Source organism: Citrus sinensis, chromosome 3 (genome assembly GCF_022201045.2).
Source record: "Citrus sinensis cultivar Valencia sweet orange chromosome 3, DVS_A1.0, whole genome shotgun sequence".
Lineage (NCBI taxonomy): Eukaryota > Viridiplantae > Streptophyta > Magnoliopsida > Sapindales > Rutaceae > Citrus > Citrus sinensis.
The window spans coordinates 6930528-7001471 of record NC_068558.1 but is presented as its reverse complement, the minus strand read 5'-3'; the positions used below and the strand labels follow the sequence as shown (position 1 = coordinate 7001471).

General features: G+C 33.6%; 8 protein-coding genes across 14 annotated transcripts; 5 read left to right on the top strand and 3 right to left on the bottom strand.

Moving 5' to 3' along the window:
* Window positions 1–9189: 9189 nt before the first annotated feature.
* On the bottom strand, window positions 9190–15078 carry LOC102615224 (serine/threonine-protein kinase EDR1). 5 transcript variants are annotated; one of them, XM_006477348.4, is made up of 17 exons: window positions 14448–14593; window positions 13857–14014; window positions 13585–13651; window positions 12989–13394; window positions 12767–12886; window positions 12594–12698; window positions 11743–12253; window positions 11182–11222; window positions 11018–11086; window positions 10834–10934; window positions 10575–10653; window positions 10361–10459; window positions 10201–10269; window positions 10036–10085; window positions 9823–9904; window positions 9630–9724; window positions 9190–9528 (listed from the first exon to the last, which is right to left on the bottom strand). In XM_006477348.4, exons 4-17 carry the CDS (start codon window positions 13283–13285, stop codon window positions 9426–9428), a joined length of 1821 nt encoding a protein of 606 aa, XP_006477411.2. In that variant the 5' UTR covers window positions 13286–13394; window positions 13585–13651; window positions 13857–14014; window positions 14448–14593; the 3' UTR covers window positions 9190–9425. The 5 variants fall into 5 exon arrangements, with proteins under 5 accessions (XP_006477411.2, XP_024954839.2, XP_024954838.2 ...); XM_025099071.2 differs by lacking the exon at window positions 13857–14014; XM_025099070.2 differs by lacking the exons at window positions 13585–13651; window positions 13857–14014 and having other exon boundaries at window positions 11761–12253; window positions 14448–15078.
* Window positions 15079–18085: 3007 nt separating this feature from the next.
* Window positions 18086–28019, top strand: LOC102614729 (protein HAPLESS 2). Of its 3 annotated transcripts, none has more exons than XM_006477343.4 (18): window positions 18086–18458; window positions 18824–18967; window positions 19114–19202; window positions 20054–20093; window positions 21199–21256; window positions 21350–21410; window positions 22116–22194; window positions 22811–22945; window positions 24271–24465; window positions 24736–24816; window positions 24898–24998; window positions 25223–25340; window positions 25427–25459; window positions 25543–25636; window positions 25745–25833; window positions 26467–26582; window positions 27204–27304; window positions 27396–28019. In XM_006477343.4, exons 1-18 carry the CDS (start codon window positions 18255–18257, stop codon window positions 27797–27799), a joined length of 2142 nt encoding a protein of 713 aa, XP_006477406.2. In that variant the 5' UTR covers window positions 18086–18254; the 3' UTR covers window positions 27800–28019. The 3 variants fall into 3 exon arrangements, with proteins under 3 accessions (XP_006477406.2, XP_015385165.2, XP_006477407.2); XM_015529679.3 differs by having other exon boundaries at window positions 22808–22945; XM_006477344.4 differs by lacking the exon at window positions 22811–22945.
* A 151-nt stretch (window positions 28020–28170) lies between these two features.
* Window positions 28171–30793, bottom strand: LOC102623833 (cytochrome P450 87A3). The gene is made up of 8 exons (XM_006477529.3): window positions 30226–30793; window positions 29802–30123; window positions 29569–29718; window positions 29166–29417; window positions 28989–29078; window positions 28816–28894; window positions 28611–28717; window positions 28171–28515 (listed from the first exon to the last, which is right to left on the bottom strand). Exons 1-8 carry the CDS (start codon window positions 30417–30419, stop codon window positions 28279–28281), a joined length of 1431 nt encoding a protein of 476 aa, XP_006477592.2. The 5' UTR covers window positions 30420–30793; the 3' UTR covers window positions 28171–28278.
* Window positions 30794–37160: 6367 nt separating this feature from the next.
* On the bottom strand, window positions 37161–46781 carry LOC102614446 (uncharacterized). Its single transcript, XM_006477342.4, has 14 exons — window positions 46558–46781; window positions 46409–46456; window positions 46265–46325; window positions 46055–46087; window positions 45297–45421; window positions 44771–44905; window positions 41151–41227; window positions 40758–41023; window positions 39622–39678; window positions 39354–39522; window positions 38569–38626; window positions 38396–38481; window positions 38250–38306; window positions 37161–37596 (listed from the first exon to the last, which is right to left on the bottom strand). Exons 1-14 carry the CDS (start codon window positions 46724–46726, stop codon window positions 37501–37503), a joined length of 1437 nt encoding a protein of 478 aa, XP_006477405.3. The 5' UTR covers window positions 46727–46781; the 3' UTR covers window positions 37161–37500.
* A 4088-nt stretch (window positions 46782–50869) lies between these two features.
* On the top strand, window positions 50870–55212 carry LOC102614161 (plant UBX domain-containing protein 8). The gene is made up of 11 exons (XM_006477341.3): window positions 50870–51071; window positions 51964–52037; window positions 52318–52825; window positions 52946–53029; window positions 53112–53227; window positions 53410–53620; window positions 53735–53932; window positions 54021–54164; window positions 54510–54653; window positions 54736–54792; window positions 54924–55212. The coding sequence occupies exons 1-11, from the start codon at window positions 50988–50990 to the stop codon at window positions 55029–55031; spliced, it is 1728 nt and encodes a 575-aa protein (XP_006477404.2). The 5' UTR covers window positions 50870–50987; the 3' UTR covers window positions 55032–55212.
* Window positions 55213–55972: 760 nt separating this feature from the next.
* On the top strand, window positions 55973–59933 carry LOC102613859 (scarecrow-like protein 28). Its single transcript, XM_006477340.4, has one exon. The coding sequence runs from the start codon at window positions 57567–57569 to the stop codon at window positions 59568–59570; it is 2004 nt and encodes a 667-aa protein (XP_006477403.2). The 5' UTR covers window positions 55973–57566; the 3' UTR covers window positions 59571–59933.
* A 1063-nt stretch (window positions 59934–60996) lies between these two features.
* Window positions 60997–61566, top strand: LOC107176791 (pectinesterase inhibitor). The gene has a single exon (XM_015529750.2). The coding sequence runs from the start codon at window positions 60997–60999 to the stop codon at window positions 61564–61566; it is 570 nt and encodes a 189-aa protein (XP_015385236.2).
* Window positions 61567–64380: 2814 nt separating this feature from the next.
* Window positions 64381–65178, top strand: LOC107176789 (pectinesterase inhibitor-like). Its single transcript, XM_015529748.3, has one exon. The coding sequence runs from the start codon at window positions 64546–64548 to the stop codon at window positions 65071–65073; it is 528 nt and encodes a 175-aa protein (XP_015385234.2). The 5' UTR covers window positions 64381–64545; the 3' UTR covers window positions 65074–65178.
* The last annotated feature ends 5766 nt before the right edge of the window (window positions 65179–70944 follow it).

Below are 70944 nucleotides of genomic sequence, written 5' to 3'. Positions count from 1 at the left end.
AAGTAATTGAAAAGCAAAGTTCAGAAGGGTAAATATCATGTTTTGTACATTATAAACACCAATTTTTTTTTTCTTTTTTAGCTTATCACAAGAGTTTGTAAAGTGTATCATTTTTTTCACTTTTTTATTAGATAATCTAACATAATATAAAGGATTTAATAAAATATCGATAAATTAACTATTTTATCCATGAACATAAAATGACTATATAATCATGGCTAAACAACCAAAAGAAAAAATATTTCATTTTGTATCTGTTGGGATCAATAATGGCTACAAAATTAGCTATATAAACTCATCAAACTTTCTAATATAAAGATATAAAATCATCAAAATAAGTACTCCAACTAATTTATAGCTCATTTACTGCATAAATCAAGAACCATGTTCATATATTATCTTTGATAACAATAAATCACCAATAGAAATAGTCATAATTATTCAAAATACATTCATTATAAGCATAAAACTAGTTATGAGAAATTTCGAACATTATACTACTAAAAATAACAATGTAAAATCAGTAATGGAGGGTTTATAGTTTGTTTCCATCAATTCAAAATAATAATACATTTCAAAAGTATTCAAAATAACAACTAACAAATAATCTTTTTACATTTATATGCAAAATAGTTGTTTTGCTAATATCATGTTAAATTTTTCTAACATTGTTATTAGGAAAATAAAAGAGATATTATCATTTTACTACCAAACGTTTGTGTCATTATCAATTCACTGTCATTCCGTTAAGAAAACGTTAATGTTCAACATAAATTGAGTTAAAAGTCAATTTTACCCCATGACCATAAAAGACAATTTTACCCTTTGTAATTCAAGTATTAATTGCAACTAAAAAAATAACAATTTAATTAAGGAAAAATTAATGAACAATAAGCCAATAAAAAAGAAGAAGTCAACAACTCATAGTGGAGAGAACAAGCAGTAGTGGAGACGGTTGTGAGTCAGCAGCGAGGGAGAGAGACAGATTGGAGATGGAGGTTTCACAGTGAGAGAGGGATTGATTTTAGGGTTTAATTTCCTAATTCTTTAATCTTTAATTATTTCTCCAAAACACAGCGTTTATGTTTCAACTTGAAAATGACTTTAATGCACTTTATAGTTGAAAATGTCTTTGATACCCTTATAACATCAGTAATACATTAATAAATTTTTACCGTTCTTAACAGAATGATAGGAAATTGATAACGATGTAAATATTTGGTAGTAAAATATACTTTTTGGCAAATCATGGTCCTAATTCAGAATAACTTTAGTAGCAAAATGATAATATTAAAAAAAAGTGATATATTTTATAAATTTTAAGTATGAAATTAAGAAAAAAAATTAATATATTTTTGGTAAAGTACGAAAGTAGAATATTTTCCCAATTTAGAACGCAGATCCACTGCTACTTGTCACTTGATGATCACATGATGAAACCGTAAAAAATGGGGCCACAACATCGGTTGATCAGATCAAGGGAGAAAAATCTTTGCGAAAATGATGGCTCGTGATCCGAGCAGGTGGCTAATCAGGTGGATACGGATGGATCCGGCCAATCATAGTTTCTCATTTTCTCTCTGATGGTTTCATTATTTAGTCACTTTCTCATTTTTGGACATGCCCTAAATCCCACACCCCAATTTTAAAGTCCAGATTTCTAGGTGCTTTGATAATAGAAGAACATATTTTCCATCCAAGCTAGTGAAAGAAATATCTATCCTTAACATAATTAATTATACACACACACACACATAAATTATTTGACTATTAGATTAAAAAAAGAATGAAAGGCGAAGATTAGAGAATATGAGCTACTAATTATAATAATATTTTTGTCTCTCCTCTTTCAGTGTTTTTTCTCTTTATCCTATTTACTCGTTTATCTCTCCTATATTGCACATCGAAATAAATAAATAAAAAAGAAAATTAAAACCCTCAAAATCAACTCCTTTTAAGTCTTATGCAGTTGGAGGAATTAAAATGGTGAGCAATCAAATTTAGAACAGGCTTTCAATAAAATATTTCATTTATAAAATCTAGTTTTTCTCTCCTATTTTCAGCTTATCTGGTTGTTAAAAGGTAAAGACCTTGGTATAAATATACGGTTTTAAAATTTGGAATTAAAATATTTATTTTGCCCATGGCATTTTTGATATTTTTATGCAACTTTTCTGCATAAATCCATGCAAATCAACGTGACGAGGGACATGAAATGCTTTTGTTCGTCTTTTACGATTTTGATTGCTTGAAGCTGAAAAGTTTTTTTAGATTTGATAGGAAAAAATAATTAATTACTGTAGGATGGGACCTACCTACATTATTTGTTGGATTTAGTTTTAAAAGTAACTTTAGTGCTGATTTTTTTAATTAATAATTTATATCCTCCAATCTTCATTTTTCATTTTTAATAATTTAACAATCAAAATTTGTGTTTATAATTGTATCTAAAATTATACCTCTTGAACTCACCTCATGCATATTGTGTTTTTTAAATTTTTTAAAGTTACATTTATTATAAATTATAATAAAAAATTTTAGTATAAAAATAAGTATTAAAATAATGAGACTAAGTTAGGTTCAATAAATAAATTTTACTTAATTATAAATTACGTTAAATACAATTTTAAAAGATCCCATATTTTCATACGAGAATCCAACTGTTGGTCTCATAATTGTGAGAGAGGAACAGCCAAAGGCCGAGTGGGGATGAAACATTTTTGTTTTCTTCTTAATTTGTAATTATGTTTTGCACAAAATGTTGTCGGGTTCATTACGCTATCATATCACACGTCCGTGATGGGACACGACTCTTTTAGGGCGGATGAAACGACGTCGGGATTCGAACTGGTCACGGGTTAAAAAAATTTATTGGAAACATAATATTAACGTGCGGTTGCTTCTTCCGAAACAGCAGAGACTGAACGCTGAGGCTCTCTGAAAAAGAAGCTGCGTTCTGTAAGGGCTGAAACGTATCTAGGATCTCTCAGAAATCTTGCACTTGCAATGCGAGTGTCCTTTTGACAATTTGTTAGGTTCACGCACGGCAAAATGCCAAGCCACCGGCGGGAGCAGCTCAACCCTAGGAAGTTGTCTATGCCCCACAACGTGCTAAAACTAAAAAAAATTCATTATCGTATTATTATTTTTTAAATTTATCATTACTTTATAATTTAAGAAAATTATTAGTTATATACCCTTAAATGATACCGGTATCAAACGTGTTAGAATACTTTTCAAGCATGTCACTCGTATACCCTAAGTTGACAAAACACTTCTGCCGTTAACTACCGTTTGCAAGCGCTGACATCATAAGGGTAATATAGTATTTAAAAAAAAAACGACATGTCATCCCATTTACTTAGTAAAAAATGATATGTCAAGTGATATATATTGATAAAAATGACATGTCGTCCCATTTATCGGATAATTGTTAATAATTACTAAAAAAAACTACTTTATATCCGAATCTACTCCTCCAACTTCCAACTGAAATTTTTTATGGTATAATATGTATAATTGTAAATAATATTTTAATAATTTTTTATGGTATAATATGTATATTTTTTACGGATAATTGTTAATAATATATACCATTAATAATTCATATTTTTTAATAAAAAATGTATTGTTAATAACAAAATAAAAAAATTGTGTATTGAAAATTTACGTTAATTTTTAGGGTAAATTTATATTTTTACCTCATTTTTAATTTCAACGACGAAATAGTCAATTTGCTACAATTCTGTTAACTTTCTAACAGAAGTTAACGGATTGGTGGACGGTAGAAGTGTTTTGTCAACTTATGGTATACGAGTGATATATTTGAAAAGTATTGTAGCACGTTTGATACGGGTGTCATTTAAGGGTATATGGTTGATAATTTCCCTATAATTTATTATTATTTCTAAATGAGAAATTATCAGTCATATACATTTAAATGACACCCGTATCGAACGTGTGTGAATACTTTTCAAGTGTATCACTCGTATTCCCTAAGTTGACAAAACACTTCTGCCGTCCACCATTCCGTTAACTTTCGTTTACAAGCGCTGACATCATAAGGGTAATTTAGTCTTTTAAGGCCGACGAAACTTTGATAAAAAAAATGACATGTCATTTCATCTAATTTACCTAGTAAAAAATGACATGTCATATGATATATATTGATAAAAATGACATGTCATCTCATTTATCGGATAATTGTTAATAATTACTAAAAAAAACTATTTTACAACTGAATCTACTCCTCCAAAATTTAACCTAAATTTTTGAAGATCTACTCCTCCAAGGTCCAACTGAAAATTTTTATGGTATAATATGTATAATTGTAAATAATATGTTGTTAATAATTTTTTATGGATAATTATTAATAATACATACCATTAATAATTCATTTTTTTAATCAAACAAATATATTGGTAATAACAAAAAAAATGTGTACTGAAAATTTACGTTAATTTTTGGGGTAATTTATATTTTTACCTCATTTTGAGTTTCAAGGGTAAAATAGTCAATTTGCTACAATTCTGTTAACTTTCTAACGGAAGTTAATGGAATGGTGGACGCCAGAAGTGTTTTGTCAACTTAGGGTATACGAGTGATACATTTGAAAAGTGTTCACACACGTTTGATACGAGTGTTATTTAAGGGTATATAGCTGATAATTTCCCTTTCTAAATAAACTCCCAACATCGTTACAAAATCTCTTTATAATTATTGCTAGTCTTAATCTCTATGAAACCTCACTATACCGTTAGAGTTAATTGTATTTTAAAATGTTATATATTTCTTTAAGATCTCTACAAAAATAACCTACGTATGTTATTTAGTTTTGAAAAATTATCCACCGACCACTTATTTTTTCACCGCTTTTCAAAAATAAATAATTTTTTTTTTTGCAACGCTCCACCTGAATTTAATATTTTTTTCATTGGTCAACTCTCGCTATAACACAATTATAACTTTGTTGACATCATAAGGGTAAAAATAGTCATTTCAAAACAACACAGTGGTGGACAAGTGCAAAACAATATAACTTAAAGTAGAGTTCAGTAAAAAAAATTAAGAATTGTGTATTTTTAAAAAAAATATGAAAAAAAATGTGGTCGATAAATAATTTATCTTTTACATTTGACTATTAAAAAGTCATTTATACAATATTCCGTTAATTTTCTTAACGGTTTCTAAATGTAAGTGGACGAGTGAAAAGAAATGTAATTTCAGGTGGATTTCAGTAAAAAAAAAAAAATTGTGTATTTTTAAAAAAGTTAGAAAAAATAGATGGACAGTGGATAATTTCCCTTTAATTTTTTCTTTCTTTTTCATGGTTATTGATCACCGTTGAATGCCTTGAAACTGTTGAAGTCAAATTGTGATCCCCCCCCCCCCCCCCACCCCACAAACCATTAAGGTCAAATTGTTGATTTTATCTCAAAATTTCACATTCTATTCTTTTTATTCTCTACTTATTTTTTGTTATTCATCTCTCTTATTTTTTCAAAACAAATAATATTGTGTTCATAAGTTGTTGTTTTTAATTTTCTATAATAATTGTGTACTTGTTCATCGGTTGTAATTTTTAATAATTTGTTTATGTAGCAAGAAGTTTTCCAAAATAAGAATTGATAAAAATTTATTTAAGATCATACATGTCACAAGAAAAAAAAAAGACTAAATGGATTCATTCTATTATCTATGGAGAAATATATAATAGTAAATTTAGAATATTAAAATTAATTAATAATTTTACATCTTAAAAAGCAAAAAAGAAATTCACCTTAAATTAATAACTTTGTAATAAATTAATACATAAATACCTCAAAATTGTCAAAAGGCGTAACTAAAATATTCAGTGAAAGTCCTCCTAAAGAGCGAAACTGCCCTGCGGCCAGGAACCACCCATCATGCAATGCATTGTTATATATTTTATTATTTGGTCCTAGCAGCGCAATTTTTGTTCGGAAGAAAACCCATCGTGTGATTTAAATATGGTAGTAGGTCGACTGAATGTGAGAATCACCATGGTCAAACTTTCGACACAAAAGGAACGTCGGTGTTTTGAATTCTCTGCACGAGACGGTAGGTAAATAACAAAAAGTGCACGCGAGCCTTGTTGAATATACCAAAAAATTGAAAAGTTTCTACAAAAATTTAAGTGTAAATTATATATATATATATTTTTATATCTTTAAATTATTCTCCTTATTTTTAAATTTCAAATTATTTTATTTATATTTAAAAAATAAAAAAATATAAGTGGATTGGTAATTTTTGTTGTTGGTACCTTTAACAAAATAAAGGGGAGGTTTTTTTTGTTGTTGAAAATAATGAGAACTATTTTAAGGAATCATTTGAAATTAACCCAAAGTTAAACCACGTGCCGACGTGTTGCACGACAACACCAATAGTTTCTTAAAGATAAGAAAAGAAGTCCACTTTCCGGATCCCTTTTCGCTTTTGGTTTTGTCAGCATCGGGCCGGGGCTGTGCGGGTGAAACTATAGTTAGCCATGTGATAACAACGCGTGGCAACGAAAAACTTCGCGAGGAGCACGAGTTGGCGGTTCAAAGTGTCAAGAGCAGTTTGTCTATTTTGTGGTGCGTGTTTGGGTTGACCCCAGTCAACGACAGCATGTTCTTCTAATGCAGAGAGAAGAAAAGACATGCTGCTGGGCAACTGACTGTGATTCATTTTCGTTTTGTTTTGTGCAAATTTGACAAAGCTCATGGGTCAAAATTTGTCAGCGATTGTTTTTTTTTTTTTTTTTGTATTTACAATCAAATTATTATTTAAATTAATTTATATTAAATCTTACGAAACATTATCGAAATTCTTATTAATGTTCAAGTGACGATTACTTCACTCACATTTTATCATTCAATGACTCAGTAATTTCATAATTAACGTATTAAGCTCTCATAACACACTATGAAGGTACTGCCGCTATCGCACATGTGAGATGTGAGTGCATCAGCTCTATCCAAGGCCGAGTAGCTTTCGTTGCGATTGTTAAGACTGAGTGAACAAGCACAACGTACGTAGAGGAATTCGCAAGGCATAAAACTTGATAATAATTAACAAAACTTAGGCTTTTTTTGGGTACTGCTAAATTGTGGTGCCCCAAACACATATTAAGCTGTAGAGCAGCGGTCCCAAACGGGCCTTTAGTGGCTGCGCATGTTGAGTAGTACTACTATTACTAAGATCGAGTTTTTTAAAGTGTATTATTATAACAAATTTGTGACTGTAAAACAAATAAAAGGAAAAACCAAAACAAAATATGCCTGCATGGTTGAATAATGATCACATTTTTCCTTTCACTTTTTATACCGAGGTAGGGATTTGAGTCCTCCATATATTGTAAAAATATATTTTCTTTAAAATATATGAAACTAAGGGTTTGTTTGGAATTGCATTTGATTCTCAAGCAATCACTTTTACATTATATTTTGAAATAATCAGCTTTGGAAATATTTTAAAACATGTTTGGTAAATTTAGATTATGATACAATTACTTCTAAAATAATTTGTTAATTGTATTTGCTAAATCAATACTAAGACTAGAATATTTACATACGATGGCCAAAATGCACAAATTTTATTATATTATAATAGGATATAGAAACTTTACTTTTAATTAAAATTTTAAATGTATTTATTAATTACTTATCAAAATTGATATCAGTTTATATTTCCATAAATAAACTAATCTTATAAACAAATATTTATATAAAATAATCAAAAAGATATTAGAGGTTCCGTTTTTCGGCATCGGTGCCATCACTGGCATTCAAAAATATATACTGAAAATTGATTAATTAGGCACTACCCAACGGTCAAAATTTCTCCGGCATCGGAGGTTTGTGGCAACGAATGCACTACTTAAGTTCACGACCGCCATTAACGACCACTTAATAGCACTGATATCCAATGATTTGGCGAAATGATTATAGAAAACATTTTATTTTTTAAAATGATCACATGAACTCTTTTGGATAATTATGCTTGGATGAATTACAAATGAATCAATCTAATCCAACCTCCATAACCATTGCACCAAATCATAGGATGCATTCGTTGACAATTATTAGTAATAATAATAATTAATTATATTGTTTCAATTTTAGGATAATTTTGAAAATACATAATTAAAGTAAGGACAATTTAAGGATGAAATATCATAAAATCAGATTTTTAAAAAATTAAATTTTTAGACGCTAGTCAAGCTATTTTGATATGCTTTCAGAAGTTAGCACAAAATAGATTATTTGATAATTAAAATTTTAAACGATCAATTTTTAAAAATATTTATTAAAAACCTTTTAACAAATCTAAAGCCGTCCCAAATATCCTCTAAATCCAATGCGGGCTCGTTAGTGTTTTGATAATCATGTCATGTGTCAGATCGCTTGTCCAAGACGTTGTGCCTCCGATAGCCTGTATAGATATGAAAAGACTCAACATCACAGTTCTAGTTCTGGAGCTACGGTCCCTGGTAACTTTGACTAAATCAATCTGCCAACAAAGACAAAACGACAGGATGCGAGAATATATTCCAAAGGCTTGGAAGCTCATTGGCCACTGAGAACTAAAATGTAAGACTAAAGATAGCCCAGACCTGTATTATAAGAGATCACAGCTCTCTTATGCTTATTTATTCAAATCAATGATGGGTAAAATCTTCGGGGTTCTTCTCTTAGTTTCTTCAATTCTTCTGGTTGTGGAAATTGGGTGGATTTTGTTTACAAAATTAGCCTAAAGGTCTTCCAACTTCCCACTTTATGGTAGCTTTTTATATTCGGGATTTCTCTATTTTCTGCAAATGGTGGGAAAATATAGGAAGTGAGGCCCAAGGTGTGGCATAATAAATGTCAATGTCGTGATTATGATAAATTGCGAATGACTTCAACAACCCCCAACTACCCTAGAACTCTGAGGTATTAGAAACCAAAAATTCTGGAGGTGTAACGAAATTATCGGTGTGTCAAATAATTTGTCATAGATTGAAGGTCAAAAATGGGAACTTGAAGAATCATGGGCCCGAAACATTTTACCGAAAACTAGGCGCTGCAGAATACATTGTTGCATTGTGGAGAGACGCCTTGACTTGTATATACAACTGCTAATTGTTACTCTTGCTGCAGTCGCGAAAACTTGCAGCTCCATTTGTACAACTCATACCGACGGTTAAATCTTAATCCATCTCTTTGTAACAAATGCCATTGCTTGACATGGGAAGTTTGTATCGACTAGGACTTTCGACATCGGATTATATCACATCTACATGTACTACAAATTCATACTACGCTTTTTAATAATGTTGACAAACTAATCAACTACACGAGTTGCAAATTGAACTCATTTAATCTATTGTTGACTAGTGTAAGGGACCGTACATATTTTGCCTAATCCACATTGCAATATTAACACTCTGAGTTCTTTTCAACTGTTGCTGCACCATCTCTGCGGAGTAGGCCTGACATTCTTTGGATTATGACTTGAAATGATGGACGCTGATCCGGGTCACTGCTTGTGTCAATGATATGAATGTTTAGTTTGCATCGCCATGCCTATTGTTGATTAAGATGATGCAATGGATGTTACTCGAGTATGAAGTATGAAAATACCTTTGCCAGCAGTCGTGGATAATGGATTCTAGACGGGGATCAAGGCCTTCTGGTAGCTCCAATCTTCGATCCATGAAGCCAACAACTCCAACTACCTTTACAAATGGAAGGCAATGGTTTTTACGATGCTGGAACTAGAATGTGCATGCGAGAAGGTGCACAAGATGTAATGTGCATTTGGAAAGAAAATGACCTGCATCGAATTTAGGTTGTTCCATGGGATGGAGGCAGTCACCAGTTCCCATAAGATGACTCCAAAACTGAACACATCAGACCTATTAAACAATAGGGAATGGCATCAATTAGTGTAAAGCTCTTCATTTTGCATAAACCAGTCCATAAGAGACAACAAACTTTTAATAGCTAAAATACTTGTACGTAACTTGAATATCAGATTAGGACTTACTTCTCATTTGAAGGTTCACTTCTTAGGACTTCAGGGGCCATCCACTGAGGCTGTTGGTGCAACAAAATTCAAAACAGAGGGGAAACTAGTAGCATTAACACCTTCATCGGAAAAAAAAGGGCATTTAGCGAAGAAAATGAAGAAAAAACAAGAAAACATCATTACCGTTCCTCTCCCAGATTTTGCAGTCAAGTAGGTTGCATTCTTCAAACTTGACAGACCAAAGTCTCCAACCTTAGGGGAAAAAAAAAATAAAATTAACTGAATGAAGATCTTGACCATCCACTTGCTTCATTATTGGAAAGCATTAAACAGTGCTCATTACCTTGACAGTCCAGTTTTTGTCAACAAGCAAATTAGATGATTTTAGGTCCCTGTGTACTATTGGTGGATTTCTATGATGCAAATAGTTCATCCCTCTTGCCTGCAGTGGAAGGATTTGTATGACAGTTTGTTTGACAGCTAATGAAATCCAACCGTCTTACCCTTGAGTCTCTAGAAGAACACATAAAGTCACAAAAAAGAGAGAAAGAACATACAACGTCTAGGGCCATTCTCAAACGCCGCTTAATGTCTAATGCCTGGTAGTTTTTGTGAAGTGTTTTGAAAAGGCTTCCCCTGAAAATGCGAGAAATTCAACGTCAGTGACAAATAACCCACTCACAATAAGAGAAGCGATAGAGAAAATCTGGTGATAAGCATATTGCAATTAAGGGTGTATAAAATGCATCACAACCTTTACCAACACTAAGTAATACTAATCAATCATCCCCAAAATGAAATAAAACTGTTCATTACCTGGGTAAGAACTCTGTGACAATTCCAAGTCGCTCCTGTGAAGCCACTGCTCCCATGAACAACAATACATTTGGATGTCTCAGTTTTTTTATTATATCAATCTGTATAATATGAAAAACAACATTTGGGATCAGTTATCTCTTTTCTGGAATTAATATACAGTACTCAAAAGTTGCAAAAGTACCTCTTTTTGGTAGTTTTTTAAGGTGCCCTCAATGTATTCACTCCCAAAGTAAACCTTAACAGCAACATCCTAGTGAAACAAACAATTCTTAAAGTCAAACTAAAAATATTGATTCTCCACTTGCTCATATTAACAAATCCGAACTTGTGAATTATTGACCATACTGATCCATTCCAAATTCCGTGGTAAACAACAGCATATGAACCTGCAAGGCAAGAACAAATACACTTAATAACTATAACAAGCCAAAAACTTCTTTACACTCCATACCGACAAATTAGAGCAGAGACCTCTTCCACAAGGATGTTTTTAATATTTACAGCAGGCTAGATCAGTGAAATTATAGGCAACCCCAATAGTTACGTGTAAAGCGGAATTTGTTTTATAAAGAAACAGCTTATGGTGGATGGATGATGTGGACAGCAACACTGCTTGGAATTTACCTCAAAGGGGTCAATGCATGAGGAAAATTAAAAATTGTTAAAACTTAAACATATACACGACCTACTTTTAGTTTGTGCATTTAATCATGTGAATAAGAATGTAATGCCTTGAAAAGGAAATTCCATTTATTAATAGTACATTCTTTTTCCTCTTCAAAAAACAATGATGCTTAATAATTACAAATATGATAAAAACAACAACCTAACTTCAAAACATAATGGAGGGACTCGAACCATTAACTTTATTGCAGGGATATATGCAAATGTACAAATAAAGTTTACCTAGGCCAATCTCCTCACCCAATTGGAGATCTTCCCAGCGAATTCCACCATCTGTTGCACAGCTTGTCTCATTATCCCCTTTGCTTGATGAGCTTTCACGACTACGTGAGCTCTCACCTAAACTTGGATATTGTTTCCCATCTGGATCCAAATCATTAACATTATGGCCTGGCAATAATTCTCTGTGTCCGGTTGATGTACCACGATCATTGCACTCTCTTGAAAAAGCCAGGTCACAGAAGATCTCTTCAGAAGCATTTGGAAGCCTATGCTCACATATGTTTGCATTTGCATTTTCAGCCGCAAAAGAAGAATTTATTTTGCCCACGCATTTCGCCTTATCTTCACTACTACTTGTGTGCTGGTCTGGAAATCTAGAAGAATTGGGCTTATTTGTTATTTCATTGCAGAATGATTTGCACCTTAAACCATTTTGCCGAAGACTGCCATCATCTCCACCGACATAGGTGCCAGTTTCTCCGATGTGCAGCTTCTCTAAGACCTTTGCTGTCTGCATTAAATCCAACTAAAGAAATTGAGCAGGACGCTATTTTAAGATTAAGCAGTGCCAAAAGAAATTTAGATGTTCAGGTGACCTATCTTTTGTAGATTACAGTGCAACCAAGCTCAGAATTCCTTAAAAACTTAAAAATTTCAAATTCCAACTGGCATATACAATCAACAGCCAAATGTAATTCTAGAACCAATTTGACTAAACACGTGTATAAATTCTTAAGACAATTAAGAACACATGGTTAACTGGCCAAATGGAATTCAAAAGTCTCAAAATCATCATTATAACAGGCAGTAAGGGCATCTAAAGGAAAGGTAAGATGAAACTAAGTCAGTACAATTTTTGAAGGTTGAGCAATTTCAAATGCAGATTCATCCTTCCTGAAGCTCCTTCCTGCAGCTGTGCTTTCCTCATTATGGAAATTGGAATTCAATTTTTCTTCCTGAAACAAAGGAAATTACTTAGATACCTTACTCTACTGTTTATTATAGACTGAGATGTCAGACTAACCATTGTACCAGATTTCTCCAACTTAAAATCTTCAGTGTCTGTGGCATCCTTCTTGCTCCTGGAACTTTCGCTTGCATTGGACATATCATCTCCATGTCTCCGGAGCAGAAACTTTGATGCCTGATTAGTTCAATGATGCAATTGAATAATACTGTGAGAAGCTAAATAAAACTAGCACCAGAAAAGAGAGATGAAAAATAATACAAGTGTGTACATACGCACCAGATTGGTAACGGACGAAGCTATATTCGGCACTTGTGCAATTTGAGGCCGATGTGGTTGCCATTGAATCTTTTTCAAGTTTAATCCACGCATTTTACCACGATTCGGGTAGGGTCTTGGGTGTTGCGGATTGATACTATTGAATATTGCTGCATCACTTGAAACAGTGATAAAACCAGCAAGCTCACCATCTTCGTATAATGGACTTTTTGTCACAACGGCCATAAGGATTTCACCGGACCTCTTCTTGAAAGGAAACTGCCCTGACCATGATTGCCCAGAGGCCAGCCGTTCCATGATTTTCTTATGAGGGGAGTGGAATTCTTCAGCTATTAAAAATTCAGTTACTCTTTGCCCAAAGACTTCACGGTCCTTCCACCCGTAAAGACTTTCAGCAGAATGATTCCTGGAAAAAAAAAACAAAAATTCTTGATCTAAAAGTGATATGTGATGAAACTGAGCATGTCATGGAAGTATGTAAGGAATAAGAGCTATTCTTTTTCTTCTTGTTCATAGTAGTTGATTCCTGAACTAGGATGTAATTGCTACAAAATCAGAAAACTACGAGGTAAGAAGCAAGATGCAATTGCGCTGACCTGAGCACGTAAATATGATTTTTCAATGGGTTAAAGATCTTCTGGCCTCTACGCTCCTATCGCTACACTGTAACTTCAAACAACAGTCTATCAAGTAGAGAAGTACTGATCTTGTTGGGCTTAGACATACTAATAAATGTTCTTTACTTGTTCTAAGATCTCATTTGATAACAAAGAATATGTCGTAGTCCACTTCCTTTCTGTGCACAGATATGGAACTTTGAAAAACAAATCATCGCTACATTTTTGAAGGACAGACATATGACATGTACCTACGGTTAGCAATAACATCCATTGCTAATTCAGTATTACAGTTTGACGGGCAAATACAGAAGTTCCTTGAAGCAGATAAATTAATATTCAAGCACCACTCGTGCAGCTTCATTGATCCAATTAGAACACGGTGAGCACACTTCCATTCATCCACAAACTGGCAAAAAGCATACATGTATATATATAAGACTAATTTTAGCAACACTGGGAAAGCCTCAACTCGGGCACAGGATGAAAAATGAAAAATAACTAAGAAAATGCATCTGTAGAGGTTTAAACGAATTAACATTCCTTCTGAACTTGTGTGTCAAAAAGAACCACATAATCTTTACTCTTAAGAGTTCAATTATCAATTGTCAGCTTTAACTTTCATCATTCTTAAACAAAACGCTAATGCTAATTCAAAACTCCACTTTGCATCACCCAATCACATCAAATCTATCAAAGCTATTCCTCAATTAAATCCGACTTCCAAAACTTCCTCTTAAGAGGAACCCAACCCAGAATTAACATTGAACTCAACATGGAAACATGAGTAAATAAATAAATATAAAAATAAGACAAATAAATGAAACGGCATCCACACATACCAATAAATGATGTCCTCAGAAGATGCAGTGCATACATGAACCGCGTGTCCCATGGACTCCAGCACGCTTCTGTAGGGACCCACTTCGTTGAAGCACCCCGGCAAAGTCGAACTCCATGCGGCACCTGAATCTGACGTCGTCGCCACCTCGTCCACGTCATCATTTTTTCTCTTCTCTTGCAATAATAAATCGTTCAGCTCTCCTCTTAGCTTTGCATGACCCGCTTCCAAACCCTCAAACCGATCCAGAAGGTCTCTGTACAGACTCGGACCCGACTCGTCTCCCGCCATCTTAAGTCTCGACGTTTCCTCCGGTTGCTGACTCACTCCGTCTCTCGCCGGAGATGTGGGGTGTCCGTGTCCACTAAGCCTTTGTTAATACTTAACAATTTCGTTTATCGTCATAGCAATTAAATAGCAAAGGTGGTGCTCTCATAGTTTTAGTTCTGTTTATTACGTAGTTTTTGTTTTTTTAACTCGTCAGAACTTCTAAGTGGTTGCCACGTGTCCCCGGCCGGCAAAAGAAAGCTATCAGGTCTCTACAGGTGTAACATTGGGGAAGGGGAAGCCAGAGGTGGGAGATTCTTTTTTTTTTAAGAATTGGAGTTTCCTATTGGCTAGAACTAAACCCAGACCACAAGCGGTTACTTTCGTTAGTCAAGCTTGATCTCCGAAAATGCCCCTGGGTTTTGAAGTTTTTACGTGATCGCGCCTTGCCGCCATTGGTTTGAATCAAAGCAAGTTTGTATGGGGTTAGGTTGCTTGCACTCAACTACATCCAATTATTTTACACCTTGTAGACGTGGAGCTCGTGGTCTAAATCTAAAAGAAATGATCAGCCTGTAATTTATTAATATTTGATTGTGTAATCGATTTGTGCCGTTCGATGTATCGAACCAATTCGATTGGGAGCATCGGACGGTCGGGACGGCAAGACGACGTCGTGAAAATGGATGTTGATCAGGGCTGTTTGGCGAAAAAACCCCCGAGACACTGATTGATGCTTGCTAATGTACAACGAATAATGATTATGCCAACTGTACATGCACTATTTTTATTTTTCTTTTGCAGCGTATTGATCCATGTTTTAAGCACCACGCGGGGTCACATCGATCACGGTCGTAATTGCGCCAAAAGTTCTATCAACCGCATTAATGAAGCTTTTTTACTAAGATTCACAATCGAAGATGATCTCATTCTCACAAAAGAATTGAGACTTGAGAGGCTATTGGTCCAATTTAACATCTTTATCAAGTTCAATTCAATTGTAATTGGCAAAAGCCTGGTCCGGACCGGGTCCGAGACATACTCGCCGTATCGTTCGTCATCATTTTTTTTTAAGAATCATCTATCATTCATCCGTTTTTTTTTTTTTTCAAAAATACATAATTTTTTTTTATTGAAATCCACATAAATTTATATTTTTTTTTACTTGTCCACTTCTGTTTGGAGACCATTAAGAAAACTAACGAAATATTGTATAAATAATTTTTTTACCCTCAAATGTAAAATATAAATTATCCACCGACCACCTGTTTTTTTATATTTTTTTAAAAATACACAATTTTTATTTTTTTTTACTGAACTTCACTTAAAATTATATTGTTTTACACTTGTCCATCACTGTGTTGTTGTGAAATGATAATTTTACCGTTATGATGTCAGCAAGTTCTAACGGTGTTATAACGAGAGTGGACCAATATAAAAAAATATTAACTTCAGATGGAGCTCTACAAAAAAAAAAAAATTTGTGTATTTTTAAAAAACAGGTGGTCGGTGAATAATTTTTCTTTTTCTTTTGTTATTTTAGCACCGCAATAGTTTAAAAAAAACATTTTTGTGAATATTAATAAGAAATATAGAATTGTTATTTTTTTCCTCACAAATGTCACAATTAAATTTATTCTATTTAATAGATTTTAGAAATTTATTTACAAACACTCAAATATAATTAGGAAAAGGACAGAACCATCGTTGTCTTCATTTTTAATAAGAGAAATAACTACCATGTGATCAAAGGCCTAGTAGTTTAGTCAAAGATATATCAATACCTTATACAAATTAAATATGTAATTATTTAATTCAGATTATTTGAGCTCAAAACAAGTCAATTTACTCTTAAATTTAGACCCAACAAAAAAAAATCCACACACACAGCAGCTGAGCAAGGAGATGAGATGCTTGTAAGCTAGCTGTGTTTCTCCATTTTATTTTTTCTTCTAATTATTCCATGTAGTGATCGTTATTTACTAGCATCATCGTAATTACAAATAAGTTTTAGAATTTTTTAAAATAAAACATTGTCTAATTTTTATCTGTTTTCAGTAAAATGAAAATGAATGCTTAGATGGTCATACGTTCGAGAGTGTTCATTTGTCGACTCGATTATAAAATTTAGAGAAATTATCCACCGACCACCTGTTTTTTCAGATTTTTTTTTTAAAATACACAATTTTTTTTTGCTGGAATCCACCTGAAGTTATATTTCTTTTTACTTGTCCACTTCCGTTTGGAAACCGTTAAAAAAACTAACAGAATATTGTATAAATGACTTTTTTACCCTCAAATGTAAAAGATAAATTATCCACCGATCACATTTTTTCTTTTTTTTTTTCAAAAATACATAATTCTTAATTTTTTTTTACTGAACTCCACTTGAAATTATATTGTTTTGCACCTATCCACCACTGTGTCGTTGTGAAATAATAATTTTACCCTTATGATGTCAGTAAAGTTCTAACAGTGTTATAACGAGGGTGGATTAATGAAAAAAAATGTTAACTTCAGGTGAAGCGCTGCAAAAAAAAAATTGTGTATTTTTAAAAAAGGGTAAAAGAACAAGTGGTGGATAATTTTCCTAAAATTTAAAACATCATTTAAACGTGAAAATAATAATAAATAATAGGAAAATTTACAACCGTCCACCTGTTTGTTTTGCCTTTTTAAAAAATACACAAACACTTTTTTTTTAAGCACGCCACCTGAAGTTTGCTTTTTGTTGCATTCGTCCACTTTCGTCTAATTTTCGTTAGCGAATTTAACGAAATGACCTTTTTACCCCTCAAAATTACAATTTAACCCAAAATAAATAGAAATTAGAGATAAATTGGATGGATTTAATTTTTTTCAAAGGTGGATGCTAGAAATTGGAGGAAAATAGTGTTTGTTTGTTACTAAATTTAGAAATTTTGTATTTATTTTTTTGGAGGAAAATAGTGTTTGTTGCTTACTAGATTTAGAAAATTTGTATTTATTTTTTTTCTTTCAAAAAAATAAATACAAATTTTCTAAATTTAGCAAGCAACAAAGACTATTTTCCTCCAATTTCTAGCATCTACCTTTGAAAAAAATTAAATCCATCTAATTTATCTCTAATTTCCATTTATTTTGGGTTAAATTGTAATTTTGAGGGGTAAAAAGGTCATTTCGTTAACATTCCGTTAAATCCACTAACGGAAATTAGACGGAAGTGGATGAATGCAATAAAAAGTAAACTTTAGGTGGGCACTGAAAAAAAAAAGTATTTGTGTATTTTTAAAAGAGGCAAAACAAACACGTGGGTGATTGTAAAAATCACTAAACAATATCAAGGAAAAAGCCAAACGCTGTCGTATAGCTCACAGCGTGAAGTTCCCGGCATCACATTGGCTAAAACATCGCCATAAAAAAATAATTTGAAAAAATACCGTTACAACGGCGGTTTTTAAAACGACCACCACCCCCGCCAAACCGCTCCATTTTAGCGTATCACTCACTATCAACACACTCTTTCACTCATCCATTTTCTAAACAAAAGGAAAAAAAAAAGATGAGAAACCAAACAAAATCCCTCAAATTGAAACACTTTCTGTTAATTCTCTTTTGTATTCTCAATCTTCTGAGTCCACGATGTGTGGTCGGAGTTCAAATTCTTTCAAAATCGAAACTTGAAAAATGCGAAAAGCGTACGGACAGTGACAACTTGAATTGCACCACCAAGATTGTACTCAACATGGCGGTTCCTAGCGGCTCGGTAACCGATTTTCTCTTTCTTTAAACAATTATGTTGATGTGTCCTGATTTATTTTCTTTAATTCCTTTTTAGGGTTTCGAATGATCTACTAATTTGGCGTTTTAACGGCTCATTACTTTTTTAAGTGTCACAATTAGTAAATTTATTTATGTAATTTGATGAGACTCTCAAATCTTGAAAACAAGGAACAACGATTATTGCTTAATTGATAGATACATTTTGAGCGTTTTTCGATTTTTTTTTTTTTGTTGAGAAAGGATTAGAGTAGTGCTATCAGTGAAGTGTTTCCCTCAATTTATTCTTTGATAATATGAGATTTTTTTTTTGAAATTTTTTATTTCTGTTTGTCAAATTCTTTTTGTAAGAGTGGAGGCGAGGCTTCTATTGTGGCGGAAGTAGTGGAGGTGGAGGAGAATTCAACACAAAAGATGCGAACAGTGAGAATTCCACCAGTATTGACAGTCAACAAAACCGCTTCTTATGCTGTCTATGAGCTAACTTACATACGAGTATGAGAATATCCTTTTAGTGCATCCATTTTTGCATCTGCTTTCTTTTTTCTTTCTTTCTTTTTTTTTCCCCAGTTAATTTATTGAACAGAAATTTTACTCAGATTCAACATGAAAAATAATCTATTTGTTGCTTGGAATACTAGGATGTTCCTTATAAACCTCAAGAGTTCTACATGAAAACACGGAAATGTGAGCCAGATGCCGGTGCAGATGTTGTGAAGATCTGTGAGAGGCAAGTAACATCTTACATTTTTTATTCTCTCTTCCCTAAGTTTTTGCAAAATTGAAAAAAATAAGCCATTTAAAGACAGTAGTTGTTTTGCTTTTATTATATTCATTTCTCATGCTTATGATTTTTTATCATAAATATGGCTGGCTTGATTACATGCTTCAACATTTTACACTGCTTTTTTAGCCACATTATCAACCTACCAACTATTTTATGTACGCCAAAATCTAACAGATGGCAGTCTCTAGTTGCATTAATTGCCTTGAAATCTTGCATCTCCATTATTGGGATGATATAGTTCTATTGACAGTTCAGTGAAAATGTTCTGGACGAAATGGTAATTTTATTTTCTTTGTGCGATGAGTTTTTGCTGCTTCATGCCCTCCAAATTTCTGCCTTGAAATCATGATGCCCCGGAGATGTGATTTAGCAGCCAATTAATTGATTCGCGTTCTGCTTGTTATTAAGTAGCCTTCATTTTTCCCGCGTAATTATCCATGTGAGTCACTAAAATTGATGTGAATAGTTACTAATCAGTCAGGACTGTATATTAATATGTGTGCATTTTGGTAATTGAATAAACATATGCCTTAAATTACTTGTGCTACTCATACACAGGAAATGCATGAATAACCGCAGTATAATTGACCTCATCATCACCAATTTTCAATGAATTATTTTATGGAAAGTGATATTCTTGGTGGCATTTGATTCGAGGATAGTTAGTGCAGCCTATGGTTAATTACGTTTTAGCTTTCTTTCCTGTTATTTATTTATTTTGAATTATATCACTACTTGAGAGTAAGGATTTATGTGTTGGCTCACTGTACTGGCTTCTATTTATTGTTTTGTAGGTTGCGAGATGAAAATGGCCACATTATTGAGCACACTGAGGTAGAATTTCTAACATTTTGAATCTCACTTGCTATTTCCATATTATTTTTCCTTCTTGAGTCCTATACTGCTTGTAAAGTTATGATATTGTGGTCATATGTCACATATATACTGAAAGTTAGTTTGATGTTCTGATTTTGAGATCTTGCTATAAAACAACGAATGAACTTGAATTCAAGAGTTGAAAGTTGTTAGTATATTTGACGCTCAAATTTGGTATAGGTTAATGTTGATCGAGACATCTTTCATCACAGTTATTATTTTTTTTTTTCACTTGTGTTTTGTCCTTGTGGTATTCATGCAATCCGTTCTCTTTTTATATTTTTTCTCTTTTATGGCTATTAATTAATGACTTGACCCAAAAACTTAAGCTAGTAGAGCAACACCCAAACAATAGCCGTAAGCTCTAACAAGTCTAAATTGTCTCGTCATGTGGACCAACAAACAAATGAAAATAGAAATCTAGTGGGTGTATTCAAACACTGAGCCTCTTGGTCAGTGGCGGATCTAGAAAAATAATTTACCGAGGGCTAAATTAAATGACAACAAAATATAAAAGCTGAAACTTGAATATATAAATTTTTTGATAACACAATTACAATTGTTCTTTACGCGATTTCATATTCTGAAAACGTTGTGCAATAGATTCATTATCAATACTATTAAATACATCTTTTCTACATGAACAATCAAATTATTATTTATCCATTTATCTCCCATCCGATTCCGAAGTTCATTCTTCATAAATTTCATTGCTGAAAATGTTCTCTCTACTGTAGTTGTAGAAACTGGAAAAACTTAGACTATTTAATAATATGACAGGGATTATTTAAAAATTTATTAATTTTTCTTTTAAACAAAAATGAGTTTTTTTTTTTTCAGTGGGGGCTCAATCCTACACTATATCCGCCTCTGCCCTTGGTTAAAATTGACTCCGATACCATATTAAGTTACTAGTTGACCCAAAAGATTACACTCATAGGTAAGGGTCCAAACAATAGTTACTTAACTCTAACGATGGTTTTATTACATGTGTATTATTGAAATATGTCTGTGAATACGCTTTTGAAATAACCTTTTTTTCTTTTTTCCCCTCTCTATGCAGCCAATTTGCTGCCCTTGTGGGCCCCAAAGGCGGATACCTTCATCATGTGGAAATGTCTGTATGTGATATTTGTAGTGTTCAATATCTGAAAATTTTCAAGCATGTTGTGTTTTGTGAGTCTGGAGTTTGACTTTTACTTTATTTTGATTAGTTGACAAGTTGCTGAAAGGAAAGGCAAATACTGCACATTGTCTCCGATTTCCAGGTGATTGGTATGGCTTGGACTAATATTTTTCTTAGGCCTTGATTCTAGTTTCTAAGTAAATTTTCCTCTATGAAAATTATGTAATGTAATATTTATTAATTTGGATGCTCACATGGATTGAAAATGAACTTTTCGTTACATACTTATGCTGACTTTCATCCAGCAGATTGGTCTCATAAATTCTTATGCTGACTTTCATCCAGCCGATTGGTCTCATAAATTCTTAGTGCCTATGTTTGGTTTGACTGAGAAATGGTCGAAAAGATCTTCTATAAGCTTCTTTTAATCATTGGTTTCAAAAAGAGTCTTTTGAAGAGTTAAAATATCTCATTCACATCAGTTTTGTTGGGATTCTCTTCTTGAACATTAGTTCTCTTATTGAGTTTTGGTACTAAAGGCTCTGCTGAATAACAAATGGACCTTTTTCAGTTGTCATAAGATTGTTGCATGTGTTGCATGGGCCTTTATTTTACAATAACAATTTATTTTGAAGTACTGCAAAATAGTTATCCACTCCAATGATGTCTCGCAATGCTGAAAATGATACATTCTAATGGTAATACATTGCATTGTCACAATAGCTTACTGATTTAAATTATTGAGGCAATATATTTTGTGTACGCTTAGTCGCATAGAAGTGAATTCTCGCTTTTTATAACTTTTTCACAAGCTTAAATACTTATACCCTAATTTATTAATTTGCTGCATACAGGTTCCATGTTTTTGGTATTGGGCAACGATCTATAGGATTTAGTGTTAGAATTGAGGTGAAGACTGGGTCGAAAGTGTCGGTATGTTGTTTTTTCATATCCTGAGTCCAGTAAATAAAATTCATGAATTTTATGTACATATTCTTAGAACCCATGAATTTTATTTACTGGACTCATTTTCTGTCTTGATCATGTTCTTGATTTAACATTGCGCATGAAAGCACCCAAATGCTTCATGCACACAGATTGCTTTATATTTGTGTAAGATGCACTGAAATAAATTCTTCACCTGAGTAGTTTATATATCTGATACCGTTTTTCAAATAATAATAATAATAGCATGATGGCAACCCAGTCCTCTCCCGACCCATGTATCTGGGTTTGCACCCTAGACCTCCGGTACCCTCCCAATCTGACCAGTTAGGTTAACTAACCTACATCAGTGACCTTTTTTTGTTATGTTATCATATGTTTTAAACTGGTTTCCTGTGGGAGACTCAATCAATATTAGCTGTTCAATCTTCAAGAACCACTGCATAATGTGTATTGAGGTGCCTTCTGGCAATATGGCGTTACATTTTGCCACCAGAATGGAATGTTGGTTTGAATTATTGTGCATCTATATTGTCTTAATTTAAATAAAGAAGAGGAATATAGTTTAGTAATGAAAGCTTCGGACGTTGTTCTTTGTTAGCAGGAAGTGACAGTGGGCCCTGAAAATAGAACAGCAACCTCCGCTGATAATTTTTTAAAGGTTAATCTTATTGGGGATTTTGTTGGGTATACTAATATTCCGTCATTCGAGGAGTTCTACCTCGTCATTCCTAGGCAGGTATGCCTTCTGTACTTTTAATAATTGTGACTATGGTGCCTTAGCTATATATTCAAGCAAAAATCCAGCCAGATCAGGTTTCTCGTTGTTGGTATCTGAGTTCAACAAATTATTGCAATAAATTGTGTCATCTATCTGCGATTGATTTAGTGTGGGAAATAGTGGATATGTTTCTGGAAACCAACAAGCTATCAACAATATAATGAGTAAAATCAATTTTAAAAAACTGGCAGATTCCTATTTAGTCAGCCTTGAGCGTGAAATAAAATTTTAAGTGTCCTTCAGAGCCACTGCCTGATGCTTTTTAAACTTCTTCTTTTCCATTATTTGGCATAGGTACTAATTGTCTATCTTACTAAGTTTTAATAGTAAGCTAATATTGAGTTCATATGCATGCAGATGTTTAAACTTTCTTGTGACAAAGAATAGAATGCAGATGTAGCTCTTCAAATTATTTGAATATATGAATTCTTAGCAAGCGCTTGGAATAGTATAGAAGAAATGACTTCACTCGCATTCTTTTCTGTTATAAAGCAGCTTTCTTTCCTCTTAACAGAAGATAATGCATGAAAGTTTTATATTGCTTGGAATTGAATTTTGAACTACAAAGATTCTATGAATTTTCAAAATTTCTTGGGTGAATGAAAATTTTTTATAGAGTGACGCTGAACCTAATAGAACAGTTCAATCTCTAATCATGTAGAGATGCTGAAACTAATAGTAAGTTTCAGTTGCAAACTAGTATTATCTGATCAAAGCAAGCATCCATTCTGTAACTCTGTATATCACAGGAACATACCTAGAAGCCATAGCCTGCAACATACAAACTCTCTACACACTTATCTCTCAAGCCATAGCCTGCATACTACTCATTACCCATACACCAAGGGATTTTTGAGAGATTAGTGTGTAGAGAGTTTGTATGTTGCAGGCTATGGCTTCTAGTTATGTTCTTGTGATATACAGAGTTACAGAATGGATGCTTGCTTTGATCAGATAATACTAGTTTGCAACTGAAACTTATTATTGAAATATTAATTAAACTGTAGATTCAGTGATTACTTGATTTACCTGGTCTAGTGTTGAGCTTTCATTTTATAATCCATCAGAGACCGTTACTTTGGATTAGCACGTAGGGAGGTGTAACTTCATGGCCCAATCAAGGAAGTTTATCAAAAGCGATGAATTGTAAAACGAATGACATTTCCCTTCTGTTATGTCTCCTGTAAAAATTTGGCTGATTTGTTTGCAAAGGAATCACAAATTTGTTCACAGAATAGTGGTTATGTTAATTTGCTGATAGTTTTTCCTTTATAATGTGGAAGGGTGGCCCTGGTCAACCACAAGACTTGGGGGGGAATTTTTCAATGTGGATGCTTCTTGAGAGAACGAGATTTACCTTAGATGGTCTTGAATGCAACAAAATCGGTGTCAGCTATGAGGCATTTAATGGGCAGCCGAGTTTCTGCTCTTCACCATTTTGGAGTTGCTTGCACAACCAGTTGTGGAATTATCGAGAAGTTAGTATATTAAACTCTTTTTGTGATTTTCGTTATTCCTTTTCAATTTTTCTCCATAAAATTTGTAAAGTTTATGTAGGCGAATACTTTTTTGTGCTGTAGTAGTAATTATGTTTCTGATTCTCTCTTGCTTAGAGTCATGACAATTGTTAGGTTCAGTGGTATGTGACTTTTTAGTTTTTAACTTGTTAAATCGTTGGTAATCCTTGTGGATGGTTTCAATAGAGAAAAAGTGACATATTATTCCTGAATTGCTGCTGTTTCTGACAGGCTGATCAGAACCGAATTAACAGGAATCAGCTCCCTCTATATGGAGTGGAAGGAAGGTTTGAAAGGATGAACCAGCATCCAGTTATGTTTCCAAAAATTGCAGATTGGATTTGGAAGGAAGTTTTATTATTTGGCTGGCTTAACACTTTGATTTTGGTGCAGAATGCAGGGTCTCATTCATTCTCTATAGGTGTCACCGAAGTTCTTAATTCAAATTTGTTGATAGAACTAAGAGCTGATGATATAGAATATGTTTACCAAAGGTAAATGCTTGTCTGAACGATTAATGTCTAGTTCTATTTAGTTAATAATTGGTGATGATCTCTTCATCAACATGAATTTGCAGAGCTGGAACTTCTCTGTTGATTCAGAGTGTCAAAGAATGATCCCTTAATATGCATGCCAAATCATATGTTTTATCGTGTCCTTTTATTTAGTGAATGTCATTATTCAATATTGTTAAGTTTCAGGTTTTATCTGCTTGTAGGAGCCCAGGAAAAATCATAAGCGTCATCATCCCAACATTTGAAGCACTTACACAATTTGGAGTTGCTACAATCACGACTCAGAATACTGGTGAAGTGGAAGCGTCATATAGCTTAACGGTATCCTTTACAAACTTTTCCTCAGCATTTTCTATTGAAGTCTGAAAATATTCAGTAAAACTGTGATGTGTTTTTCCATCTTGCAGTTTGATTGCTCAACAGGTGTTACTCTCATGGAGGTATATTTTTAATTAAAAAAAAAAATTCGTTTAAGATGTCTCATCACGAAGGATGCCATCATTGGGAGTTGGTATGGCTGCAGGAACAGTACTTCATAATAAAGCCTAAAGAAACTTCAATTCGATCATTCAAAATATATCCAACAACTAATCAAGCAGCAAAATATACATGTTCGGGTAACTTAAAACATGGCCATTTTAGCATCTCTGGCTGTTTTAGGTTAAACTTTAATGAGACTGCAAGACAGTGTTTGTCTCATTGATAAATGTTATATGTGGATGCAGCTATATTAAAGGACTCTGATTTCAGTGAAGTCGATAGAGCTGAGTGCCAATTCAGTACCATGGCTACCGTCCTTGACAATGGTTCACAGGTTGGGAAAGTTTTAAAATTATGATTTGTTGAGCAGGCTTCTATTACTAGCCCAAATTTCTGAAAATTAAATCATAGGTAGGAAGAAATTTTACCTGAATGAAATATTTGAGTCTTACTTTAGGTTTTGCTACTCTAAAGCTTAAGAATGCTGCATAATGGTGGAGCTTTATCAAGGACATTCTTGAATCTTGATAGTGCAAAGAATATTAGTTGTTTATTTGTTGATTTGTTCTAAATAAAAATGTGGCATTCGTCTCTCTACTAGATATCTGGAACTAATTGATTGTCTATGAATGGCAATTCATTGGATAGCTTAGCTGAAGTCATGACCGATGTACTGTTTCATTCTGCAACATCTGAGTCCATTAGCAAAAGAAACCTTATGTCCTTGAATTTATTTTCCTTAATCTCTTGGAGTTGTATTTGCACATTACAAAGTTCATGAGGATTAGATGCAGTGGCAACCATAACAATAACAAACAAGACTTCTTATAGTTTTAATTGTGATGGTAAGAGGCCCAATGATTGTATCCAAGCTGTAATTGAAAGAAAATCTGCATTTTTAAAAATTGCATTGTGAAAACTGCTTAGTAATTGTCCGTTTTCTGGCATGGTCATTAATTTGATGCAGATTACTCCCTTTCAACCTCCAAAGAGCAGTATAAATGATTTCTTTGAGTCCATTGAAAGCATTGGAAAGAAGCTTTGGGAAGGTTTGAGGGACTTCATTACTGGAAAAGCATGCAGGTACTTTTACATGAATTATTTTGGACCCATGTTTCACTAAATTTTCCTCTACAAGGCAAATTTATCTACATGTGAACTAAGCATATCCGTCAACATTGGGTGTCCATGTATGCTCTGTATGAAAATTTTCAGAACTCACATGCTGAAGCTTGTGCGGATATGTCTATTGTAACGTAACAGACTTTTCAAAATCTTTTTCTGCAATAATGGATTGGATAAGTGAACTGTTGTTTATCTATATTATACTGAATTTAAAAGCTTATTGCATCTACATGAACATAGAAAGCTAATAGCCCCCATGTTCTAAGTTGATCTTTTTCCAATTCTGAATGTTGATATTCGCATAATGGTAGAGGAGGATTATCCTGGGATATAATTCCTGATAATTGTAATTTTCTTAACTCATTTCCAACTCATTCTATATACCTATGAGGTATCTTTAACCTTCTTTTCAACTTTTTCCAATTTTTCATAGAGTACAGCCTAGATATGGCGTGTAATATATGTGTCTCTATTTCTTCTATATTAGACAAGGTGAATTCTATTTTCACCTACTTCTAGCTTCCCTTAGTTATTATATTCTGGAAGTTCATGTAATGTCATATTATTATTATGATGCAGAAGGAAATGCTCCAGTTTCTTTGACTTCAGCTGCCACATACAATATATATGCTTGAGTTGGCTAGTGTTGTTTGGTCTTGTTTTGGCTATTTTTCCAACAGGTAGAAGTAATACTCTTTTTTCAAAATTTTGTGTTTAAGAGTGAATTAACTTGGATTAAATTAAGAAACACTGTTCTACTTTGGGTTCCAGTGCTTGTGCTACTGTGGCTTTTACATCAAAAAGGACTGTTTGATCCTCTCTATGACTGGTGGGATGACCATTTTCAGTCTAACAATCAGAGAATCAGAGATTTTCGGAGTCGCCATATTGATGTTGATCACCCCCATGTTCATGTTAGAAAACATCACAAGCAGGAGGGCAGGCACCACAAGCTTGAAGCTCGACGTAGACGAAGTGGTATTCACAGTGATCACAAGCATAAACATTCAGACAGGGACACCGATTATTATTATTATCTTCACCATGTTCAAAAAGACAAGCATAAGCATGGGCGTAGTAAGAATTCAAGTGTTATGCAGCAACTCTACTTGGACACAGGGAAGAATGACCATATTGGGCATCATAGACGCAGAAAGTTCAGAGAGTCTTCTTAAATGAATATTCGAGATGAGCAGACGTCTAGACGAGAGGCAAGATCATTTTAACACAGGCTGTTGGATCATTCGCAGTATAAGCCATGCTCTAAAGAGATGATGATACTTTTGTTTATAATATATTAATATAGTTACGGAATGTTTTTGACAACACATTGATGTATAATTTATATACTGAAAGTTAATTTTCACATATTGTTACAATTAAACTTTGATCTTTTCTCTTCTTTTTAAAGCATGAAGATTGATATCTTTTAATACCATAGATGATCTGCCTTTTTTACTTTCTCAAGTATATGATGACACAGTGAACTGAAAGCACAAAACTCTGTGACTCAAAATTTTAACCTAAGCATATACTGTAGCTCGGCTGGGATTCCTTTTGCAGTCTGAGAATAGGAATTCTGAGTGATAATATGCTGTCCTCCGTTTAGCGTTAGCCACACAAATTGCTTGCCTTTTTGTTGCTTCGGGTTTGATCATGTAGACTCATGCGTCGCATCTTTCTTTATGATCCGAACATGGAAACCATTTGGGAATTGTATACCAGGAGTCCGAACTATGTTACCTCCTCTGATTGCTTGCCACCTGTACTTTGTGAGAAAGCAATGGAGAAATACAGCCATCTGCACTTTGGTAAAGTCTGTTCCAACACAAAACCTCATGCCACCACCAAAAGCCATGAAGTTCTTAGATGCACAGTTTGTTTCCATTCCCTGGATGACACCACTTTAAAGAGTGATTAGGAGTCCTTAAGTAACTATTTTGATTATTTTATATTCGTGTAAGTGACTTAAGTTGTTTGACCCACCTTCCATCTACTTGGATTGAAGGCTAGGGGATCTTCATATTTTGCTGGATTCAAGTGGACAGCTGGGGGACAGACCATAACCGCCCAACCTGCAGGAATGGTATATCCTGCACCATTACACATTTTTAGTGCATGTCAAATTATCTGCATGTACACAAACACTTTTTTGTGATTGGAAATACAGTAATATATATTTTTCACATACCCTTAAACTGGATATCTCTAAGGGCTTTCCTGAAGATTCCTGGAACTATATTTGCCAATCTAGCTGTTTCATTGATGAACTGCGAGTTGAATCCATAAATTTGTAAAATTAAGCTACATATTACATTATTAAATACTTTTTAGACAAATGAAAAAGTGCTTGTGAAAGCCTACCTGAAATGTGTATGTCATTGATTTATACTCTCTCCATGTAAGCCCCGAATGAACATTTTCTCGATTTTTCAGGATTGCCTCATGTTCCTCCTGAGAAGGATATAAACATGTAGAGCATGTCGGTTGGAAAAGCAATAAAAAGATTTTTGTAACTTCAAACAATAAATTTTCCCATACCGTTAGTTGCTTTAGCACGAGAGGATTTTCCGATAGAAATTTTATGGCTAAAGTTATAGCTACAGAAGTTGTTTCGAAGCTGGCAAATAGCAGCACGAACATTAAATCCAGGGCAATTGCTTCTGTTAGGATTGTTCCCTCTTTCTGAAGTTCTTTTAGAACATAATCATAAAAATCACTCTGCTCCTTCCTGGGGTTTGCTCGTCTTTCTTGCAGCAAGTTTTTCAGCTTCTTCATTGCTCTTTCTCTACCCTGAGAAAAATTATGAGAAATCAAGAGTGTGAGCTAAAAGCCACTCATTCAATTGAGAATATGGTGAGCGAAAAGCCACTCATTCGGTTGAGAATAAGAAGAAGAAACTGACGGCGCAATAGTAATACTAATTTGGCTGAATTTTGTTTACCTGTAGACATTTGTGATAAGCTGTTCCTGGAATATCCAAAGGGAAAGAGATTAATCCCTCCATAAATGCAACGAAGTTCTCCCTTAAATTCTCCGATGACTTCTCTTGGTCATAACTTATCAGCTTCTTTGCAGTCAGATCAAATATCATCTGCAAAGATAGAATTGTTAGTCCCCAAACAGGAAATTTGGTGCATTATTTTAACTGGGATGAAGAAGGGTGTAAGAATTTACAGTTGCAGTTGCTTCTTTCAATTCCACTGTGTCCTGGCTTGACCACTGCTGTAATCTTGCTCTTGCTACCTGCTCAACTTCAGGGAGCATCTTCCGGAGGCTTTCAGGGCCAAAGAGGTTTAGCACCATGTTCTTGAGGTATCTGTACATGAACCCGTGTAACGAACCCACATTTTGTCGTCCAAAGATCTCTGTGAATGTATCTGGATACCAGCTCTGAAAAAACTGTCCCTCTTGCTGGAAGATGAAGTAATTGAGATCAGGGTCCGTTGATATTATAACTGGCCGTCCCACCAAACTAGTCCGGAATATTGGCCCGTAACTGAAAGTAAAAGCACATCAGAAACAGAACAAAATGTGAAGAGTGGGACCTAATTATGACCGCAGCACTGGTTGAACAATAAAAGAGGAGGTTATACGTTACCTTTTCATCCTGTTCTTGATGAAGGGAGGTATATCAGAAGAAGTGTTGGGAGCGAAAAACTGAAGGGTTTCTCCGAGAAGTGGCAGTCCCATTGAACCAGGAGGGAGTTTCCCATTGCATCTGGGATTCCTCCATCTGTAAAGCCAATGTGTGATGCTTACAAAAACCAGGGCTCCAATGCACAAAGCCCACATCTTACTCAAATGTAAATGCAAGTAAAGTGAAGATCTTGGATTGCAGGAAAGGACTATATAATGTAGATACTGATTTTAACAAAAATGGAAATGGGACAGGTTATGATTACAAGAAACAAGAAGAATTGGAGGTGGGAAACGTGAGAAGAATAGACAGAAAGGAGAAGGAGGTGCTGGCATGTATCTCATCAACCATGAGGTACCCTTCTTAAATAGGCAGGCATTTTACAACTAGTTAGCAAATTAAATTATAATAATTTAGGCTCCAGGTTTCTGTGCAGTTGGCTGCATAAAACAAAAAGTTGTACCAGCAGTTGAAGATAGAATAAAGTAGAATAGTTTAGAATAATTCTGTCTAGTGACCACTTCATTATCCTTTGTCAACGGCAATTTTAAATCTTTTTTTGTGGTAAGAGCCTAGCATGACTGTGAAGCATCACAACTCACAAGATGGTTCCTCTCTGTCTCTTCTCATATCTTGTAGATGCATTTTTGATTAAGGGTAAGATGACATGTAATGTGAACCAAGGAGCACGAGGCACAATTCTGGCTTTTTTTAAGGAGGTTTAGCAGGAACAGGAGGGGCTTTCCTTAGACTTTGAGTGGATAGAGGATCAAAAGATCCGTCTGACCAAACTTAAGTATCTCGAACCAATCTATAATACATCATTTAATACTGAAATCAAATGGTTTTTGCCAACTGCTTGAAATCTTCTCAATATCTAGGCTAAATACTCAAGTATCTTTGTGATGTTAATGCCGCAAAAGATGCTTCTGATGTTCTTTTTCTCTCTTTTATTTTTCAGAATTGGATCTTTTCCTAGATCTTCTTTAGCTGCGATCATTATCTCATGTTCTCAAATCTTAATGTCAAAACACTCAAATCTCTTCGCATACATCACTAGTGATTCCATATGGAGTGTTCTAGATATGCATGTAACTACTGTATCTGGTTTTGTTTTCATTTGGTTAGAGAAAATTTCAACGAGTAGGTACCTTAAAGCTAGGTTTTTTTTTTCTTTTTTACTTTTTTTTCCCACTTTCACTTTCCAGGTTAACACATTCGATACATAGAGCACCGTCCCACCGTCCCATTGAGCCACGGACTCAAACCACATGGAGCAGAGCAACTACCGCAATGCAATGTAGGTAGGTTACTGTGAATTGTGACTCAATTATATGCATTCTGCTATTAGATTATATATTGTCACAATTATATGCAAGGTTCTTAATGCTAAGTCCTTTTCAATTATATGCAAAGTTCCCAATTATATATATATACACGCACACATACACTGATACACATACATGCATATATAATCTCAAGAGTGAGACAATGAACAGTCTTTTGTTACACCCCATTGTGCAATAAATGAACCTTATTTTTTTATTTTTTGTTTGTTACCACCCCATATTTGCAATTAATGTACAATTTGTTTTTGTTATCTTAAAAGTGTCTTTAATGAAGAAAAGTCGCAAAATAGTTGAATCATGAATGGGTTTATTTAAGAGGATGACACAGATTACTGTAACTGCTTAGAAATTAGAATGAGCTCGTAAGAGGTTCCCTTTAAGGGGTGCACAACAATGACAACTCAGTACCACTAATAGTGGGAATCTTGAAACAAATTATTATTCTTTTCATGATATTACAGTCGAAAAGGTGCTGCTAACTTGCTCTGAAGTCAAATTCTCTGTTTACTCCTTATTAAATTTATTAAGTTAGCTTCTTTGATTATATCAATATGAGAACTCTTTTTGTCTGCTGACAGGAACCAAGAGTTAGAGGGTTCCTATTTGTCTTGTTTTGACTGCAAAATAACACAAATCTTCTGGTGGGAGCCCACATGCAAAGAGTTTGAAACAGTGAGAAGTTTAATATAAAATTTCCATGGAGGGGGAAGCTCTAATCTCTATCCTGCTCACCAGCTGCTGTTTTGTAGAACAATCGAACGGCTGAGCTTTAACAATACGGTTGACTTCCGTTGATTAGCTGCTAATCTTTCGGATGCATATTACACGTGTTCGTATGGTACATCCCAAGCCAGCTTGCTTGCCATCCAGTAACTGGAAAGTCTTAAAACTTGAAAAGCGTTTCAGATGGTTAGCTTATGTTAATGTGTTAGCGTATTAGTAATAAGAAATTCGGCGCGATTATGAACTGCTCTATGAATTTAATTGAAGTCGAGGATCAATTAACAAAACAGTTCCGCATGACTAGTTACTCATCACTATAACACGAATAACATGCATCGAACAGAACCTTACTTATCATAAATAAATTAATTGATCATCATAAATAAATTAGTAGTAGTAGTAATAATAATAATAATAGTAATAGTACATGTACAGAAGTGTTACAATCGAGGGTGAGAGAATTGAGGAGAAAGTTGTTTTTCATGTCTGTGCCGTGCTCGTGGGGAATGTATTATTTATTATACAATAGTATTATAGTAATGGCAATAATATCGGAACAGTATCAATCCAGTGAGAAATATATAGTTTGTGCATATGCAATATATTCTTGCAATCTTGTTGATAGATTGTCACTTGGACATTCTGGAATTACTTTCGTACATTAGTTTTGGTGTTGTTGTTTTAATTGAAATTAATTACTGAGATAAATATAGATATGAATTATCTCCTGATCTGATTATGTTCTGAGCAAACCAATTAATTATTGATTGGTTGTTAATAAAAAAAAAAATATATTTACCCATACACTATCACTAAAAGACACATGGCAAAAGATCTTCAAAAGATCAGTATAGCTCAGATCAAGAGAGAATATAAATATATGCATGCGCCGGGCATTACAGATTTAATAATAGGACTAATTGTCAAGCTCCTATGAGGATCCTGTTCATTTTTACTATGACTAATTAATTGTCCAGCTCCTATGAAATATTAACATCCTCCTACATATGTTATTAACTTACTATGTGAATTAACAAATAATTAATAATCACATGAATCACGTCCTCGTGTAAAAATGAAAGGGGCACATGCTCAATGGTCCCTCAGCATGCAGCCAGGATTCAATGCGTAGAATCATTTGACTCATTTATATTGTTTTGATAAATTTTATGCATCCGTTTTCAAGTATTATCCTTCCCCTTCATAACAAAGATATATAAATAAATACATTATCAATAGTGAAAATTTTTGCTAATTTGAAAATACTGGGTTCATAATGGGGGGCCATTTGTACCATTACGTTTATGTGTCTTCTGCATGGAGCACAAACAATATAAGTATGTGTGTGTGTGTGTGTGTGTGTGTGTGTGTGTATAGAGTCCGGTTTTAAAATAAAGAGTCGAATCCAATGAGTTTATAAGTTGCTTATGTTTCTTGTATTGACGAACCTGGTTCAAAATACATTTTGACCATTTATAGATAGGATAGGATGCATGGTGCTTAAATTGATGCTCGCTTTGCAGAAGAAATTTTGATATAAGAAACGTAACTTCCTTTTGGTAAGCAAGATTTTTTATGTAACTCAAGCATAACCCGATTTATGCTAGAGCCATGGTTTGAAAATGGACTCAAATTTACGTATATTAAATAAACAAACTAGGTGGAAAAAAATAAAATTCAGTTGCACATGCGATTATATAATTGTCTTAATCGGCAAGACACTCCTGTTTAACTGGAGTTTGGATATATATATATAATTCAAAGTAATCAATATAAATCTAGAAGCACCATCAAGAACATGATATACTCGGTAGTTGTGATGTTTTATTCTAATTAATGTAGTAATTACATGGCTTATTATAATAGCAAATCCGTGAAGCTTCTTCTCGAATGAATGAAGCTTCCATCAGTCAAAAGTAAATTTCTTGTCATTTATATTTCGTGTGTTTGTTGCCTTGATGATGGGTTGATCTTTGCGGATACTCAGAAGTTGATTACTTTACGACTCTTTCCTCTCTTTGCGCATTACGTGAGGCTATTACTAACTTAACCTTTAAAAAGGAAAAGAGAAGGAGAAGATCAAGATTCAAGAAACCACATAAATGCTTAATGGGTGGTGTTCTCTACTGTCGTGTTCTTGAGGGAACAAGATGTTCATATTATAATCTACATATCGAAGGCTTTAAAACCGTTTGCTGGAAATGCTTAATTAATGCTATCATTTATGTAATCATTCTGCGGCGTGAGTGTTTGTATTTTTCAATATGTAAATTCAGTGTTTTACAACATTGTGAAGGATTTTTATAATGTATCCTTCATAATGTTGTAATCTGATTACTGAAAAATCTGTTTTCAATGTTGTAAAAGACTTTTACAACATTGTAGAACTCCAAATTTATATTTTAAAAAATGCCGACGCTCATACTAGAGAATGACTCATTAATTATAATTAAGAGGGGATTACCAAGTAGTTAATAAAACTTATTAGATTTCATATATTAGTTGGAAGATTAATGATGATAATAAGAATTGTCTTCAATATGTTGTTAGGTGTTTACCAATGTAATTAAGATTTTAGGTGGACCGATTTCATTAACAATATAGGGTGTTTAGTTAACTCAACTGGTCTTACGTACCCTATTAAATAACTATATAGTATCCGTAGATTATATTAAGTGTAACTTACAACCAATAAAATAGGGTACTGACCCAACTCGACCCACTTACTTGTTACTCATTTCTTAGATGTGGAAAGAAAAGAAGGCTGGCAGCATTGCATACAATTCTGCCTCGAGTAGACGCTGCCATAAGATGGACATTTTTGCTGATTGTAACTCGAGGATTGCCCGTATTAAAGCATCCTTGAGAAATTTGATTCAACTGCATGAATTGACGGCAGTTACGCTATATGCACAAATTGTGAGTATTAAATAAAATAACAACTTCAGAGCAAAGCAAACTAAAGATGTGGTCATCCATGAAGTAGGAGAGTCATAAATTGGTGGCTCTGTTAACGCGACGTCGGTAGCTTCTGTAATTATGAAGCCTTGTACAACAATCTACGTTTCCATTCAATTCATGTAGGCAATTGGAGGAGAGAAGAGAAAAAAAAAATCGTTTCCGTTCTCCTGAAGGGCACATGACCTTTTTTCAGATTTAGAGCCACTTTTCTTGACCTCAATTCCATAACCCAGTTAAGGGTTTTAGGATCAGACCGTTTCGCCAGTTAAGCTATTGGCACCCCTTTAACGTCCCATTAAACCACTTTTGCTTGTTTACAAATTTACCCTTGATGAAATTTACACTTAAAAGACATATACAAGTTTTTTTAAAAAAAAAATTGACAATTTCATAATTTTATTGTAAAATTAATATTATACCTCTAAATTATTATGGCTGCATTATTGTTTTATCTTTTTCACATGGACCGATTGCTTAAAGTGGCCAAGATTCACAATCACTATCCAGATTTTCGTCCTTCTCAATGATTGTTGAGAAATTATGGGAAAATTACAATATGCTTATTAAATTCAAATTTATTGCGAACTTGCAATATATAAATACATTTGAATCGACAGCTGCATAATGCTTATAGTCCTACTGGACGTCTTTAATGTTCATTGTATGAATATCACGCCATAAACTTACTTTTCCCATGCTTCAAAACTCTTGGTTAAACTAGTTATCATTTGAGAGGAGATGAACATTTCACAATTCAAAAAAAAAAAAAAAAAAAGTAGATAGACATAATCACACCTATATCGTTTACATGCATATATTTTACATACAATCTATTGCGGTTAATGCAGCAAATCTCATTAATAATATTGCGATTAGGAGAATTGAGATAGAAATCCAGTAATTTTTAGATATTTCAATCGGATGTATTAAGAATAGGGGTTTTAAGAGAATTTAAGAGGGTGCGAACAGTCGAACTCCTCAAATTAACTATGTTTCAAAAAAGAACACTAATAATTTTTGACAACTAAGCGCCTTTTAAGAACTGTAGTGTTCATTAAAGGCTCCCAGATTTTAACCGGTAAGCCAAGCCTAAAAGATGTACTTGTATTTGATTGGACAGTAAATTCTCGAATAAGCAAAATTCCATCTCGAATACAAAGATGCCCTAAACATGCTAGAGATATCCTAATTTAATATGAAACGGAGTTTTTTGGCCCCGCTTTCTCAGCTGGGGCTCTTCGTCTGCCGGTACAAATGAGAAAAAAGTCACAATTACAGTTGGTCTCTTTCAGGACATAACCCAAAATAGAAAGATTTGGTGGAAGCAAATCAAAATGATGTCAGACCAGCAGTTATGAAGATATATCATATTCAACTATAGCATAGGGCATTAACCCCCACAAAAATTCTACTTCGGCCTTCGCCAATTATATAATTGAAAATAATGCATAGCCACTAGCCTCATTGTCGCAGTTACATAGAAATGAAATGTATATTAGAATAACATTATAATAACTCTTTTCTTTTTGGGATTAAGGTCTAGCTCCACTTATTAGTTGACAGCCGTATCAAGACCCGAGACCATGTGTTTAATAAATAAAATTTAAAAAAAAAATCCTTTCTTCCTACACAAGGATTTTGCTATGTTAATTCGTAAGGAGGAATTGTTATGAGTTTATTTATTTATTTTTGGGTACAACAAAGAACTTGTAATCTTTAAAACATCAGCTATGTTATTGCCTAAGATGTGTGGTGGGGCCATGCCAGTAGGATGGGGAACGGGGCCTCGGAACTAGATCAATTATTCAACCATGATGCAACAGCAACACTATTAAGATCTTAAAATAAGGCAAAAATCAAGGATATTAAAGATGCGTGAACTATCTTCTACTCTCCTCTTAATAAAACAAAATGTACAGCACAGGAAAATTGTAATGTCACTGATTATGATGATTCAGTTTAGTGATACATTAAATGGCATACAAACAGCTTTTTTCAAGGAGAAGGAGTATTTGTTAATCTTCCAATTAAAGAAACAGTGCTTGCAATCAAATATGCACTAGAGGTCAATAGACTGTTAACCAAGGCAGATAGAGCTGCTTACTTTGCGCAAAAACTCTGAATTGGCGAGAGAAGCTGAAGGGTAGGCACACAGAGAGAAGTTGAGAATGGTCAAAAATGTGTTGGGTATGGTTGCACGAACTCAAGATTTGCCATCCACGGGTTTAGTGATGGATAACTTTCTCAATTTCCGGTCATAGTTAAGTATGGCACTTACACTCTCAACCACCAAAACAATCTGCAAAAGAAGGCCAAAGCACGCATTATGGAAGAGAAATAAAACTGGAGCAAGTTCTTGGATATATCAGCTGACAAGTGCACTTGAAATATACATATCATGCAGACTTCAGAAGATTTCATGCCCTAAGAAACATGAACATAAATCTATATCTTGGTTGATCCATAAATATACCAATTCAGACCATTTTTTGTGAACTTTTCCCATACAGCTAGAAAAAATAAAATAATAGCCAATTTGCCATAAATGCATAAAACCTAGCATGGCAAATGGAAAAAGTTCCCAGACAAAAATGCGGCTGAAATTTTAAAAGGCCTATGGAACTAAATCACTATTTCATTTTCAGAATTCCCAAAGTCACATATCCTACTTCACCCACCGAGGTTTCATTTTTCATTAAGAGATTTAGCCCATATTGGAATATGAGCCAGCCAAAATTAACAAAATAATTTACATAATTCCATGTAGGAAGTGTGAGAGTGCAGACTCATCATTGTGTTAAGTGATTGAGCAATTTTTTGTCATCAATCTGTTCTGTCTGGAATAATTGTAACATTAACTCTATGTAAACTATTTTTTCCTAATCTACTTATTTCAACAGAACTATTTAAAGTTATCAAGAGTAAACTACCACTAGGCAGATATAAACAAACCTGAAAGCAAGCAAAAGCCATAGCGGTTGCATAATAGAAGTTCGCATTGCCAGTGCCCTGTAAATTTCATCAAGTCAGTATCCAAATGACTGCTTCAACTAATTCGGTCATTTGAGTCAATTAATAAGATTCAACCAAAGGCATACCCTCCATATCCACAGGTTGTGCATCACAGGGCTGAGGAGAGAAACACCGACACATCCCCAGAAGAGGAAGAAAGAGAACTGCAAATCTGCATAAGCATGGAAGACAATGTTTAATATGCCAGACCAAGCCAGAATGTAAATCTACAAGTGACAAAGGAGACCAGATCACTTGCCTGCTAATTCAAAAACAAACCAGCCTAACAAGCCCAAATACAAAGCTGAGTCTCCAACCTAATCACAATTATATCAGAGAGGGATTAACTTAGAAAAATAACACCAAAGAAAGACAGAAACAAAAGCAATTAAAACAAAAGTATATGCAATAGAACCAATTTTGGTCAAAATTAGCAAATCTAAAATTGATCTCAAGGTCGATTCTGAAGTTACGAGTATATAATGTTTGACTTCATCAGAGCAGCTACTACATTATTATGCAATCACAGATAACAATGTCCACCAAAACTGTCCCAGACCAGTTAAAAGTCTGTTCTTCTACTTTATTTGGTGCAAAAATATTTTATTAACAGCACTTTGCAGATTTGGTATGTAAACCAGACATGCTAATAATGAACATCTGATATCTCAAAAGTAAAAACACAATGTGACCTAAAAGAGGCAAAAATCATGAAAATGGGAAGTCTTTTGCTAATCGTTATCCTGGAAACCACTACGGAGTCTAATTGTATTCCAGAAAATATCACCAATGGACGATACTATTGCTTTTCATTTTTTTTTATATAAATCAATATATAGAGAAAGAATTCTGCAACCTATGAATTCTGCTAGTGTTGTCTACAGCTAAATTTTTATACCAGACCAATGCCTTCAAATTGAAATCTTTATTTCTCAAGTACAATCTTAGATGAAACAAATTTTTGGCATGTTTTGTAGTTAATTTCCACAATTAATTTAAGAACTGGCAAAATGATGATACTTGTGCAGATAAGCGTGAACTTACTGAAGGGTAAGATTTCAGCATTGATGAGATAGCAATGTATGCGAAAGCCAGGAAGCAGGGCCGGTGGTTCAGCCTGATGGCTAAGGGCAAAATCATGACTAGAATATTCATATGGAAAACTATCAGAAAGAAATTTCTGAAAAATTCGAAAACTTCTGCAAAGAAGTACCTGCAATAAGGAATCAGGCAGATGAGCTATAATGAAACACCTCAGAGGTAGGAATAAAGTACATCTTTCTAGACACAACAAAATTAAGTTCTAGCTCACCATAAAACACCAATATTTGGAGACAAATCTTCCACCGTGAGAATGAACCCATATGTACTGCAGAAAAAATGCCAGATAATAGGAACAGTTGGAACTTTTATATAGCTATGACAAAAAGAAAAAAGAAGAAACTACAGAGCCAATTTATCTGACTGACAAAAGGATCATGAACTTGATACTAACCGAAAAGAAAATTAACAAATATCAAATCATCATAATACTGGGAACAAATATACTAAACCATGCTATAAAAATTAAACAGTGCAACCAAGGGGAACCAAATGATTGAATTCGTTCTAACTGTTCAAAATGGAGCTCCTCGATAACTAGAACCGACTCTCAAATCTTGGGAAATCAGTATTCATGAAGTTTAGATGAATGTCTCCAAAACTATTGAAAAAGAGGAAATTAGCCCCTTCAAATTAACACACTAAGGAGTTCTGAAGAGAATCAGAGAAATGCAGCGAAGAGCATAGGAACAAATTTCTCAGCATCTGGGTTTCGTAGAATTCAGCTCTTTAACTACAAAACTGAATGCTATAACCCTCAAAAACTTCACAATTCCTCTTTAGCCATTAATTCAGCAACAAAAATAAATGAACAATCACCCATTCAATACTTGTCCTGTTTCTGTTCTTATGAACACCCCTCCTGTTTGTGTTCCTATAGACACCCCTCCAAACTATCTAATCCACCAATTACACATAACCTGCTCTATCTCAAAACAGAGAAAGAAACATTGACCAAAATTTTATGCACACAACTCTTTCTTCAAGAGTGTACATATGTGACTAATCTCACCTCAAGCAGTAACCCAAATTTTTCAAGTTGATTGTATGAACTTAATGAAAAATACTCTTCCATTCACTTCTTATACTGTTATGCACCAGCAAATGCTTTTGATAATTGAAAGAATAATACTGGCCACTGTAATCATGATCAACTTCCTTATTCATACAAGGTAATACATGCTGTATGCAGTATGCATAGCAAACAAGAAACAACTCTTCCCAAGATATCTTATTCCGCATAGAGAAGGTTACTGAAATAGTAGAGATGTCATTAATTATTGGTAATATATTTATACATAATGAAGCAGATGACTATGGCAGAGTGATGTAATATTCAATAAGTACCTTTTAAACATCTCCAACATACCACCATTCTGTTTAACGGATATGCCACATAGTACCAGCACATAGACTGACCAAATAGAAGCCCAGAACAAGAAATGAATAACTGGTTTCCATGAAAAGGTTATTGGTAGCTTTGATTGGTTAAAGAGTTCCTCTTCTTGACAAGAGCTATCACTTGAGGGATTCTTTCCACCCTTGCTGCACCTTCTTTGCAGGAACAATTTCCTAGGAGGAGCATCTGGACCATTTCCTAGTAAAAGAATCAACTGGGACAAAATTAACAATAATTACTACACTAATAGATTGGGGCACATAAGCAAAAAGGAGATTCACAACAGCTCTTCTCATATTTCTTGTAAGATGACATGTTCATCAAAAGATAAAAACCCATACCGGAATTATTAGAACCCCAGGATAAAGAGATAAATGTGTTCCCATGACCCATCCAAAAGCAGCCAAAGGGGGCAATCCTGTGGTCCATCCAAATAAGTTATTCAATCACAGACAAAATAAAAAGAATACAAGGTACTGCACCCAATTACACCGTAATACATCTTCAAGTCAATTTCAACTTATGTCAATCAGCGACATTTTGTTATGGGTGATATTCATGAAATGGCAATCCAAAAGTATTTTATCATGCTCAATACAGAAGAGACAAATCACTTCTTCATTCATCATCCTCAGCATACAATAACAGCCCCAAAAACTCATATCAATATTCCATTACAAATATTTAAGAAAAACAAATCTAAAGTAACAAGAAGAGTTTATGACATAGGCACTCTTTGCAAAAATCTTTAAAATGGAAAAACTAAATGTGGCAGAATAAAGATGAAGAATTGAAAAGGTGTTAGAAAATTAGAAAAAATATATGTGCTGTAATTATATATTAGCTGTAACATAGCTATTTAGGTGCAAATCTATGTATTTTAGGAAAATCTACCTAGAAATTATTCTTTCCTTAAATCAGTGATTTAGTTTCCTGATTTAATGGTTTTATGCGTGCTGTAAATCTCTATAAAAGAACAATCTCAATGACAGAATGATTATTTTGTGCAAACCTATTTTTCAAGTTGCTATCAGAGCAGGAAGAATATCTTGCCGGAATTTCTTTAAAATGGCATTGCTGAGCATAAGAACAAGCACTTGTTAGAAGTAGCTAGAGCCATGATATTTTATATGAATGTTCCAAAGTATCTATAGGGTGATGCTATACTGACAGCTTCGTATCTCATTACCAGGATGCCTACCAAAGTTTTACAATATATCACCCCGTTGGATTGCTTAAAAAGGTATTCCCAGAATCTAGAATCAATTCTGACTTACCTTTGAAAATATTTGACTGCACAGCATATGTGCACACTCCAAAGAGGCTAAGGTCTAAATTAGATCCAAGAGCTGAAAAATGTGTTTTTATAGGGTATGCACCCAATTAAAAAGGTTACAAATGCTTTAATCCCCTTACAAAACCTTTTTTTGTCACTATGGATGTTTCTTTCATGGAAAATACATCATACTTTACCAAAAATTGCCTTCAGGGGGAGAAGATAGTTGAACCAAATCTTTGGGAAATTGCTGAACCCTTACCTAGCACACTACTTGATACCTTTTTTGAAAAAGAAATCTTGGAAACTAGGCCTAAAGAAACCGAATCTGACATTGGTCTGACAGAAAAAGAAATACTACGAATGGAAAAAAATAGAAACAATCTTGAGCCTGTGGTTTAGTCTAGGAAAGGTGTCCTTAGAGGTGGTAGAGACCAGGCCATTATCCTAGCACGTGGTCAACCGGAAGCCCTAAGCAATGGTCATCCAAATGCCTCAGGTAATCCTTCTTCTGTTCCTTCCTCTTCCTTTCCTATTACTGACTTAAACTTACCATTACGATCAGATTCTAGGGAAGAGAACTCTGCACCTGAATCTATTTTGGAACCAGCCCCAGTTATCCTTGAACAGAATCTTGATCTTGACCTCCCCATTGCCCTTAGAAAGGGAACCCGAACTTGCACCAAACATCCTATTGCCAAATATATTTCCTATCAAAACTTTAATGACAATTATAGAGCTTTCACTACAAACATTTCAAAACTTGTTGTGCCTAGAAATATTCAGGAAGCATTTGGTGATCCGAATTGGAGGTTGGCTGTGTTTGAAGAGATGAATGCCTTGAAGAAGAATGATACTTGGGAGATGGTAGAATTACCGAAGGAAAAAAAGGTTGTGGGGTGCAAATGGGTGTTTACTATCAAGAGTAAGGCAGATGGGAGTGTCGAGAGATACAAAGCCCGTCTTGTTGCAAAAGGTTTTACTCAAACCTATGGGATAGACTACCAAGAGACCTTTGCTCCGGTAGCTAAAATCAACTCAATTAGGGTCCTGTTGTTTCTTACTGTTAACTTTAATTGGCGCTTACACCAATTGGACGTTAAAAATGCTTTCCTTAATGGAGACCTTGAGGAGGAGGTATATATGAGTTCCCCACCAGGCTTTGAAGAAGGTGTGGAAATGAGAGAGTGTGTAGATTGAAAAAGTCCTTGTATCGACTTAAACAGTCACCAAAGAGCTTGGTTTGAGCGCTTTGGTAAGGTGATAAAGCGCTATGGATATATTCAAAGTCAAGCTGATCATACAATGCTTTACAAGCATTCAAATGATGGTAAAATAACTATCTTGATAGTATACGTGGATGATATCGTGTTAACTGGGGATGATTGTGATGAGATAGCAAAGTTAAAAAAGAAACTGGCTGAGGAGTTTGAGATTAAAGATCTCGGGGCATTAAAATACTTTCTTGGGATGGAGTTTGCTAGATCTAGAGAAGGCATTTTTGTAAATCAGAAGAAGTATGTTATTGACTTGTTAAACGAGACAGGTATGCTAGGGTGTAAACCTGCTGAAACCCCTATAGAACCTAATGTGAAGCTGCAACCTGCAGAAGCTGAGAATGTGAAGAATAGGGAGCATTATCAGAGACTTGTTGGGAGATTGATTTATCTATCCCATACACGCACAGATATATCCTTCTCTGTTAGTATGGTTAGCCAGTTTATGCATGCCCCAGGACCGGCACACTTTGAAGCTGTCTACAGAATTTTAAGGTATCTAAAAGGGACACCGGGCAAAGGAATTCTGTTTAAGCCACAAGGACACTTGCAGATTGAAGCCTACACAGACGTAGATTGGGCTGGAAGCATAGTAGACCGAAGATCCACTTATGGATACTGTTCATTTGTAGGTGATAACTTGGTTACATGGAGAAGCAAGAAACAGAATGTGGTCGCTAGGAGCAGTGCTGAGGCTGAATTTAGAGCTGTAGCCCATGGTATTTGTGAGATCATGTGGATTAAGAGGTTGTTGGAAGAGTTAAAAGCGACAAAATCATCTCCTATGAAGTTGTACTGTGACAACAAGGCAACAATCTCAATAGCACACAATCCAGTACTTTATGACCGCACAAAACATGTGGAGGTTGACAAGCATTTCATCAAGGAGAAGATAGATAATGGATTGGTTCATATAGAGTACATTCCTACTGGAGAACAAGTGGCTGATGTCTTTACCAAAGGACTACACACAAAACAGTTCGATTTTCTAGTTTGCAAGCTGGCTATGGAGGATATCTTCAAACCAGCTTGAGGGGGAGTGTTAGAAAATTAGAAAAAATATATGTGCTATAATTATATATTAGCTGCAAATTAGTCATTAGCTGTAACATAGCTATTTAGGTGCAAATCTATGTATTTTAGGAAAATCTACCAAGAAATTATTCTTTCCTTAAATCAGTGATTTAGTTTCCTGATTTAATGGTTTTATGTGTGCTGTAAATCTCTATAAAAGAACAATCTCAATGACAGAATGATTATTCTGTGCAAACCTATTTTTCAAGTAAAGGAATAAATGGAAGTTCTTTAAATAATTAAAATTTATAAGATTCAACAAAAGCCTGGAAGTAAAAATGATATGCACAAACATTAAGTACCCAAGTACCAGACAAAGCTTTGAGATTCTTACTTGTACATGCTCCATAGAGGGATAGTATAACAACCAGATTTTCAATTGGTGATGTTGACAAGCCCACACAGGCTACTATCGTGAATGGGTTCCAGAGGTACACAAGAGCAGCAATATCTCCAGAAGAAAGCATCTCTTCAAGGAAACAAGAAACATGTGAGGAAAGGGGAGCTAGCAGTGGTGGTAGGCGGTTTAAATCAAATTTGAAATTAAGAACTAATAAATACATCTTGAAATAAACAACAGCAACTGATCGGTCATAAGTCAAGCAATCAGCCCTCCACCTCCACCTTCTATATCCAGATAATAACATGATGTGATCAGCCATACTTATATTATAGTTGATTATCACAGGACTTAAAGCCATCTTTTATTTTTGTGATTCTTCAAAGCATTCCTTTTTTTTTTTTAATTCAAAGGTCCTTATCTAAATCAATTTCTTTTTTTTTTAATAAAGTAAAACTCTCATGAGATCCAACGGACACCAAAACTTTAAAAGAAACTAGCATCATGTATATCAAAATACCTGAATTTTTTGACAGCTCAACAAGGTCTAGCGATTTCAAGCTCAGACAAGACGACATCTGAAGAGTCTGACCAGTAGCGCGAATAAGCATTGCACTGACAACATCTGCAAGCAAAAAAAGCAAGCTGTATCCAAATGTGTTGGTTTAACTACATGACTAGTAAGGAAAAAAATAAAAAGAAATGAACAGAACAAAGAAAACCATTCAAAATGGGAATAAACTGCAAAGATCAAACACCCTCAGTGTCCTCAAGGTAATTAAAACCAACTTCAGAAGATATTAAACTTCAGTAAACTAACTTCATTTTTTATTTCTCAAAAAATGTACACACAACAATAGAAGAGCCCAAATCCGGCCATTCAAGGCAAAGAAGCTACTCAGCCGCTTGAACTAAGAGCATTTCACAGATATTTCAGTAGTTTTACATTTATCTTCCATTCTATGCCTAGTCATAAATTTGGTAGATGCATGAAAAATGCAATCAACCTGTTTTACTTAACCTCTAAGAAGAAAATTATTAATATAAATTAACACATAAATTGTCATGTAAACCTTCCAGCTGTACCCAAAATGCTACCAAAAACCTTTAAATGCATTACAAATCCACTTTGTTGACTGAAAATTGTCACTGCAAGTGACAATATGGAGTAAAATTTAATTTTCCTGCACGGCAGTAGAAACAAGTTCTACTTCATGCCATCAAGCACAAATGTAAGAGTACAATCTGAAACACAAAGTCTTAGATTAACTTTCATACCTGCATAGAAGATGATTTGGTTGCCCTTCAATTCTGGATCGTGCCAAAACAAACAAATAAATAAATAAATGAAACTGATCCATGTAGCATTAAGTAAGCTTAATACACTATACAATAGAGAATCCAAAAATAAATGATCGAATCATCATTGTTTAGAACGTAACTAACATCATTATTATCATTGTAGCATTAAGTAAGCTTAATTATTACCTCTTAACAGTGAGTGGCCCAATCAGTGAAAGTAACAACGGAGAACCGTGATACATCGAACCTGCGAAACAAAAACAAATTAACAGCAGTCCTTAAATCAGACAAAAAAATATATATTTGAAAAAAAAAAAGGAATTAGCATACCTGCATATGGAGACATCGATGATTGCTTCAGCCAATAACCTTCAGCCACTACACAATTTACAAGAATAAAAATTCATAAATCTGAATCGAATTCCGAATTTGAGCACGTGAAAAATATTATAGAGAGAGGTAGAGAGAAAAGACTGTACGACGACGGATGCTGGTGACTGGAGTGGCGACTTCGGGGCGAGAAGAAAAGTTGAGATTTTTGGGGAAATAAATTAAGATTAGCCTGAAGATCACTGACGCTGTCACCCAAACCCAAAATGATGACGTTTGCTTGATTTTGGATTTCTTCTCTTCTTTCTTCGTCTCCATTTTTGGGCAAATGTTTGGTCTGGGCTCGAGGAGACTGAGGACGACACTGGGACGACACTGGGAAGAAGCCATTTGAACACGGCAACCATAACGACGTCGTTTGAATCGTGCGGTAGAAACGACACTCTCAGCGTCGTTTAGCTTTTTGCTCGAGGCCACGTTTGTTTGTTACTTTGCTATTGATTTCTTCTCTTCGAAAGTATACCGCCATGTCATCTATATGATGAATATAGAAACGACAACTCATACAATTACTATGTGTCATTCATGCTCCATAAAATGTAAGGTGTGTCATCTGGATGATAGGTTTATGAACAAAATGTCATATAATTTACTCCGAAATAAAAATTTTACGATATATATAATTTATATCATGCCTGAATATATAACCCATGTGTCATCCATATTCCATATATTGTTATAAATTTATGAACTACATATCATTCATCAAAGACCAAAGATTTATTTTCTCTTTTTTCTTTTTTTTTCCAACTTTGTTAAAAAATAATTCAATAAAATTAATGGGTACGACAACGTGAATTCGACTTGATAATGTAAAATTTACATTTAAAATTTTATTATTATAAATAAAATAAATTTTTAAAATATAATAGTTAATAAATTAATATTTAATTAATCAAGTTCAAGCTAAACACAAGATAGTGCTAAATATAATCTAGTGTAATCATATCTTATGAAAATTCTATCTAGAACTTATGTAAATGGGTCTCAGTAATTTGTATGGTGTAAATATCACGAGCAATAGTTCTCTTAAAAAAAAAAAGCATAAGAAAATAAATGTGTATGCATTTAAAGTCTCAAATAGACCTCTTGTAATTGTATGGTTAATGTTGGTAGGAGTCTTTTTCTTAAACTGATGTCACATTTATCTATTAAATATTAAAATTATTTTTACATTCATCATTTAATATATAGGTGGTATATAGTATTAGAACTTAGGTTTGAGCTCAATTATGGAGATCGTTAACATTATTATTATTGTATAACTATAGATTGTAACCATTTGAAACAAAATAAATAAACTAGACCAAGGGCCTAGCTGAATTGTTTTTCAAACAATTTTATTTGATTAATAACTTGAATATGAATCATAAGAGAAAAAAAAAGTTAAAAAAATAATTTAGATTTTGCACAACACTCAAATTTTTTTAAAAATAATCTGATATTTATGTACTAATTAGCCCTGTTTTATTTTTTATTTTTAATTGTTCTGCTGGTTTTCATATATTATTTTTCTTTTGAATATGGTTTATGAGTCTTTAAAAACTAAGATCCGTAGTATAATTAAAAGTTTTAATATAGAGATATGTTTTATTCAGGCCAACGGGGAATTTTATACATATAATTAGGGGCGGGCATGGATTGGTTTGGGTTGGATTTTAAGCCAAACCAACCCAAATATTTTTAATCCAACCCAACCCAAACTATTTGGGTTTGGTTTGAATTTTATTATCAAAATAATTTTTATTTTAATAAAATTTAATTATATCAAAATTATAATTATTATTAATTATTAAATTGATATTAAAATATAAAAAAATATAGTGGATAAAAACTATAAATTTTACAATAACTTAATCCTTAAATTAAAGAATACTAGAAAATCAAAATAAATTTTAATCACAAAAATTATTATTTCTCAATAAATAAGAACGTACACTTTAATAATAAATTTTCACAAACATGACATTAACAATCTAATAATAAAATTTTCCACTTATTATTTATTTAATTATGTAATATTTATTTTTATTTATCGTTTTGGTAGTTTTGCGTTATGTTATCTACTTATACGCTTAATTTTAGGGAGATTGTCAATTTCTCCCCTACAGTAATCAACATATATCATTTTTCCTTCTTCTGTTTTTATAATGGCTAAAAACCCTCATAATAGTATAAGTTTACAATATTACCTTTATTTTCAACTACTCTTTTATTTATATTTATTATAAATTAAATAAATCACATGAATAGAAACTAAATAAAAAATAAAGCATTAAAAATAAGAAATATATGTTTTGATATGAACAAAAAAATTGATAATAATAATTTTTTATACTTATTTATTTTGTGAAAATTTTCTTATAATAAATATATAAGAAAATTATTAGTAAAATGATAAAAACAATTATTATAAGAACACTTGAATGACAAATAAAAATTTATTATAAGATAAATAATAAAATATTTTACCTATACTTTTTACATTTAATTTTAAAATATTACAAAATGTTTATTATAAGAAAATGTTCAAAAAATAAATAATTACAAGAAAAAATTTTATTATTAATTTTTTTGCTCATATCAAAACATATATTTCTTGTTTTAATACTTATTTTTTTTATTTAGTTTCTATTCATGTAATTTATTTAATTTATAATAAATGTAAATAAAAGAGTAGTTAAAAATAAGGATAATATTATAAACTTATGTTGTCATGGGGATTTTGGCCATTTAAAAACAAAAAAGGGGTAAATGGTATATGTTAATTACTGTAAGGGGGAAAGTGGCAATCCCCTTAATTTTATTTACATTATGATATTATATAGTGTGTATGCTTTATGTTTTAATTTCATTATATGGTAAGCAAAGTTTTGTACGGGGCCTAATATGGACATTACATTCAATTATTGACCAAAAATTAGCCGTCATATAGCATATCGGATCCAGTCCAAGCTGAGTTATTATTGATCACTAGTAGAGTCTCCTGCTCTTTCTATGATGATCCTTCCATGTGGGAAGAATTATTTTTGTAAATAAGAAAAAAAATTATGTTATTTACAATAATATTTATTTAATTTAAATTTATTTTTACTATTATTTTCATTTTCTAATTGTTGATAATTGATTACGCTGTAAAAAAATTAATGGTGGTCTTTCACTTATTTGTATTCATTTATTTTGTTTTCATTTATTTCATTTGAAAAATTTGAGTATTGAGATTTTGTCAATGACCCATGGATAAACCATACCCAACCCATAATGAAATGATTTTCTATATAAAACCTATATCTAATCCATTTTCATGATTTACCCAACCCAAACCATTTAATTTGGTTTGGGTTTGGATAAACCCATGGGTTGTGGGTTTATGCCCACCCCTACATATAATATCATTTATTTGATGATTTCATTAAACTCAACATACTTCAAATTGGCACTAAAATGTTTTATGGCTAGTTTTTTAAAAATGTAGAAGTGTGTTACAACAATAATTTTCTCAATACATTTCTATTAGGTGGAACAATTTAATCCCAAAAATTTGATTCTTAAAATCAATTTAAAAATTAAAAAAAATTGAATTAAAACTCATTTTTCTAAAAAAGAATTTCTTCTTTTAATTATTAATGAACGAGTGATTTTAATTAGTATTTTATTACGAAAATACCCATATCATAAGTGATTTTATCGCACAAGTAATTTTATGTTATGGTTATTTTAGTAATAAAAAATAATTAAAATGTGGCGGAAAAGAGCATTTTGTGGGTCCAAACAGCATCATCCTAAAAAAATAAATTTTATTTAACATTATGATTATTTCAGTAATTTGTATTCATCAAACAATTTAACGTAAGATTTATCAAACACATATAACTACTTTTAAAATTCATAGTAATTTTGAAAATAAATTTTACTGAATATTTTATTATTTTTTGTAACTGATTATTTTTACAATACAATTAATAATAATTATTTCGAATTATAAACTTGGTATTTCAATTTATGTAGCATATGAAGCGAGTGATGTGCATTAATAGTTTCTATTCATGATATTTTTATTCATAAATGGAGTATTATTATAATCTAATATATATTTGTGTGCGTATATGTGTGTGTATGTATATGTATGCCCATACTACGAAGATCTTCTAAGAATTGAGATTATAGATGGTCAATTATTCTAAATATCACTAATTAATGGGCATTAAAATTTAATTAACACGATCACATTAATAAGTGATTTTATCATTAGGCGATACCAACCTCACCTCCGTAAGTTAACGGGCAGACCGTCTCTCAATAAAAGGAAACGTAGAACATTGGAGAAGTATTCAAATTACAAAAACACCCATACCCCAAACGCTACCTTATATAAGGTTCCTAAATTTCAACACATATATATTTATCTCTGTTTCTGTTCTTTCTTTCTATAAAAGAAAGCACACAACAGCGGAACAGTGAAAAAGCTTAAAACAATTAAGCTTCAAAAAGAAAATTAAAATAAAAATTTTCCCGGAAAATGGTGAGACCTAATCAAGAAGCAATCGACACCTTCATTAGCATCACAGGTGCCACTGAATCGGTCGCGGTGCAAAAGCTAGAGGTATATTAAAAAAAAAAACTGTAATTTTTAGCTAAATTTCAGAATTTTTATTCGCTTTTTATGTATTTTGATTGCAATTGTGGAGTTAATTGATTTTCAGTTGATTGATGATGTAATCTACGCGAAACTAGGGTTAATGTTTGTATTTCGTGTATTTTTGGACTTTAATTTGCTTAACTTTCGTTGATGTATGATGACCAATGCTTTAATTTTAGGGTTTTCACTTTATATATTGATAAAAGTCGTAATATTTAAACCTTTGTAGGAGAATTATTTTAGGTTCTCTGAAATTGGTGAATTTTGTTTTTGGTTCTTGAGTTTAAGTTTATTAGAAATGAAATTAACGTGGAATTTGTTACTCTGATTGGTACTTCTTTTATGTTTGTTTACATATATCATTGGCTGTACTTGTTCTTGTGCCATTTTTGAATGAACATTAGTGTTTTTTGTGTTGATCAGAGTACTCTTCGTTCATTTAATACCCGCATGGAACCATGTGAGTTAAATAAAATCTAAGAAACAAAATTCATTGTTTATAACTAGGCTTGGTGAAGAATTTAAATAGATTTTTTTTTAATAAATTAAAGTGCAAATGTGGAAGAATTGTGTTGAGCTGACGTATGCCAAATTTGGTTATATTTGGACGGCATATTTGTCAGATGGATGAATCCTAGTCCAATACGAGTAATGCCAAGATTACAGCAAGAAAATTTCCTGCACATTGTAAATTCTCTGGAGTAGCTAAGTGCTTGGTATTATGCTGCCCATTGGGGTTAGCTTTTGAGGATGGATACTTGTACGGCTGTGTGCCTGATAGTAATCTTGTAGAATTGTTTGCTGAAATTTAGTTTTCTTTACTGCTGATTTATCTGTTATTCTTCCTTGAAATCAGGAGCACAGTGGTGATCTGAATGCAGCTGTGAATGCACATTTTAGCGAAGGAGATAGAAACACGTCTCTGAACGCGTCTGTCATTCTTCCTTTGAATTGATTTGTTTTCCCATTTATACGCCCTCTTTGTTATTTTTAATTATTATTGAATTATAAAGAAGAAATGCTTTACATTTTTAATTTCTAGTACTCATCTTATGCAGTTGACTCCTCTCCTCCCGGTTGTTACGTGTTTAGAAAATAATGTTTTTATCAGAAATAACATCTAATTTTATGTTCCATCTTTTAAAATTCTTAGTCTTCTTAAATTTTTTATTTATTAATGATACGCCTTTATGCGATTTGCAATTTTCAGCACCCATCAATCATCTGTTCCAGCACCTCAAACTGATTTTATGGACATAGATGATCCCATTGAATCTGTGCCCCGAGAGCCTCCACTGTCATTTCTATCTGGATCTAGAACTTTAAATCCATTCTCACTGCTTGATCCAAGCAGTCGTAGAAGGTTCTTTGATGGTGCCTCTGATTTTATGAGCCGTGAACCTCATGTTACCCATCCTAGAGAGGTTAGAGAGATCCCCATAGAGGTTAGAGATGGCGGCGATCCATCTGGTCATGCCCCTACCATCGAGGATGTCACTGAATCTGCAAATACACATGGCCCTGATAACCGAGGGACAGCCATAATTGATGAAGTGGATGAGGATATTCCAGCTCCTCCTGCTGCACAGTCTACACTGCGAAATGATGGGCGTAGCAGTCCCACTGCTCCTGCATTTGATAATTTGGCAGACTATAGCAATGACATAGAAGAAGAAATGATTCGAGCTGCCATTGAGGCCTCAAAACGGGAGGCTGATGTATAGGCTTCTAAACAACAGCTTGATTCACATTATGAATGTTTCAGTACCATTTGTCATTTACATTGTTTTCTTGATTTTGGTACCAATAGACACTAAATCACTTTCTTCTTAATGCAGAATGTAAGTGGTGCTGGGACTGAGCATAGGCAACCACACTTGGAGGATGCCGATCTGGCACATGCAGTTTCATTGTCATTAAGGGTAAGCTTTTGTTTTACATTTATCTTTCCTTCACAAGCGCCTCATTTTTCTCACTTTACAAGAACTGGATAACTGGATTCAGACAGCAGAGCAAGAGAAAGCACAGCGTGAGCTAGGTGGGGATGTTGGGGCATCAGTAGCAGGAGCTTCCAAGCCATCTGAGATGGAGCTGGGAAAAGTGGCAACATCAAATGGGAGGTATTCTTTGAACTGTTAATTTTGGTGTTATGTGTGTTCTCTGATTACTGATTGTGTGTGCATGTGGCATCCTTCTGTTGTCCTGGCCATAGCGAAGGGTGGTGATTTATACTTTATACTTATTTGATGTGTTTTCTGCTCTTTGAGGCAAGAATTTTATGAGGATACCTTGTTCAACTTAGGTTGGAGGGAGGAAGCTTATCCATCCAAGAAGAGACTGAAGATGTGGAGGAGCAGCCTCTTGTTAGGCACAGGTCCATACATACGTCTTCGGGTTCTGGGGAATCTGACAAGGAAGTTGGGGTTACTGAGGTCAGCCCACCTCCAAGTCCTGGACAGCCTGATGTCAGCAATCAACCACAGCACAACGGAAATGCATTTCCTTCAGATGAGGTATCTTCCCTGCATATTTCTTATCGAGAAAGTTCAACTCACATATGTTTATTATTCTTAGCCCAAAATTTTATGCCAACTAATATATTTGACACATTCACTTGACTAAATTAGTGGGGTGGCATCTCTTCCGAGGAGCATGATGAAGCAGTTATGCTTGAGGCTGCAATGTTTGGTGGAATACCTGAAAGTGGATACCGTTTTCCGTATGCACCTCATCAGTACATGCAACCTGAGGGCTCTTATCCTCGGCGAGTACCTCGTCCTCCATCACCCTCATTGGAAGCTCAGCGCCTGATACGGGAGCAGCAGGTCTGAATTTTGGGCCTCAAGACCAAATAATAAAGTTCTAATCTCTGTCTGTGGTGTCACTGAACTGCTGCGTACTTCACTCGTGCAGGATGATGAATATCTTGCATCATTGCAAGCAGACAGAGAAAAAGCTGAAGCTCGCCGTCTAATGGAGGAAGAAGCAAGAAATGCTGCTCTTGCTGAGGAAAGAAGAAAAGAGGAAGAAACCCGTCGGAAAATGGAGGAGCAGCAGGTACTTTGTTATTGAATTATTTTTTTCCTTTTCATGGTCAAACTGTTTTTTTCTCCTTTTTTTTATTTTCTCATGTTGCTAGTATTATCTAGTAGTATTGAAAGTTTTTGCATTTGACCCTTTTTCTTTATTTATTTATATATTCTTTGGGTACATCAACCACATATTTGGTCTTTGGTAGTTGAAAGTCTTCTGTTTCATAGACCTATTTATCTTATGGTGGACATAACTAAATCCAGCTAAGAAGTACCATTCTGAATTTGTATGTTTTGTCTATTGGAGTGGATGTTACTTTTAAATAGTTTTAAACACTTCACAGATGCGCAATGAACTTTTTGCTGGCAGGAATATGAAAGACAATTAGCAGCAAAAGAAGCGTCATTGCCTCAGGAGCCAGCCCCAGATGATGAAAATGCTGTGACCCTTCTGGTGCGGATGCCAGATGGCAGTCGTCGTGGTCGCCGATTCCTTAAGTCCAACAAGCTGCAGGTAAGATCTGTGTAGAAAATCTGCTTACTTTCAATTTGTCCCTCTGCCCAACAACTTCATTGTGAAAAATATTTCTTTGCAGTCTCTTTTTGACTATATAGATGTTGGAAGAGGAATCAAAGCAGGCACCTACAGACTGGTAATGTTCAAACCATCCATATTCTACCTAACAAAATTAAATTTATTCAATTATTCCCCACGGATTAATTGAGGTGATTTACAGATAAGAGACCTGTAATTCTGAATTATTTAGTGTAATTGCTTCAATAGGTGAGGCCATACCCAAGGCGTGCTTTCAGTGATGGGGAGAGTGCTTTGACTCTCAATGAACTTGGGCTGACGAGCAAGCAGGAAGCTTTGTTTCTGGAGTTGGTCTAGACTCCATTGTGTAGAAAGTTATAATTTAGTTTATTTAGATACAATTTGGTGAATGAGCTGTGGGACGCCGAAGGAGCTATACTGCTGCTATACAGGACCCCCGCTAAATTTTATATCTTATTTACATGCATAAATTAAGATGTGTCTTCACCATCCATTTAAATATTATTCTCTTAACATATATGAGTTTTAATGTGACTTTTTTTTTTTTTTTTTAATTTATGATTGAAATTTTGGCTTGAACTATTGTGTATAGAATGATTATTCATCTCAAAGATGAGTGCCCAGGACGGAACTAAACACTTCAATAAGTAATAATTTAAAAACAACAAATACAAGATGACAAATAGCAAACAAGCAGATCATCGGCGAATTGAGTGACTTCTTGATCTTTGATTCAATTTGCTTGACCATTAGCTATCGGTGCTTGGCGTTTGTTTGGATTCTACCGCATTTTGTTAGCACTTATAGCTTCCTAGAACTTTCACCAATTTTAGCAAAAGGATTATTTACCCTCTTCAACCGTTGGAAGATGGCTACAAAAGGGGTACAAATTTACTTGCGTGCAATCATGATTTTCACCTTTCGTTGTAAGATACCCTTTCTTCTTTTTTCACTAGGCTGTAACAAAGTAACTTTGAAAATTTGCAAAACTTCCAATATTATTTTTGTTAAATAAAATAACTTCAATAATATATTAGAATTCACAAACTATATATGTGTGTGTAATTTTTCTCTGAACCAAAAATATTTTTATTTTAATAAAGTTTGGATGTTATTAATAGATAAAAAAATATTTTAATGTATTAATAAAAAAAAGTACAATTTTCAATACCTTCAAATATATGATTTTTATATATATCCTCACTTTAAAATATGGATATCCTGAAAAGATCTGTCAAAAAGCAAAGCAAAACATCCGAATTAGTTACTCCTATTGTGGGTTCGCCTGAATTTGTTCCCCTTCTCTGGCAAACGATTTCTTGAAGCCACATGTGGGCCTAAAGTACTCTGAGCTCAAGTCCAAGAATAAAAGAGGATGCTATTCCTGGTTCCACGTGGCAGATTGTTATTCCACGCAGAAAGACCAAAAACCTCAGTCGTAGTTCGGTCAAATCACACTTCAGAAAATCTCACTTTTTTTTTTTTTTTTTTCTCTAATGGCGGCTTGTTATGCGCCACGTTTCTTAAAGTGGAAAAGTTAAGGAAGTTAACAAAAAGAAAAAGAAAATGCAAGTACTGATACCAATTATCAACAAAAAAACAAAACATTAAAAAAGAAAAAAAGAAAATTGATGATGTAACCCAACGGTCGAGTGAACGGATATCAGGAGACAGGCACGTGCATCCTACGTGAACGGCAACGCAATAGGGAGCCCTATTTTCTCCCCCTAGATAAAAGAATAAAACCGAGTCCGTACACCAACTCCCCCTCCCCCCCCCCCTCACTCTCTCCCCCAACGGTCATATTTCACCGACATATCCCAACGGTCACTTAGATTCGCGATCTCCGCCGTCGGATCAAAATCCAACGGTATAGAAACGAAGTTCCCCATACATTTCTCGAACATCCTCTTTTTCATTTTTCTCATATCAAAGACTAAGGAGACAGGACCTAAAAAGAGCAATGATCAAGACAGCCTCCATTGGAAGTGGTAGTTAATAGGCTTTATAGTTACAGTATAGTTTTACGCATTATAGTACAGAGTTAGTGTATTAGTAGAGCAAACCAAAAAAGAAGAAACGCGAAAAGGGTGATTGGTATTGTATTACTATATAAAAACACAAATGGTTCATGGGTTATGGTTCTTTTGGGAAGTGAGCGAGTGCGTTTGAGAGAGGTATGGAATTCAACTGCTCCTTTTGATCGGCTGGGGTTTGTTTGTTTTACTTGTGTTTGATTCAGCTCTTTAGCTACCATGGAGTTGTTGTTGGCTTCAAATGCTGTTCTGGCTGTCGAGTTTTTTATGAGTTTCAGCTACCATTTTGAGCAAGTATGTGTTTATTCTGCTTCCTTCCACAATTTGCATTCGTCTGTGAAGAAACAATGAGTTGTTTGTGAATGTTGTGGAATCCGATGATTGTTTTATTACAGGTGTTTGATTTAGTATTGGATTCTTTGATTCTTTTGGGGGTGGGATAATTCTTTCTTTTTCTTTTTCTTTTTTCCATTGTTTTTTTAAGCATATTCTTGTTCATTCATTGCACACTTATTCATATAGGAACACTGAAATTTGTTTCATATCTTTTTCTTAATTTTGTTTATTCATCGGATTCCTGTTGTTTCAGTTCTTGAAAATTCACACACTCACTTAGTCTATCTCTCTAGGTTTATATTGTTACATTTACTTCCTAGGCCATAATATCAAAACATATAAGAATTTGCACAGTAAAAACTCATATATTGCATAGCTAATACAGAAATTATAGAACCAAAGAGAGATAGGAAGTTTAAACAGAAAATAGGTTGGGTGGGTGAATTTAAGTTGAAAAGAACAAAACACAAAAAGATTGAAAATAGGAAGGATATAGAGGATGTTGGCTGGGTGTTCTAGTTCCACATTGTTGTCACCGAGGCATCGATTGAGGAGTGAAGCATCTGCACAATTTCCAGCTTGCCATTTTCAGTTGCCGTCAATGGGCACACAGAGACTGGACTTGCCATGTAGCTTTTCTCGAAAAGACTCGTCGCGCTCCCAGCCCATTAGGCCTGTTGGCCTCTCTGTAGAGAAGCCAATTGAGCCTAAGACAAGCGCTTGTTCTCTCAAACAGAACGTCCGTCTTCCACCTTTGGCAACGAGCACGCAGAGGGAGATCAAAGATGAGTTTTGGGAGAAGGGTAAGAGTCTGAAGAGGTTTGCAGAAGGAGGTTTGGTTGACGAGTCTTGCATTAACAGGGCTAAAAGGAAAAAGGGTAGCAGTGGTGATAATGATGGGAAAAATGATGATATTCATGAAGGTGGTGGTGATAGTTTGAGTTTAGGTCAATTGGGTACCGGGAACTTTTGGTTTCAGCCTAGTTTCACAGGCCAAAATGTCCCTCAAGTTCCTTTTACTTTGACCTGCTCAGGAGAGAAAGACAGGGTTTGTTATGTGCCTGGTGAATTTATTTCACCACCTTTGCCACTGTCAAACAATCCTTGGGTGGAATCGGTTATAACTGAGATCACAGATTTGGGTGAAAAAGACGGTGATGAGACTAGCCATAGGTTGGCAAAGGAGGTTTCGGCTTCAAGTACCTCATCAGAGAGTGGGAGCTTGGCTCTTAGGCTACATGAGAATCCTGTGGAGCATGATGTTGGTAATGGGTCTAGGAATCCATATCCTCATCAAGGTGGTGTGGAAGCTAGCGAGGAGGGTACCAACCAAGGGGAGAATGGATTTGAGCTTGTCAGATTACTTACAGATTGTGTGGAAGCAATTGGGTCGAGGAATATCCCTGCTGTCAACCATTTTATTGCCAAGTTGGGTGATGTTGCTTCTCCGAGAGGAAGCCCTATTAGTCGCCTGACAGCTTACTACACTGAAGCTTTGGCTCTTCGTGTCTCAAGGCTTTGGCCTCATACTTTTCATATTACCCCTCCTCGAGATTTTGATCGGGTTGATGATGATTCGGGGGCTGCACTGAGGCTTTTGAACCAGGCGACTCCAATTCCGAAATTCATTCATTTCACAGCAAATGAGATGCTGCTGAGAGCTTTTGACGGGAAAGACAGGGTTCACATCATTGATTTTGACATTAAGCAAGGACTTCAGTGGCCTAGTTTTTTTCAGAGCCTAGCCTCCAGGCCTAACCCTCCAAGCCATGTTAGAATCACTGGTATCGGTGAGTCCAAACAAGAATTAAACGAAACGGGAGATAGACTTTCCGGATTTGCTGAGGCACTGAATTTGCCTTTTGAGTTCCATCCGGTTGTGGACAGGTTAGAAGATGTGAGGCTGTGGATGCTTCATGTGAAGGAGAAGGAGAGCGTGGCGGTGAATTGTATCTTTCAGTTGCATAAGACGCTGTATAGTGGGAATGGAGGAGTACTCAGGGATTTTTTGGGACTTATTCGGAGCACAAACCCGACAATAGTCCTTATGGCAGAGCAAGAAGCCGAGCACAATTCCCCTTTCTTGGAGACCAGAGTTTCCAATTCATTGAGATACTACAGTGCTTTATTTGATTTGATCGATTACTGTCTCCCATTAGACAGTCCAGTTAGGATCAAGATAGAAGAGATGTTTGCAAGGGAAGTTAGAAGTATTGTTGCTTGCGAAGGAAGTGACCGGTTAGAAAGGCACGAGAGTTTTGAGAACTGGAGGAGGATGATGGAGCAAGGAGGGTTTCGATGCATGGGGATCAGCGAGAGGGAGATGCTTCAGAGTCAAATGCTACTGAAGATGTACTCTTGCGAGAATTATGGTGTTAAGAAGCAAGGACAGGATGGAGCGGCGGTTACCCTAAGCTGGATAGATCAGCCTCTTTATACAGTCTCGGCGTGGGTACCTGTTGATGTTGCAGGCGGTTCATCCTCATTCTCTCAGCCAAGCTGATTGCTGCGGGGTTTCTTTTTTCTTCACACACACACCATTAGTTTTCATTCCATCCTAGCATACAGAAAGAGACACTAAAATTCTTTGTAGGTAGAGAAATCTGTCATTATTCTTTCATTCTTTCGTTGCAGATAAGATTTTTCAATCCTGATAGGGTCATTTGTATGAATACAGTAGCTTCATTCATACTGATTCAGTTCTTTGCAGGTCAGGTCTAGGCTTTCATTATTGATGTCAAGTTGCATTTATTCTTTAATTCTTTATGTATGATGATGACAATTTGTCCTTGTTATTAGATTTATGAGCAATGTATCCAGAAATTGTATCTTTATAGATAGATGAAAAGATTTGTTGAGTTGTTTTTTATATTATGACTGGAAAATATATCTGTTAGCATTGGAAATCATTTTCTGTCGACTTGATTTGAGACACAACATGAACAAAAATACAAGATAAGATAAAACACGAAGCAAGGTGATCAATTAGAAAGATCTGGAAATGTACAGAACCATTTTCCTTTTCCATTGGCAACATTTATTTACATAGAACTCTCGATTTAATGGTTTAACTATTCGTTACAGTCTTATATCAAGCCCTCTTCAACGAATTTAATCAGTAAGGAATTGTGAATGTTATTTTTCCGTACGTACGGCCACACATATTTTCTTTGTGCCGTGATAAAAACAGAACAAGCATTTTCGAAAAAATACTCTTTCAACAAAGTTGATAAAAAAAATCACACGCGTCCAAACATATTTTTAATATTTCTTACTTCCTGTACTGATAAATCTATATGAAAATATGATATCTATCATAAATGGCTGTGATTGCTGTCCAATAAATAATAATAATATCCAAACATATAATAATCAGACATATTGCAATTGTTTACGTTTGAATTTTCCCTTTTTTTTTGGGTTCAATTTAATGCATTTTAATGGGTTCATTGAATAAAACATGTCTTCATAAAAACTTGCAATAGTAAGGTCATATTATATACATTTGAGGTAACCGTGTGAAGTGAAAATTAAATAAATTTTAATTTTGAATAGAGGAAATGAATTTCTAAAAATAATTTCATCATAATTCTATCTGGACTCGTCTTGATGAAGGCATGTTCAAGTCGATCCGATGATCAAAACGATCCGTATCTAAACAAAGAAAAAAAATCTACTTCGCAACACGTACTGAAAGACTCAAATCCTCGACCTCAATAATCAAACAAAGAAATTACAACTATTAGTAAAATGAGTGGTGGTTATCCACTCTTATTATGTGTTTGCTGTACTTTGAATTTACTAACATTTATATATGTTTGCATTCAATGTAACCTTATCAAGGAATGGCAACTATAGAAAGATATTTGATAATGTTTGACTATCTTAATTTCACAAGACTAATCTTTTATACATAAAAATATAAAGAGATGTCCCAGACATTTTATGTGCTCTCGAAAATGAAAAACAAGACCCCTCGTGCATTGACGACAATATATCTTATCATCATCTTCGTCTTGTGTGCAAACCAAAATTACACATTGGTTCAGGCAGATCTAATAGAAGAAACTTGCTATAAAATCTTTTTTCTGAGTGACGCATGTGTGATGTTTCTGAGATCAGACGGTCGTAGTTACAGAGCCAGTGATGTCAAAGGGCTTGCTCGTATCATGCTGGACAAAACTATAGCCAAAGCTACAGACACCATTCAGTTGATGGAAAAGTTGGAAGGTGAGGCCACTGATCCAGAGCTGAAGGGTTATCTTTCACTGTGCCTATGTTTTTACGTAGGAGCAGTTGAAGATTATTTTCAAAAATCCTTGGAGAACTTGGATACGAACTCTTTTCTGGAGGCTGCACGGCTTGCAGGTTATGGAGCTAAGAAGGCTCAGAACCTTGCATCATTGGGATTTGATAGCTCCTCAACTGTATGGAAGAAGAGTAAAGATTTAGAAAATTTAGGATTTGTAACCCAAGGAATTATAGCACTTTTGACTTGATAAATGATGTAGCTATTTGGTGCTGTTGACATATTCAAGTATGTATCAGCAAATTTCAATCAATGAAAGTGTCAGATTTTTGAGGCTTGTTTTGGGGATCACTCTGTAAACCACTGCTTTTTGTAGAACAATTATTTTTCAGAAAAAAAAAAGAATTTAAACAAGAAGGTGCTGAGATATCCTACCTCATAAAATGGAGTATAAAAAAGAGTCTAGACATTTTCCTCATAATATACTTAATCCTCATTTCCTTTATCGTTATCTAATTTTTATTATAATTTAAAACAAATAGTGATAAAAATATAAATTTAAAGTCAAACATTTTTTTATAAAAAAAAAAAAAATCAGTTGATTAGTCGAACCAATGTTTGAGAAAATGAAAAAAAAAATTAAAATTATCGAATTCGACGATTTAATTAAAAAACTATAACACGGTCGACTAATCCTTAGCCGTTTAAAAGCATGATGTATCGTATAATTTTTACCCCGGTGCAAGGCCTATATGCTTGTCGTTTGTTTATCAAACAAATAAGCGATTTGTCGTCTGTTTTAGTTAGAACAAGCTGTTGTGTCGGTTTCGTAGTCTCTCAAGATACGATCTGTCGCCAGCGTCGGGCGAAATAAAACCCTTGTAGCCCAAGCTTAAACATCAGCAGACAGCAGCAGCAAAAAATGTCTTGCAAGTTATTTAGAAGTATACACCATCAATAAAGTATTGAGTTTTTTTTTTTGGTCTTAATTACGATTATTAGCGATGTCACATTTAGTAACATTGTTACTGTAGAATGTCGCAGGAAACATTAATACAACGCTTTTGGTTTAATGATATCATGAGATAATTGTATTGTAGCAAATTCAACATCTGTAACTGTATGTACTTATTGTGCCTAAAATGTGAGGCCAGCACCGGCCTAGGGCTCTTGCGCACTAATGATCATCTCGGTTTGTTCATTTCCAGATAGAGACGGGCTGGCCCAACCCAATAATAGTCCACCTCTGTATAAATAGGCTATAATTATTATGCGTAGAATATTATTACTTACGACTAATTGTCTACTTAAAAAGTCGAGATTCAAAAATATATCGATGATGAACCATATTATATGTCATTCGTTTATTAGTAATTTAATGTTATGAAATTAAATTGGAAAATTATCTCACTAATGATGATATGAAACGTCATTATTATTCTTTATTTGTTTTTCATCTCTTGGCCTTAAATTAATTATGCCCAAAGACATAGTACGAGTGTCCTGTGTAAGATTTTTAACAGCCAATGCTGTGAAAATTCCTACAAATCTTCGTGTTAGTTAAAAGGAAAAAAGAACGCCAACAACCCTTTTAGTTTGAGAAAATGATCACGGAAATTCCCTTATTTTTTTAGAAATGGACTCACAAACTCTTGTTTACGATACATGAATCCTTCTTTGTGCTTGGAAATGATTGTACAAATCACCTATAAACCCCCCTTTTATGTTCAAAAAAATGTTGGAAAAGACCTCCATAGTTTGTCTAAAAGAGAATATGTGTATCCATAAAGGTGTCTTTGTGATTATTTATAAAAACATGGGGTCTCATGACCATTTTATCAAGAGTGATCCTAAGTTAACTTAGTTGGAATATTTACTTTGTGTCCTAACCAATGCATCAACAATAGAAATTCATTATTTAAATTAAAAATGATAAAGTATAATAATTATTTATCATTTGAACCAATAAGATAATTACACATCATTTGTCACATCAATTGAGATACAAACTAAATATCCTAATTAAGTATGAATAGCATTATTGTTTCATCGAACCATGAAGGTGATAGTGTCATTTTTCCCAATTAGAAACAAAAAGACTGCAGCTGAATGCTAAATCTAGTCTCTAACTTGATTCCCAAGTTAACACTTCACTTTTACAATCTATTTGGTTTATTTGACTGTCTATATTTTGATAATGAGGAGCATTGAAAATTTTCTATGAAAGATAAACATTTGAGATACTCTCATAAATACAAAATTGTGGGATTTATTACAATTTGCAGATATGGACTTTAAAATATTACATACCAAATATCTCATATACAGCTAACTTTACTAGATATAATCATTCTCTCTATGACTCTATCTATATAAATTATATGGTACAAAATTGTGGAATTTATTTTTCGTCCATAAATTGAGCAGATTGTAAAAGGGGTAAATATGAGATTAGTATTCGTTTAGTCCCTATTTTTTAGAAGTACCTCAAAACATCCCTACCATAATGCCATTAAACTATTGACACACTTGTCATTACTTTTTGTTCATTTTGCTTGCTTTTACAATATTAACCTCTTACAATAATTTTTCTTTTTTTTTGGACATTAATAAAAAAAATTAAATTTCCTAATTTCTAATTTAACCCCAAAAATAAAATAAAAATAATAATATATATTAATTTTTGTGGAACACTCTGCTGAGGAGCCAATATATTAATTTTTGTATAAAACAAAATAAAAGCAAAACGAAAATGAATATATATTTTCTTTGTTTATATTTTATTTTCTTGGGTTAAATTGGTAATTTAATTTTTTTTTTCTTTTTATTAATGTAAAAAAAACTATTGTAAGAGGGTAATATTGTAAAAATAACGCAAAAGAAATAAAAAGTAATGGCAGGGGTGTCAATAATTTAACATAGGGATGTTTTGAGGTATTTTAAAAAAGTACAGGGATTAAATAGACACTAACTTTATAATATAGGAGCTAAACAAGCTTCTATCTTTGTAAAAAATAAAGTGTATCTGAAATCTTTAATTTTTGGTAGATACAGAATTGTGGAATCTATTACAATTTGCATATATGGACTGTAAAATATTGTATACCAAAAATCTCATCTACAGCTAACTTTGCTTATATATGATTATGCTCTCTATCTTTAATTTATAAATTATACGGTACGCCAATTTCTAACATAAAACACATATAGATATTTGAAGCACTTGAAAATGGAAAACAAAACCCTTTACCCGTGGGCGTGGACGACATTTCTTCTCATTTGCATGTTCGCAAACCAAGTCGTTCAAGCTGATTTAATAACGGAAACATGCAAGAAATCATATTCGGTTTCAATGTGCGAGCCAATTTTCAGATCAGACCCTCGTAGCGCCGGCGCCAAAGATGTCAAAGGGCTAGCGAAAATCTTGCTTGACATATGCATAGGCAACGCCACAGAGACGCTCAATGTGATCAAGAAGTTACAAGCAAGCGACCCAAATCTTGAGCAGCTTCTTTCGCGATGCGCTTCTGATTATAAGCTGATGATTGAAGATGATTTTGGAGGTGCCAAGAAGAAACTGGACGAAAATGCTTACAAGGAAGCTGCGAAATTGGCGTTTTATGGAGGCGCAAGGGGGCCTGTGGATTGTGAAGGGACGTATAAAGATAAGAAGGGATCGCCGATTAGGCAGAGGAATACCGATATTGCTTATCTAGGGCTTTTGGCAAGAAGCATTATATTGCTTATTCCTTCGTGATTTGATTATTCCATTACGGTTGGAAGTCAATTTTATGTGAAATTTATAAGACAATAAATGGTTGATTGTCAGGAAACATACGATGATATTTTAAATGAAGCATCTAGTACGCGACATTGTTCAAGTTTATATTAAGATAAGTCCAAAATAGTTTAGAGCCCAAAGAAAGCCTAGCATATACAAGAGAGACAATCAAGTGCAGGCAAAAATGAATGCCGCCCCCATAAACGAAAACTGGTAAAATGATGGATTTAAAACTTTTGTTATGAGGTTTAGTTCCCGTGAATTCAAGAAAAATTAGAGAGAAAAAAGGGTAATTTTTAGGGACCTCCCCTAAGATTTGGCATATCAACACTTAAATAGAAAGTATGAGCATATTATTAGATACCTCCCCAACCATTTGGATTCCATTTGGAATCTTGTCAATGTATAAGGGTAATTTCTTAAAAAAGCTATCTAAAATTTTGAAAAAAAACCAATATTCACTCGCTGTGCACTTCATTATCCATTGGTTCCAAGCATGCATTGGACATATCTTCTCTTTCATCTTCCAAACTCAAGCTAATTAGCAATCCATCATCCACCCAAAGTCCCAAATACACCTAGATTCTTCTCTTTATGATTCTAACCTTGCCAAATGAAGCTCAAATTTGAGAAACCCCAATTTGAAGGAAGAGTGATTAACAACAAAGTGATGGCGGTAGGAAAATGTTGTCGTCGAGTGACCATTGCTGGCAACAGGCAAGGAACGAATGAGTTATTAAACCTTATAGAAGGTGAAAATTCCAAATAACTCAATGCATGTTAAAGTTAGAACTTTTTGGTTGATTTGATGCTGTGTTTGAAAATGGATTTAATGCTGTGTTTAAGTTGTTGAAGAAGCTACTGCATGTTTTTAGTGTGATTCGCACTAGCGATGAGCTAAACAAACCATTGCGTATTAAAAATTAGTTATTTTTATGTGATTTTTGTGTTGAACAAAAGTGGGTTTTAGTTTTGTAACCGCAAATATAATTCCAAAAATTTTATAATAAAATTGAAATAAACAAATTGAGATGTTTTTAATGAAATTAATTTTTGGGATCATATTTGTGATTACAATTTAAGATTTAAGTGGGTTTATTCGCAAATACGATTTAAATGGGTTTTAAATGTTTTTTTTTATAAGATTTCACCTTGTGTATCTGCCTGTAACTTGATCAGTGTGCACTAGTTGTGAATATCCAGATACTACAAGTCTTTGTCCATAAACTCGTGTTTGATCTAAATTTCATAAAACTTTGAATATGCTTTCTCATTTAAACACTATTGATTATAGTTATTTCCTAATAATTGCTTAGGATTTCGTTCTGTTATGAAATGATTAAAAATGAAATACAAAATTTGCTATGATATGTTTAATCAAATATATTTTGCCTAGAAACAAACTTAAGGAGCTCTTAATTATCTTGAAATGCATTACTTATTTATGTGTCATGGCCGATTCAACTTTCTTTTTTTGCGCATAATATAAGTTGAATTTCAATTGCTTTTGTTTTTAAAAAATTCCCCTACAGCCATAAGACCCTTTGGGTTAGACATTTTAGAGTGCTTTCTATTAATCTCACATATTTATAAATAATACATTTTCAACATATTGAGTAATTGGTAGGAAAATTAGAAAGGAAGAAGGTAGAATATGCTTAAAAAATGAAAAATAAGATAGATTTTACTAAACATAGAAGCACAAGAGAAAAGGGCAATGATTGAAGCTGGAGATGGACAAGAATTTTTTAAGGCAGAGGAAATGGCTGTAAAATATTATGCAATTGGTAGCACTCTTAAGAACCAAAGAAGCTCTTCGGTTGGTTTTGAAATTAGATTGTTTTTTGTACTTGGTATATTTTGTATTTGTAACTTCAACTATAAATCTATATATTTTCTTCTCTCATGTTTTTTTGTTTTGTAAATCTTATTGGAACTACAAGAAAAAAAATGTTAAGAAGGGAATGTTTTGTTATAGATTTTTTTTTGAGCTGCTTGAAACAAATATGATTTTCTTAATTGAAGTTCATAAATTGTTAAATTCTTCACCAATATTTTTTTTTTCAGTCAATGAGTATTTAATGTCTAAGTATTTGGTTATTATGTTTTTTTTTTATTCGTATACTGGGAGCAAAACATATTTCATTTTGTTAACGAACAACACCTTAGTGGTTGCTATGAGAGTGTTTTTGGCTTTAGGGGTATTTTGGTTATTTCATTGATCTACTAACAACCATTGGATGGAAATACAAACAACGAGAGAGGTCTTTGTAATTACGGTCATACTTTGTATATAGGTGTTAATACACTAAATCTCAGGGGAGGTCTCTAAAAATTACCCCAAAAAAATGATCAACTCATAACTTGGCTATATATATGAAGGGATCAGGATCCTCTCATGATCTGAGCACTCATGATCTTTTACAAATCTTGTGCCACATGTGTTTTAGTGTTAGTGGATGATTATGATTGAATTATTTTTTCTTTTTAATTTATTAACCACCAATCATATTAACAGAATTTTCTCAGATGAAGATCAGATCATGAGAGGATCTCGATCCATATATGAAGAAGCAACATAGTTGAGTGTACATGTTTTGTATAGGAATCACAACTGCACATATTTCCTGTTTAACAGTAAGTAAATCGAGGGGGAAAAAGTAAATTTTAAATAATGTCGTAATTAAAATCATGACACCAATATTGTATTTAAACATAAATTGTGTAAATGAAAGTAAAACAAATAGATTAACATAACAGTAGTAAAGCAGCGTATTACTGGTAAACAAAACAGAAACTTATAGATGTATTGTAAAACTTGTAAATAAATATTAAGTGTAAAATAAAACAGAAATTAAGTAAATAAAACATAAGACTTTTAAATGAAAGGTAAAACAAGTGAATCATATCAACACAAAAGTGGTAAATTGATGTATTATTGGAAATTAATTTTTTTTTATAGATATAACATAAAACTTATAAATCAACATTAAGTGTAAAATAAAGCGTAAATGATGCAAATGGAATATAAGACTTGTAAATGAAAGATAAAATAAGTAAATTAACATAGGAGCGGTAAAGTGATATTTCATTGATAAACAAAATAAAAACTTATCAAAATAACAAGAAACTTTAAATCAACATTAAGTGTAAAATAAAATATAAATAACGTAAATAAAACATAAGACCTATAAATAAAAATGTAAAATAAGTAAATTAACATAGGAATGGTAAAATGATATATTTTTGGTAAACAAGACATAAAATTACAAATATAATATAAAACTTGTAAATCAACATTAAGTGTAAAATAAAGTATAAATTAAGTAAATAAAACATAATATTTGTACATAAAAGGTAAAACAAGTAAATTAACATAGGAGTGGTGAAATAATGTATTATTGATAAACAAAACATAAATTTACAGGTGTGGCATAAAAATTGTAAAATAACATTAAGTGTAAAATAACCTATGAATTATATAAATGAAATAGAATACTTATAAATGAAGCATAAAATAAGTATATATTATAAGGTTATTAAAAAAAATTAAATATATAAAGTAAAAACTCATTATGATAATTATCACCTTATATATTTACTGCTTGTATTTCTAAACTGAATAATGATAATTTTGGGTTTATATAATACATGTGATGATATATGTGAAATTTTATTAACAATCAAAATTTCAAGATTGATAAAAATTTGATTGTTTGTTATATTTTCAAGATTGTTTGTAAGATAACTAATTTTTCATCCAACTAATTTTTCATCCTTCTAAACCTCCTCGAAAGCAACCCTAATGATATAATTTTTTTTTATAAGAAAGATTAACTTTCATTAAAGCAACTTAGGTAGTAGTGAAAATTGTGTATGGAAGGGAGCATTGCCCTCTCACATTATGTCCCTTAATCATATTTTAGTATAAGTAAGAAGTAAAGTTTGAAAGTACATGATATATGTATAAAACTAAAAATTAGATTTAATTTTATTGATCTTTTATACATAGTAATATAATAATGTATTTTTATTTTGTTTTGGTTTGATCCACATAAGAAAAATAATTTTGCTTAATTGTTTTGTATAGTAAAAAAAACACTATGATAAAAAACATAGTTTATAAATGTCCTAGTGTGAATATAGAATTTATGGTTAAACCAATTTAATAAAATTTAATTCCAATTGTCTCAATACAAATTGTTTGTTTTCAATTAATGAAAAATTATTTTCTTTGCTCAGATAAATTAAATAAAGAAAGTGTTTTTAAAATTAAATTCCAATGTTGATTTATAATTTTTATATTATTTTTGCAAGTGTTTGCTTTGTTTACAATTTTAAAACAATAATTTATTACTCTTATATTAATGTATTTGTGTTACTTTTCATTTACTAGCCTTATGTATAATTTATAAAATTTATATTTCTTCATAAAATTTTCCAAAATTAAAAGAATTTGTGGATAAAAGGGAGGGAATCAAAGAATTTACCGAGTGTCATATTTATACAATGAATGTTGTCCATTAGCGACTGGCCTACATGCGTGCACTCGTGATCATGGCCGTACATGTCAAGCTATAAAATCAAGCACTGGCCATCCCAGGGCAGGTGATAAAGATGTAACCTACCAAACAAACACTAAAATAATCATGTTGCTTGCTACGGCTGTCGGCTGGCCTTATCAGCCTTCTGACCAACTTCCTTTTGATTTATCAAACCAGTTTTCATAGCTGGTTTCACAAACCAGTTTTCATAGCACTTTGTGCATGGATAGCATTTCTTTTCGTTTGTATTTTCACAAACCAGTTTTACACACACAAGTTCAAGCTGATTTAATAATGGAAACCTGCAGGAATTCATATTGGTTTCAATGTGCAAGCTAATTTTGAGATGATACCTTCGTAGTGCCAGCGCCGAAGACGTCAAAGGGCTAGCAAGACACTTGCTGCTTGCATAATTTAGCAATGCGAGGGAAACAAACACTCAACGTATGTGGTTATCAAGTTTCAAGCTAACTGGTAGTTGACAGTTAGCTCAATTGCTAAAGATTATCTTAATCGTACACTATTAGTGTAAGGTTGGCCTTTTTTGTCTTGTCTTTTTCATGGAGAAAAGTAGTTTTGACATTTGACTCATATGAAAGTTTGGCTTCGATGTCATATAAATGTCTACGAGCCTAACTCATATTTAAAAGTTAATTTTTTTTGTACGATTTAGTCTCTTAAGTTTTATCTATTGTGACTTGTGAGAGTTAAACTCATGCACGAGTGGATGCACGAGTGGCAAAAAGATCAGCCAGCATATGATAATAGTGATAAGAGAATTTTCTTATGATATGAGAATAAATTTTGAATTAACTTATATAATACGTGAGCAACTCTCAACTGTAAAATCACGATTTGAGTATGATAAGTTAGGTGGATGGGCTTCTGTAATATGATCAACTAAAAAATTATAATATAAGGAATCAAACAATTTACCCATTGTCATTTTTAGGCAGTGAACGTTGTCCATTAGTCCACTTGCTTTCGTTATCACGGCATAGGTGTCAAGCTATGACGGCGACAAAGATATAATTAATCGAACAAATGGCCATTAGCTGCAGCTGATGTCGAGCTGGACTGCACAATGGACAACTTTCTACGGCTGGCGTCCTTTGCAATCACAACCGTGCACCGCTAATGTCCTTTTCATAAGGCAAATGCTAGGGGCTCCCTTTTCATAAATATTTATCAAAGCCCCTAATTTCTGCACATGGGTTTGTTACGTCATTTGTTCATTTGTCTTTGCCCTTCTTTTCCGTCACCAGTACCCGTGTGTGATGGGAAAGATGATGATCATGCATGT

Coding starts and splice junctions, on each gene's coding strand:
- LOC102615224 (XM_006477345.3), bottom strand. CDS start 14,737: ATGGCGGGAGACGAGTCGGGTCCGAGTCTGTACAGAGACCTTCTGGAT. Junction 10,460..10,574: donor TGAGAATGGCCCTAGACGTT/GTATGTTCTTTC, acceptor CTTCCACTGCAG/GCAAGAGGGATGAACTATTT. Junction 9,529..9,629: donor ATCCACGACTGCTGGCAAAG/GTATTTTCATAC, acceptor TGACACAAGCAG/TGACCCGGATCAGCGTCCAT.
- LOC102614161 (XM_006477341.3), top strand. CDS start 50,988: ATGGTGAGACCTAATCAAGAAGCAATCGACACCTTCATTAGCATCACA. Junction 53,933..54,020: donor GCCTGATACGGGAGCAGCAG/GTCTGAATTTTG, acceptor TCACTCGTGCAG/GATGATGAATATCTTGCATC. Junction 54,654..54,735: donor TTAAGTCCAACAAGCTGCAG/GTAAGATCTGTG, acceptor ATTTCTTTGCAG/TCTCTTTTTGACTATATAGA.
- LOC102614446 (XM_006477342.4), bottom strand. CDS start 46,726: ATGGAGACGAAGAAAGAAGAGAAGAAATCCAAAATCAAGCAAACGTCA. Junction 46,457..46,557: donor AGTCACCAGCATCCGTCGTC/GTACAGTCTTTT, acceptor TAAATTGTGTAG/TGGCTGAAGGTTATTGGCTG. Junction 45,422..46,054: donor CCAAATCATCTTCTATGCAG/GTATGAAAGTTA, acceptor ATTTGGATACAG/CTTGCTTTTTTTGCTTGCAG.
- LOC107176789 (XM_015529748.3), top strand. CDS start 64,546: ATGGAAAACAAAACCCTTTACCCGTGGGCGTGGACGACATTTCTTCTC.
- LOC107176791 (XM_015529750.2), top strand. CDS start 60,997: ATGTCCCAGACATTTTATGTGCTCTCGAAAATGAAAAACAAGACCCCT.
- LOC102623833 (XM_006477529.3), bottom strand. CDS start 30,419: ATGTGGGCTTTGTGCATTGGAGCCCTGGTTTTTGTAAGCATCACACAT. Junction 29,079..29,165: donor TCGTGCTAAAGCAACTAACG/GTATGGGAAAAT, acceptor TATCCTTCTCAG/GAGGAACATGAGGCAATCCT. Junction 28,718..28,815: donor TAGAGATATCCAGTTTAAGG/GTATGTGAAAAA, acceptor GTAATGGTGCAG/GATATACCATTCCTGCAGGT.
- LOC102613859 (XM_006477340.4), top strand. CDS start 57,567: ATGTTGGCTGGGTGTTCTAGTTCCACATTGTTGTCACCGAGGCATCGA.
- LOC102614729 (XM_015529679.3), top strand. CDS start 18,255: ATGAGAAACCAAACAAAATCCCTCAAATTGAAACACTTTCTGTTAATT. Junction 21,257..21,349: donor TTCATCATGTGGAAATGTCT/GTATGTGATATT, acceptor TATTTTGATTAG/TTGACAAGTTGCTGAAAGGA. Junction 27,305..27,395: donor TTTGGCTATTTTTCCAACAG/GTAGAAGTAATA, acceptor TTTGGGTTCCAG/TGCTTGTGCTACTGTGGCTT.